The sequence below is a fragment of the Capra hircus genome, chromosome 3 (assembly GCF_001704415.2).
Source record: "Capra hircus breed San Clemente chromosome 3, ASM170441v1, whole genome shotgun sequence".
Taxonomy (NCBI): domain Eukaryota; kingdom Metazoa; phylum Chordata; class Mammalia; order Artiodactyla; family Bovidae; genus Capra; species Capra hircus.
In genome coordinates this window covers 65,167,791-65,239,879 of record NC_030810.1, presented here as the reverse complement: position 1 = coordinate 65,239,879, position 72,089 = coordinate 65,167,791, and the positions used below count along the sequence as shown (strand labels likewise).

At 39.7% G+C, this 72,089-nt stretch overlaps 1 pseudogene; it reads right to left on the bottom strand.

Moving 5' to 3' along the window:
- Positions 34,814–50,726, bottom strand: LOC102184302 (annotated as a pseudogene).

The window sequence follows — 72,089 nt, the reverse complement described above, 5'->3', positions numbered from 1 at the left end:
CACAAAGAGTCGGACACAACTGAGCGACTAAGCACAGCACAGCACAGTCTGTCATAAACTATGGAAGAACTTTTCTATCAGTCTGAACAAACAACTTTAACAAATTGTGATTATACTCAACCCACTGACCACCTCTATATTTTGATGTAGTCAAGGAGTAAAGGAAACTTGCTCTTCCCTTCCCTTCTTTCTTACTCCCCCAGGGAGAACTTATATGTGGACCTTTTCTTGTTACTGTTTTTCACTCTCCATGATTTTGTTGTGAACATGCTATTCTTATTTTTAAAGTTTATTTTATCACCGTATAGTTGACTTACAATGTTGTGTTAATTTCTACTATAGAGCAAAGTGATTATACAAATATGCATTCATATGAACTCAAAGTTCATATACTTTTCCATTATGATTTATTACAGAATATTGAATATAGTTCCCTGTACTACATAATGAGATGGTTGTTTTATTCATTCTATCCATATATGTAACAGTTTGCATCTGCGAATCTCAAACTCCCTATCCATCCCTTCTCCATCTCTCCTCTCCCTCTCCTCTTCTCCATGTTTGTGAGTCTCATAGATAAGTTCATTTGTTTCGTATTTAGATTCCACATATAAGTGATGTCATATATTTGTCTTTCTTTTTCTGACTTACTTCACTTACTATAATAATCTCTAGGTCCACTGATGTAGCTGCAAATGGCATCATATCATTCTTTTTTACGGCTGATTAGCATCCCATTGTATATATGTACCAGATCTTTACCCATTCATCTGTTGATGGACATTTAGATTGTTTCCATGTCTTGGCTGTTGTAAATAGTGCTGGAGTGAACACTAGGTATATGCATTTTTTCAAATTGCAGTTTTTCTTGGATATAAGCCCAACAGTGAAATTGCAAGATAGCATCTTCATTTTTAGTTTTATCAATACCCTCTATATTGATTGCGCCAGTTTACATCCCCACTAACAATGTAGGAGGATTCCCTTTTCTAACGTGAAACTGTTTTACCCTTGTCTGTGCTAAAAAAAAAAAAAAAAAAAAAAAGGATTTTCACGGCAAATGAAAATGATTGAACATTGGTATATTTCAGAGTTTAAAAAAGTGTTCTAAAAACTAGTATAGATCTAGGGATTTGTTTGTAAAATAATGTGCTAGGCTGAAACATTGATGAAAAAAAATAGAATGCAGATAAATCCAAGTCTGAAATTTCACAGAGTAACTTCCACTGCAGCCTTAGCAAGAGACTTTCTTAGGGAGTGAGAAAGACAATGTGCACTCCACTTCCTACTTGACCTTGCTTACATGCCATGCAAATTCTCTGATGGAAATTGGGCTGAAAGGACAAAACAGTTTTTTGGAGATTCTTTCATTCTTAAGGCCTAAATTTTTATTTTTTATCTGTAAATCTATCTGAGTATCTACTATTACAGGTGGAGTTAATTTTTTAAACATAACTGGGCTTCCCAGGTGGCCGAGTGGTGAAGAATCTGCCTGACAATTCGGGAGATGGGGTAGTTGCAAGTTTGATCCCTGGGTCGGGAAGATCCCCTGGAGGAGGAAATGACAACCCACTCCAGTATTCTTGCCTGGAGAATTTCATGGACAGAGGAACCTGGTGGGCTACAGTCCATGGGGTCACAGAGTCGGACACGACTGAGCAGTTGAGCAACTACACACTTACACATGCACACGAAAGTCTGAATTTACAAAACGTAGATTGAGAAAACGATTTCTTTTTGTAGCACAATCTTGTAAACATAACCCAGCTAGAAAGAGAGCTTTTCTTGCCAAAGAGGGAACAGATGTTGAGGGGAAGGTAGAAGAAGGAAGTAGAAGCTTTCTTGTCCTGCATTTGCCCCTTGTGAAGACCTCCTGTAAATACAGCTTGCACATTTCTGTAGTAGGGGCAAACTGTAAATTTATCTATATAGGAAAAACAGTCCTTAAAGTAGATTTTAATAGCTGGATATCGAGTTCATTTAAAATGTGTCTCAGTGTATGCTTATTCTAATCACTACTCATTCTAATAAAACATCACCCCTGTGAAGCCCTTCCCAGTGTTCCACTTAGAGGAGGGGACCATTGCTACCTATAATGTCCCACCAGTATATGTACATCTATTAGTGTCAGCCACTTTGTATTTTATTACATTGTGAGTTTCTTAAGTCTGCATCCTTTTCAACATTGTATCCAACAACTTAATGCAGAGCCAGGGTCAGAGTTATATGTGACCAGTGAACACACCTATCTTGTAGTTTGTAGAATTTTTCATGTTTTAAATAAAAATGTCAGGTTCATCCTTACAACTTGGTATAGGCAACCTTGATTTTAGGTTTCCAACAGTATATTGTTTCTCCCCTTCAAATTCAGTTTGAATCGATAAATGTGTTATCAACTAAATATAATGTTCTTCATGTACAGAATAAATTAAAATTAATTTTTTCTTAATGTTTAAAATTATATGTGCTTCATTGAAATAAGTAAGATGTTTGAAAGATTAGGATCTTAGACCTGTCAAATAATTAGTGTTAGAATCATTGAAATATTTTTTTACTATTTTAATATATTTCAAATTAGAAATTAAAGAGAAAAAAGTGGATATGAAGAAGTAATGAGATTAAAACATTCTTGTAATCAGAATTGCAGCTTTATTCTGCTATCTATGTAAAGTAATGGAAAAAATGGAACATAATTATAAGAACAAGAGGTTTAATAGATTCTAAAATCATGGGTTGGAAATTACTTCCCAAGATCCCTCTGCCATGAGCACTTCGAATGAAATATGACTTTGATTTGCTTTTGGATCATGAAGGTACAAAACAATTATATTTCTGAGTGATTGGGGGAAATGGGCATAGAAAATAGGATTGACCCATACTCCTCTCTCTTGGGGCTACCATCAGATAACTGATTTTGAAAATTCTCATTGGATTAATTAATTTTTTTTCTAACAGTATGGAAATTTTGGCAAGACAATACCCATGTATAAGGGTAGGGATCACATGTAAGGGTAGGGATCCTGGTTAGGGTGTTGCTAAAGGAAAATGGTGTTCTGAGATGTATTGTTTTACTTTGCTAGGGAGTTCCGTTTGGTGGATAGAAATGTGCTTCACTGACTACACCATGCCATGCTATTCCCATTTCCTGTTATTCTAAAAGAAAAACTATGGAAGAAATATTCCTCATTACTGCTTAATAATTAAACAGAAAAGAACTTCTTTCAGATTCTTTTGAAGTAATCACAAGGAGTTTTTGAAATCTCAGCAAAGGGAATACCCCATGTGTTTCTTTTCCTATTTTTGTGATTCTATGTCATGGAAAGGATGAAAGAAATGCCTTAAGAAGAAGACTACTGAAACTTTTGACATTTTTTAAGCAAATATGAAAGCTGAGTAGTCACAGGATTAGTTCCTTAAGAATGCATAGTTACAATTTACAAAGCTAGAGAAGCTTTTGAGGGAAACTGACCTGAAGCGCTAGAAGCATATAAAATTCTAGAAAAGGCCCAAGCTAAAAATCTGAATGATTAAGAAAGAAGTATCAGATCAGATTCTGTAGGTAATATTAAGACTGGTATGGATAAAAAATAGTTAGGATTTACTGAGAAAGATACCGAATCATTTGTGCATGTCATATTATTTAAAAATATTTCTTTAAAAGTTATGTGCTTTACTACTTATCATTTTCTTTATTTAGATATCTTCGTGGATTTATAACATTTATTAAAACTATAATGTATTTTTATACCAGCTATAATGAACCACGGCATGCACATTACACACACATAAACAGAGTCTTGGCTTGTATTTTTTGGCCATGAATGAGCACCATTGCTAGCACGAATAGCCAAATATCATCACGAGAAAATATGTTTAAGAGGGTAAAAATGTTTCTTAAATGCCAATGCTTAAATCCCAGAGCAGGCATTTGGGCAGAAGGAAAATGTATGGCGCACTGAATGCTTCTGGCTGGTGTCTGCCTGCCTCTTTTGTGTATCCTTTCTAATTGGTTGATGCCTATGACATTTTGATTTTTAAAATTTTTAATGTCATTTATGGTGGCATATATAATTATAAAGTGACAGACAGAACTTTAGAAGTTTTCACAAGCTCACTTCTATACGTTGTTGTTGTTCAGTCGCTAAGTCATGTTGGACTCTTTGCAACACCATGGACTATGGCATGCTAGGCTTCCCTGTCCTTAACTATCTTCCAAAGTTTGCTCAATTTCACATCCACTGAGTCAGTAATGCTATCTCACCATCTAATTCTCTTTTGCCCCCTTCTCCTTTTGCCTTCAATCTTTCCCATCATCAGGATCTTTTCTAATGAGTCAGCTCTTTGCATCAGGTGGCCAAAGTATTGGTGCTTCAGCTTTAACATCAGTACTTCCAGTGATATTCAGAATGATTTCCTTTAGGATTGACTGGTTTTATCTCTTTGCAGTCCAAGAGAGTCTAAAGAGTCTTCTTCTCCAGCGCCACAATTCAAAAGCATAAATTCTTCCACGCTCAGCTTTCTTTGGACAGGGACAGAATCCCATGGACAGAAGAGTATGGCAAGTCCCAGTTCATGGGGTTGCAAAGAATCAGACACCACTGAGTGACTAACAGTTCACTTTCCCAGGTTTCTTTGGGGTCCAACTCTTACATCCATACATGACTACTGGGTAAACCATCACTTTGACTATACGGTCCTTGTTTGGTAAAGCGACGTCTACTTTTTAATACACTGTCTAGGTGTGTCATAGCTTTCCTTCTGAGGCGCAAGTGTCTTTTAATTTCGTACTATAGTCACAGTCTGCAGTGATTTTAGAGCCCAAGAATATAAAATCTGTAATAATAACCTAGAAAAGTTATTAGCATATTCACAAGAATATTCACTGCAGCATTGTTTGTAATGGGGAAAAATGGGAAGCTAAAGGTGGGACTTGTGGTAAAGATCCACCTGCCAATGCAGGGGACATGAGAGACGCAGGTTCGATCCCTGGATGGGGAAGATCCCCTGGCACGGCAACCCCCTCCAGTATTTTTGCCTGGGGAATCCCATGGACAGAGGAACCTGGCAGGATACAGTCCACAGAACTGTGAAGAGTCAAACACGACCAACGCGTCTTAGCACGCAAAGGCCCATGAGTAGGAGATTTAATAAATTCTGATATGCCCTCACTTTCATATACTGCGCAACAATAAATATGAATGAGGTAGATCTATTTGTATCTTCATGTAAAAGTTACAAGATAGTCTTTATTGAAAAAATTTCAAAAAATATATACATATTACTTGTATATAAAAGAAACCCAAACCAGAAAAATTATTACCGCATATGTATGTGTACATTCAGAGAAAACTGTCCTGGAAGAAACACATCAAATCGATGACAATGATTACTTCTATTAATGGTATACGATACAGGACTTGTCATCAAAAGTGACTTTAATCTTATTTCCAATGTCTTCCTTTTTATGAGGGGAATGCATTCTAATGTTAACTAACTAAACTTTTTTTTAACTTGCTATGGCTATTGGAAAAAAGACAGAGGGAGATGCATAGCAATGCCTATTTTCTTCCTTATGCCCAGATAACACCCTTCAAACATGGGAACATTTCTAGGGACTTGACAAGGCAATTGACTTTATGCAAAACCATCCATTCATTACTGTAGCAGAGTGTGTGGGGCAAAGACTGCTGGGTCTCCTGCCCAAACATAAACCTATTTGAAAACACTCTAGATATATAATAGCCCATCTAGGTGTGTCTATTCTCTTTTCCTGCTGTGGTGTTACATGTAATTCTTACTAATGAATGCAAAACATGTTTTTCAGAAGACATATAGGGTTTAATAAAAAAGGTATAAACTAATATATTATAGAGCTAATTTGAGAGATTGGAACAAAGGATCCATGGAATATAAATGTACTTATTCTGGTGAATCAGCATTCTGGATGTTAGAAAGATGAACTGAACTATGGACATGACAAAGACATGCTAATAATAACCCTTGGCTATAATAGTTCTGTGAAAACCCTGGCCCACCTGCCCCTGTCAACAAGGGAAGACTTCTTGGCCATATGCTTATGTGCTCTCATGGAGCTGTATTTTGTTCTGTGGGTGAGACATGAAATTAATTGCTGCCTCCTCATAGATAATAAGCTTTATGAGGACAAGCTCCACACAGGCTCTTACTCACCTTTATATAGGCACACTGCCTGGTAAGGTATTAACAAATGAATTAATGAGTGAAATAAAGGAAAATAAGAGCTCATTTTACATGTTGAGGTAGAGCAAAGACTTTTAATGAAATTTTGCCTAATTTTTCTATTAGAAAATAGAGACAAAGCCATGTTGTAAACTGCAGAACAGTTTAAATAGCATTATTGCTGTTTTAATGAAGATAATGTAAGTAAATATCCGTTATGTGCCACTCATTAGTCTACAAATAAGGGATATGGTGATGATGAATGAGCTGTACCACAAAGAGCTGAAATCACAAGGAATTTCACCCTGGGGACTTTGCACAAATGTGAGCAATTGCACCCTAAAGAAGAGGGGGCTGCATGATTGTGGTGATTGTATTGCAATGTTCTGGCTTTGATGTATAACTTAAATGGCATAGCCACAGTAATGACTGGTACCATGAACCAATACTGTAGAGCTTACTTTGTGCCAAGCACTCTTTTGAGGTGTTAACATGTATTCATCTGCTCCATTTTCTCCCTAATTAAGGAGGTAATACCTACTTGTAGAAAACTTGAAATTATAAAAGACTGAATTTCTGATTGTCCTTAATAAATCTTGCATTTCAATACTTATAAAGTTGTTTTATTCTTAGAGGATTATATTGAATTTTTAAAATATCAATCTGAGAGGCCTTACTTTTTTAATAGGTTGCACAATATATTTATATATTTTTATAATGTAAATTTAGCCTTGCATTTGCCATGTTTTAGGAATATTATTTTTTATTGTTTGTATGGTTTTACTTTTTCTGATCTGCCCCTTCCTTAGTTTTCTATGTTTCACTGTTATAGACTTTATTTTAATATTTTAACTTTTATGCTAATTTGGAAGTTAGACATTTTATTTTTAATTCTAATAATGGTTGCCTTTTAGTTTACGATATACATAATTCAATCTGCATTTCTTTAATTCTCAAAGATTAGCATAAAGAGATAACATTCATTGTCCTTGGTGCCTAACAGAGAATTTAGTAGCTTGGCCAATGTCATACCACATTTTAACCTTCATTAATTGTCTGGGATTGTAAATTCAACACATTACTATACAAGTATTGTCTTTACCACATAACGTTTTCCATTAGTTGTTTTTGGATTTACCACTGAAACTCAAAACCAGTGCTATGAATGCAATCCACAGCCAGATCTGTAAACATATTTTATCATTTAGTAACAGTATTGTTTAGTAAAATAATAAGACTTGTGTAAATATATTTAATACTTTTATGTATCAGATACAGTGCCATATGAACTATGCAACTGTATATACACTCTCTGAGGAGGTATCTATTTTTATCTCCATTTTCTTACTGGAGGATCTGAAATTCAAATAATATTAGTCAATTAATCCAACGTCAGTGAATTAAGCAATTAATCCAAGGTCAGCTTGGTGGTACCCAAGCTGAGATTTGAATGCAACACTCAGTGGAAGGAAGACTGAACTCTTTTATTTTTGGCTGTTCCAGGTGGCAGGTGGGATGTTAGTTCTTTGGCCAGGGATTGAACCCATGCCCCTTGAGTGGAAGCACAGAGTCTTAACCACTGGACTACCAGGGAAGATCCAAGGCTGAACTCCTATAAACCACACTGCTGCTGCTGCTGCTGCTGCTGCTGCTGCTGCTGAAGTCACTTCAGTCATGTCCGACTCTGTGCAACCCCATAGACGGCAACCCACCAGGCTCCCCCATCCCTGGGATTCTCTAGGCAAGAATACTGGAGTGGGTTGCCATTTCCTTCTCCAATGCATGAAAGTGAAAAGTGAAAGTGAAGTCGCTCAGTCGTGTCCGACTCTTAGCGACCCCATGGACTGCAGCCCACCAGGCTCCTCCACCCATGGGATTTTCCAGGCAAGGGTACTGCAGTGGGGTGCTATTGCCTTCTCACTACACCATCACTATAAAGTTTTCTTTATCTACCTCCTCCAGTGTTGCCCTTCATTTTTTCCATACATACTGATAAAGTACATAAAACTTAGTAGACAATCTGTTGAATGAAATGATGAGGACTTGCCCTCCTTTGATGTGAAAAACTGACTCATTGGGAAAGACTCTGATGCTGGGAAAGATTGAAGGAAGGAGGAGAAGGGGACAACAGAGGATGAGATGGTTGGATGGCATCACTGACTCGATGGACATGAGTTTGAGCAAGCTCTGGGAGTTGGTGATGGACAGGGAAGCCTGGCATGCTGTAGCCCTTGGGGCCACAAAGAGTTGGACATGACCGAGCAACTAAACTGAACTGACTGCCCTCATTTTCCCCAAATCTGATGTTAAAGATATTTAATCAAAGAAAAGTGTACTCAGAAATATAGCTGATTTTTTGTAATAATTTTAGTATAATCTATAAGGGCTTCCCTGGTGGCTCAGCAGTAAAGAATCCACCTGCAATTTAGAAGACTTGCAGGAGATGCAGGTTCAACACTTAGATCCAGGAAGATCTCGTGGGTTGTTGCTGTTGTTCAGTAACTAAGTCATATCCAACTCTTTGCGACCCCAGTGAACTGCAGCATGCCAGGCTTCACTGTCTCCCTGCTGCTGCTGCTGCTGCTAAGTCACCTCAGTCGTGTCCGACTCTGTGCAACCCCATAGACGGCAGCCTACCAGGCTCCCCCATCCCTGGGATTCTCCAGGCAAGAACACTGGAGTGGGTTGCCATTTCCTTCTCCAACGCATGAAAGTGAAAAGTGAAAGTGAAGTCACTGAGTCATGTCCGACTCTTAGCGACCCCATGGACTGTAGCCTACCAGGCTCCTCTATCCATGGGATTTTCCAAGCAAGAGTACTGGAGTGGGGTGCCATTGCCTTCTCCGACTGTTTCCCTGAGTTTGCTCAAATTCATGTCCACTGAGTGGATATCTACCCACTGATGCTATCTAACCAACTCATCATCTGCTGCCCCCTTCTCCATTCACCTTCAATATTTCCCAGCATCAGGGTCTTTTCCAATGAGTCATCTCTTTGCATCAGGTGGTCAAAGTATTGGAGCTTTAGCATCAGTCCTTCCAATGAATAATCAGAGTTGATTTCCTTTAGGATTCACTGGTTTGATCTCCTTGCTGTCCAAAGGATTCTTAAGAGTCTACTCCAGCCATAATTCAAAAGCATCAGTTCTTCAGTGCTCAGCCTTCTTTATGGTCCAGCTCTCACATACATACATAGCTATTGGAGAAACCATAGCTTTGACTATATAGACCTTTGTCAGCATGGTGATGTTTCTGCTTTCTAATATGCTGTCTAGATTTGTCATAGCTTTCCTTCCAAAGAGCAAATGTCTTTTAATTTCATGGCTGTAGTCACTGTCTGCAGTGATTTTGGAGCCCAAGAAAAGAAAATCTGTCACTGCTTCTAGTTTTTTTCCCTTTCTATTTGCCATGAAGTAATGGGACCAGGTGCCATGATCTTCATTTTTTGAATGTTGGGTTTTAAGCCAGCTTTTTCACTCTCCTCCTTCACCCTCATCAAGAAGCTCTTAGTTCCTCTTCACTTTCTGCCCTTAGAGTGGTGTCATCTGCATATCTGAGATAGCTGATATTTCTTCTGGCAATTTTAATTTCAACTTGTGATTCATCCAGCTTGGCATTTTGTATGATTGCAAAATGCATGTTGCATACAAGTTAAATAAGCAGGATGACAATATATAACCTTGTCATACTCCTTTCCCAATTTTGAACCAATCTGTTGTTCCATGTCCAGTTCTAATTGTTGCTTCTTTACATGCATACAGGTTTCTCAGAAGATAGATAAGGTGGTCTGATAGTCTCATCTCTTCAAGAATTTCCCACAGTTTGTTGTTATCCACACAGCCAAAGGAAATGGCAACCCACTCCATTATTCTTGCCTGAGAAATCCCATGGACAGAGGAGACTGGTGGATTGCAGTCCATGGGCTTGCAAAGAGGCAGACACGACTGAGCAACTAAAAAACAGATAAAAATATTGAATCACCATGTTGTACACCTGAAACTAATATAACATTATAAGTCAATAAAGAGCTTAACAAATGTTCTGATGGGGGAATTACAAAGTGCTAGAAAATCTCTTGACAAGGATTGAGCTTACTATGTGCATCAGGGCAGGCACTGCAGACAGAGGGACTTTATGGTGCCAACATGAAAGGTAAAGAGGAGCTAAGTGGTGAGAAAGAAACTGAAAGAAGGTGAATATGACTGGAAAGTTAGATTATCAATCATTCTGATACAAAAAATTAAAATGATGTATTTAAAGAAGATAGAAGAATGAGAAATGAAGCTAAAGAGGTGCCCACAGATTAGATAATAGACCGTGTCACCACTCTGGACTCTTGCTTTTAGCTTGTGTCTAGTGCTGGAAATCTACTGTTATATTATTGTGAAATTTAAAATGAAAATTTAGCTTCCAGAAATATTTGCCATAATGAAAAGGAAATTCTAAGAGGACAGCTCTGAATATGTGTTTGTTGAGCTGTTGGAAATGATGAGAAGTTTGGTGGAGCTTATTATTAACATGCTCCTGTTGGTTTTTGAAGGAGAGGCTCTGAAAAAGTCATTGGAATATTAATGAAAGTTTTATTATGAGATAAAAATCCTGCAACTAGAACAAAAAACACACATTAACCAAAAATAATACGGGGATATAATTTCCATGGCTACTAAAATATTATTCTGGTTTTTGTTAAGCTGAGAAATGAAATGGATATCTCATAAAGAGGTAAATGGAGTTTAGCCCAGTTACATTGGCTGAGAAGAAGCACAAATCTCAATTTTTCAATTCCTGCCATCAAAAAATGGTGAACTATCTAAATTTTCAATCTTTGAGATGAAAACTCTAGTAGGAATATTTGCGCTATTAATGTGATGTAGGAGAAAAATGATCAGTGAAGTCCAGATAAAATACAATATCATATTCTATAAATAATAATGATTTAACAAGAGTAGAAATCATAGACCCTAAAATCTTTAGACACTCAAAGCTATCAATTGTAGCAGAAATCAACTTTTCTCACATATTTGCAAAATGAATACATTTTCACTTAAAACCAAATTCATAGAAAAAAGTAATTGAAAGCCTGACTTTAGAGAAGTGATATAAACGAGGTAATGTATGTTAACTTGTGTAGGGAAAACCATAGTTGTGCTTACCTCACATCCCTGTCCTCCACCAAAAAACAACAACAAAAACAAAACAGGAAAATAACGCAGCAACCTCCTGCCTTAAGGAGAGAGATTCCTGGGAGTGGGGATGGTGGTGGAAGTGGGAGCGGAGCCACGTAAAGTACGCTAACATCTAAAGAGAGAGTTTTCAAATTTTGGAATCTGACAAAATATTTTTCAGAAAGATGAATGGGATAAGGGTTTGTGAAAGATTTACAAATACTTTCCCTCTGAATTTTGGTAAGTTCTTAGTACTTATTTTTCTTTATGTGAACTCAATTTATTTTACCGAAAGTAAGCCAGGCACATGAAAAAGCTGGCTTAAAACTCAACATTCCAAAAAAGAAGATCATGGCATCTGGTCCCATCACTTCGCAAATAGATGGGGAAACAATGGAAACAGTGACAGACTTTATTTTCTTGGGCTCCAAAATCACTGCAGATCATGACTATAGCCATGAAATTAAAAGACGCTTGCTCCTTGGAAGAAAAGCTATGATCAACCTAGACAGCATATTAAAAAGCAGAGACATTACTTTGCCAACAAAGGTCCATCTAGTCAAATCTATGGTTTTTCCAGTAGTCATGTATGGATATGAGAGTTGGACTATAAAGAAAGCTGAGCACTGAAGAATCGATGCTTCTGAACTGCGGTTTTGGAGAAGACTCTTGAGAATCCTTTGGACTGCAAGGAGATCCAACCAGTTCATCCTAAAGGAAATCAGTACTGAATATTCATTGAAAGGAGTGATGCTAAAGCTGAAACTCCAATACTTTGGCCACCTGATGCAAAAAACCTGATGCTGGGAAAGATTGAAGGTGGGAGGAGAAGAGGACAAGAGATGATGAGATGGTTGGATGTCATCATTGACTCAATGGACATGAGTTTGAGTAAACTCTGGGAGTTGGTAATGGATAGGGAGGCCTGGCGTGCTGCAGTTCATGGGGTTGCAAAGAGTCAGACATGACTGAGAGACTGAACTGAACTGAAGCCAGGCACATGAGAGTCATTAAATCAGAAGCAGAGGAGTGATTAAAAGCATGGATCCTGGATTTAGACACCCTGAGGTCTTAGCTCTATTATTTTCAAGCATGCACTCTACCCACCTGTCTCCGTTTTCCAATACGTTAAAATAGAAACAAAGCCTTCTAACTCTCTGATTGTTGTCAGGGTTAACACGAAATAAAGGCAAAGGTCTTAATTCAGTAGCAAGTACAGATCCGACAAAAATGATTAGACAATGAAAACGTCAACAATGACTATATAATAATGATGATGTAGGAAGAAGCCTCAATTGAGTGAAAATGTATAATCATCTCTTTTTAAATTCCAACTTCCCAAGTTGGAAATAATTAGAAAGTAGAAGATGTCAACCTTGAGACAGCAGCAAGAACTGAAACATTCAGAGAGAGAAAGCTGGGGGTGCACCCCCAACATCAAGTAACTTTCAGCCTAAGCTCTGTTATGCAGTCAGACCCCAGAGCAAGTCACTGGATCATGGCTTTTGAATCTGGGAAGTTGCCTCTTCATGGTGATTCTTGGAGCCATCACTGCTATTTGTCTGCTCTGAATCCTCCTTCCTCCCAGAAATAATATATACACTTGGCCTACAAGACACATTCTGTCTTGGTTTTCCTCCTGTTATTACTGACTGCAATTTCTCAACCTCCTTTGCAAAATGATCTTTCATATGCCCAACCTCTAAGTAATAGAATTCCTTAGAGCTCATTTCTTGGAATTCTTTCTTTCCTTATTCTGCACTCACTGTCTAGTTGCCAGGCATTTATAATGTATACTACACCCTTGCAACTCTTATATTTACATTTAGGCCCTGACTTGTCACCTGAACTCCAAGTTCCTGTATCCAACCATTCATTTCTCATCTCCACTTATGTATCTAATCACCATCTGAAATTTAACACAAGAAAACAGAGTTCTTGTGTTAATATTACCCACCCATCCCTCTGCCTTCCTCAGCTCATTAAATCATAAGTTTATTTTCCAGTTACTCAGGTTCCCAAATTCTTATTCATCCTTGACTTGTATTTTTTCTCTCATACCCTAAATCCAGCCCATCAAAAAAATTCTATTAGTTCTAAGTTCAAATAGATGCATTAAATGACCTCTTTTGCCACTTCGATCCCACTCATATTTCCTCTCCCCTGGGTCCAAGCCATCATCTTTCCTCTCCTGGATTATATCGTAGTCTCCTAAGTGGTTTCCCTGCTACAACTCTTGCCCTTCCACCATCTAGTCTCAAATAGGAACTAGAACTATCTTTAAAAAATAAGTTAGATATTATCACATCTCTGCTCCAAACATTCTTAAGATTTTCAACATCACTCAGAGTAAAAATAACCTGCATTGACCCAGTGGCCCATTTTCTGCAATTCACTTCCTGCTTTTTCCCTTGTCTGCTGTTTGCCAGCCACATTGCTTTCCTTGTTCTTCTAACACTCCAAGTGTGCTTCTCCCTCAGGCCATTTGAACTTACTGTAGCTCTGCCTAAGGTGTCATCTCCTCAAATGTCCAGAGGACTTGCCCATGTATTTCATTCAGGCCACTTTTTCTCAAATTTCACATTGTCATGGAGCATTCCGCTGCCCCAACCATTCTAAAGAGCACCTTTCCCGTGACTTTACCCCCTTCTTTTGAGTTATTGTGCCTCACAGAATGTAACATATTCTAGATTGTTTATTATGTCTTTTGGATCAGTGCAATATTACTTATACCTAGAAAAGTGTCTGGCTCATGGTTGAAGAAGTATATCTATTAAATATGAGTAAGTGCCTGGGAAAGAATAGAAGTTTTATCTCACCAGTGAAAAAGGATCTCTTCCAATTCTTAGCTGGGATCTTTGGAACCAAAGCTGAGATGGGCAGTGAGTACTTACAATAGTACCTTGCTTAGTAAAGATTTTATTTTAAACACTTGATTTACAATAGTCTACCTTATGGTTTAAAACTGTCAGTACTTACCTCGTGATACATTACTTCCTACAGTTATGCTCTTCTCAGTCAAGAGGGGTGTTTAGGATCATTTTTTAAAATATAAATGAAATGTACCCCCCATGCACTTCCACCAAAAAATTGGTAAAGATTTTTCTGAAAAAATGTGTTTATGTCATTTCTGGGACAGAAGGCAAATTGACCACACATTAAAATAAGATTTTTGGAGCTATGGAACTCTCTTCTTCCTTTCTCCCTGAGGTCTTTACTCTCCCTTCCAATAATATCTCTTGGTATAAGCCTGGCTAAACAAAGTAAACTGCACATATATTAATAGGAAAACAGCTGTTGAGCTGTTGCAAGAGCAATATCACCAACTAATATTAGGGCAATATATTTTGGTCTCTGAAGACAAAGAGCTTTTCAGTTCACCTTTGCATTATAACATTTGCACATTCATTAAAAGGGGAGAGGGGGAGGTATTTCAAACCAAGGACTGGAGCCCTTTAGAGGAGACTTTGAATTAGGATTCAGATCATACACCCTGGAAGGAAAACTAATGGAGCCAAGACCTCGTTATCCTGTATTTGAAAAGATTTTGGTGTATTTGCTTGTTTCTTTTAACCAACATGATTGATCAGATAGTGATCCACGGGACTTGTATGCATGGGACCAGCTCTGACTATTATTAGCTTCCCTTGCTAAGCTCCTCTGTCTCCCACCTTAGAAGGTCTCTGTCTTGTTTCCTCTCCCCTACCTCCATGTCTCTCTCAGTCCACCCATTCTGGTCTTCTTGAGTCCAAGAAGGTTTCCTTTCCATCTCTAATAAATGTTCATTTTGTCCTCCAGTCAGATACAAGCTACAGGTAATTTTTGCATCATGTGTAGTGAGTGTCATATATGTGAGTATATATGTGAGTATGAGTTTTATCTCCAACTAATCTGTAAAGTTATTGAGAGCAGATTTTTATTGAGCCATGTCTCAAAGAATCTCACAGTGCTGTGTGCAAATTTGGCCTCCATGAAGTCTCATTGGGCAAGTATGTGTATGCATGTGTGAATCTGAATGGTGTTAATGTGAGGAGTCTAAGTTTTGCAGTCTGGATTGGCTGCCCACTCACTGTGTGACTATTGCCAAGTTTATTCACAGTGGAAAATAATGTCTTCCTCAAGGTGGGTGGTTGAAGGAATTGAGAGGTCATACATGTTAACTGGGCTAGTTCAGAGTCACACAAATAGTAATGTCTTACTAAATGTTGAAGTGAGTGAGTATACAATTGATGATGGACTGTATATAAATTATTGTAGAGCTAGATGGAGCAGCTAAAACCTTTGAGGGCTTACTCTACCCATAGTGGTATCAACTAAAAAATAAACAAAAATAAAGCAAAGCAATCTTCTGTGGAATTAGATCTGAGTTTGACTCTCCCATTTGCTATTAATAGCTATCTGACTTAAATATACTTTTCAAGACTTTCAGACCTGTATTGTCCTTTTGGAAACTTTAATACTTATCTTGCAGAGATGTTATGAGGATAGAATGGGAATACTCCCTCGAGGAGTTAATAGATGTGAGTTTGTTGATTTATTTCTGGAGCTGATCACTCCTTGAGCTACAGTTGTTGGATTCCACTTGGCTCAGTCAGATTCCTTGATTCCTCAGAGACTGCTGTTTGACCGCCCAACCCTGTTTCTTGGAACACACAGCTAAACGACATTTCCTAAGCACCCTCATACTCACTGTGGCCCACGTGATGGCAATTTACCCAGTGAATGTGAGCAGAAACGCCACCTGCCTCTTTCTGGAGGGTGTGAAGAGCTCTCATTCATTCTTCAGTTTCCTCTCCACTGGATTCAGATGACGACCGTGCGCATGCAAACGGTAAAGCAAAGAGATGACAAAGCCTGGCGCCTTGGATGGACTGCTTCGCCAGCCTGAATATCTGCCCAGAAATCTTACGTGAAAGGAGGAGACTTCCTTTTAATCAGCCACTAAAAGCTTAAGATCTCTTTGTTATTGCAGGCTATCCTACTCTACTATTCTAATACGCTCCTCTACCCTCCAAAGTCTCAGACATAAAGGTTACTCTGTGCTGTTAAGAACACTGTGAGTGCTAGCCTTAAATACTATTTCTACTAGCAGTAAGTGAAAGTGTTTTATTTCTAGACCTGTTGACTCTCAAGGTCAAAAATGTCATATCTTTTTTCTCATTTTTTTAGTAATATGGCTTAAAATGTTTATATATTATTGATGATTTATTTTTTGTCTTATGAGTATTCTTTGTCATAAAATGTGTTCATTTTCTATTGGATTATTTACCTTATTCCTTGAGGATTTGGAAAGCTTTTTTACATATAATTATTATTATCTCTGTTACATTTTGTAGTTTGGCCTTCCCTTGTGGCTTAGTTAGTAAAGAATGTGCCTACAATGTGGGAGACCTGGGTTCAATCCTTGGATTGGGAAGATCCCCTGGAGAAGGGAAAGGCTATCCACTCCAGTATTCTGGCCTAGAGAATTCCATGGACTGTATAATCCACGGGGTTGCAAAGAGTCAGACATGACTGAGCAACTTTCACTCACTCTGTAGTTTTTGACAATAAGTACTTTTGACCAATATCTTCTTTATGGATTCATCTTTTGATTTCATGTTTTTTTAAATTTTACTTTACAATACTATATTGGTTTTGCCATACATCAATATGATTTCATGTTTTAAAAGTCATCCCTAACCCTAAGATTAGATCTGAATTTTCCTATTAAAAAATTGTGAGGCTGGGTGCACACACTTGCTTTCTGGGCTCTCATGTCACCTTATATTCCAGCATATTAAGCACTGATCTGCAGCACCTTTTTAAAATCAGACAATTTATGTTTCTTAGTCACTTTCCTTTTATTTCTAATTAAAGCATTTGGGATCTAAGTGATCTGAGGAATATTTTCCTCTCTGATATTTAACTTTTATTCTGTCAGTATATCTCTCATATCTCTTTAAGTTCTTTGTTTAATTTATTAATGCTCTTACGAATGCTTTGAAGATTTCATTAACATGCTGTTTACCCCTTCAGATGCTATTAGTGATGATGGTCCAATAAAGCAGAGTTAAACTGATCCCCCATTATCTGATTAGCCAGTCTGCACATTCTAACCTGACACCTTCCTATATTATATTCATTCCATGTTTGCTGTATTCGGATATTTAAGATCTACATATTCAGCCAATTTAAATTAATTTAGCTATCAAGATTTCATGAGATGCTGTATCCAGCACTTTACTATGTGTACTATCAAGACACAAAATCAAATAATCATCTACCACATTCCCTTTAGCTAATATAATCTTTGTGATTTCAGCCAAAAAGTTTCTAGTTAGTCTAATCTGTTTTATTCTTTGTGCATCTAGGCTATTTATTGCCAGTGGCCTTGTTCTCTCAGAGTTGGATTATCTGTTAGGAGCAGTCTGGATAAATTTACTACATTATGGGGCTCAGAAGGAAATATTGAGAAGGCCAGGAGTTTAGCAGGAACCAATTGAGCAGAGTAATCTAATTCCAATATCAATTGATTAATCGCTCATTCAACAGGTTTTTATCAAATCAACCATATGCACAGTGCTGAGTCCTACAGGGGCTATAGACATTTAAAACATAGATGTTTTGGTCAGGATTCTTTTGGTTGCAAGTCACAGAAGCACAACTCAAGCTAGTTAAAGCATCAGAGGGAATTTATTGGAAGAGTTTAATTTAGCCTTAGAATTGAAGGAAACAGTGCTACAACCATGAACTAGGAACATCAGAAGTGAAATAAAAATCCAGTACTTGAGGCCTTGAAGCCACATCTTTCTTTCCCTGCCTCTTGTCTCTGGATGTCAGTTTCATTCTCGTTCTCCACATAGCAGGATATATGTATTAGTCAGTGTTCTCCAGAGAGAGAGAAATAGAAACAATAGAATGTCAATACATATATGTATGTGTGTGTGTAAAGAGGTTTATTATAAGAACTGGGCTTACCTGATTATGGAGGCTGGAAAGTGCCAAGATCTGCTGGGTGAGTCAGCACAACTGAAGCCCAGGAGAGCCAGTGATTTAGTTCCATTCTAAGTCAAAATCTCTGAGAATCAGGAAAACTGATGGTGCACTTCCAGTCCAAAGGCCAATGGTTTCAAAATCAGGAAGAACTAAAGTTTCAGTTAGAGTCTGAAGGCAGGAAAAAAAAATTTTTTTTTTCTGCTTTCAGTCAGGCAGGAAAAGGTCCCTTACTCAGAGAGGGGTCAGCCTTTTTGTTATGTCTAGGCCTTCAAATAATTGGATATGGTCCACCCACATTAGGAAGAGCAGTCTGCTTTATTTATTCTATCAATTTAACCATTTATCTCATCCAAAAACACACTCACAGAAACACTCAGAATAATGTTTGACTAAATATCTGGGTGTCTTATGGCCTGATCAAATGACAGGTAAAATTAACTGTCACAGAAAATACCTGCCGTCAGTTAAGAAGTCCCACCCCAATGATTTGAATACCAAAGAGACAGGAAATACTTCTTTCCTTCTAGCTACCATTGGGAAATACTAGAGAAAACTTCTTATTAGTTGCCCTATAGATGAACCATTATAATCACTAGAATGTAGTATTATAAATCATCAAACCTTGCTCACCTGGCTGTTTCTGTGATGGAGAGATGAGGTGAGTATTTTAGCTAGCAGTGTTGATCCCCAGTAGGAGCATACAGTTAAAACTGGCAAAAAGCAGTGTCTCAGAAGAAATAAGGGTAGGGTGCTGAAGTGAAGGCAGCACAATGCAAAGCCACTGTGTAGATCATGCACTCGAAGAGCTTGCAAATTACTGGAGGAACCCAGCCAGCACAGAGATTCAAAGAGCATACACTGTCCTCCCTCAGCATCCATGAGTTTGGTATCTGCAGACTCAACCAACGAGGCTGCTATTGTTTGAATCCACTGATGCAGAAACTGGATACAGAGGCATCTGTACCGAGTCATTTTACATAAATGACTTGAACATCCTCAGATTTTGGTATCTGTGGGGGTCTTTGAGCCAATTCCTCATGGATATAGGACACCTGTAATGATGTAATCCGCATTAACACATCCAAAAAATGCCTATAAGTTCATAGCATAGTCAAGAAAAACTGCTATAATCTGAGAAGATTTCAGGAGAGAAGTAGGATTCAAATTGGGTCTTTAAAGATTGAAATATAGGTTAAGAGATTAGGCAAGGCTTTTGAGGTGAGGACAGTGAAAAGATAATGACCATAGACAGCTATTTATTTCCAGAGCAGAAAAAAGGGAGGGTAGCATCATATGGTCATTTATGGAGGGACTCAAACTACTTGTACAAACGTATCCCCATTAATCTTTTCTATAACATGTACCTAGACACAAAATATTTCCTCTACTTCCTTTGTTAGGAAATGTGGGTTTTCCTTAAAGATCCATTTCCCCAGGCTAGATGCACTGTAGGCTTTATAATCAGACTGAAGTACTTGTGACTTGAACTGGAGATGGGCTTGTCATTCTTCTCATTTCTCCTGTGACTTCCTTTATTTACCTGTAAAATTCCCTATCTGAGATTCATGATGTTAGACAATTTTTATCAACTCACTGCTTTTTGCCTACTCATTTCTCCCTAGCTTTGAGTCATTGGAGACTCTGAAACAGTCCCTGAGTCCTCCTTTCCACACCAAATTCAGTAACATCATGAGCTCATGTGTAGTATCCATGCAAAAATTCTAAACTTCTGAATTCCTGTCTTGTTCAGCTCTAAAGATCTTTGTCCACCTTTTGTTTCATTCTCTCTTTACTATGGCCATAGTCTAAACTTGTGACTACTCAGAATGGACTATGCCATTTCTAAGGTCTGAAATTCAAAAAGGTTGTATCATGAATCTTACCAACAGATTTTCTCTATCCACAGTCTGATTCCTCTCCCTTTTTTCCTGTTGTATAGTTGCCTTCCGTTCTAAACATTTCTCCTTTGACCTTCATCTTTCTTCCTGACACTCTGACTCCTCATTTGCCCTTTGAGGTTTTAGTCCATCTTTCCTTACCATTACCTAAAGTATCTTCTATTTTTTCTTTTTCAGGATTCCATCTTTGTCCCTTGTAAAAATGTTTAAAATTTTCTCCCATTAAATACCTCTCTTATTATCATACTTTTAAGAAATGAATACATGATTTTCTATTCTTGATTTGCAATTCCCTTCTAAATCCTACTGCAATCTTCCTTAATGTCAAATCCAGTGGAAACGTTCTAGATCATAAATTAATAAACCTCTGCATTTGAAATTTTGTTATTATCAGCTTGCTTCACAATTCTCTGGTTTTCCTTGATCCTCTCAGTTCTTTTTATATCTAATCTGTGGACTCCTTTCTGAATTTTGGTTTTCTTCTAAGCTATGACTCTCCTCAAATTTCCCAAATGACCTCACCCACTTCCAGTTTCAACTGACACTTATAGGTTGATGGTTCTGTAATCTATGGAACTATATTTTCAGTTTAGACTCTGTTCTGAATGTTAAACCTAATCTATTCATATTTTTTCACAGATATATTTGGATATGGCCTTAATGCTTCACCATCAATAAATACAAAACTGAATTAATTACCTAAGCCTTCTCCTCCAAAAATACTCTCCTCAGCTTCAGGGATCTCACCCACCCGGTCATCCAAGTTAGAAATCTGAGAATTTTTCTTAAATTCTCCCCCTTTTCCACTACCATACTCAAGTGTTCAACAAGCACTGTTGATTGAGTATCCAGAATATTTCCAGAATCCAGATATTTTCCCCTAATCTGATGTCCTCTTCTACTCCTCCAGTTTAAGCTTGCTTACAAAATAGCCTTCTAATTGGCTTTCTAGTCTTTATTTTATCCATTAGATGATCTGCCAAATTTAACCTTCATGTTGCAGTGTTTATCTAAAATTCGTATGTAACCACCTGTACTCTTTCTGCTTTAATATCTTTGCATGGCTTTTCCCATTGCTGTCATGTAATGCAACTTAATATTAGACACAATATCCTCCTTCTCTAACCACCTCATCAGAATGTATTATTTATCTCCAAACTTCATTTTCTATAATATCAGCATATAAATTTAAATATAGATCTCCATCACGCTGTCACTTGTTCCTTTGTTCACACTATAAATCCTGTCTGGAATGTCCTTTTCCTTAGCATCACTTATTGTATTCATTCTTTTAGATATAGTTTGTGCAAGACTTTTTGCAAGAAGTTTCTCCCATTATCTCCTGGTTGGATTAGGTACCTGTATCAGTCATATTAGTGCAGGAAAATAAAGCTACCCTGGGTATTTCAAACAGAAAGGTATTAGATGATTATAATAACACTACAAATTTCTATGCTAGTCAGAAGACCAAGGTTACATTAAAAAAAGAAATTAACCTCTAACTCATGGCTTAGTGTAACAAAGGATTGTCATTTGCCCCTCATTGCAATGTCTAGCTTGGGTCAATAGAAGGGAATTTATTATGTTTAACATAGTCACTTGAGGCTCAAGCAGACAGAGAATCAAATATATTACACTTGTACCATTAGAATTTCTGGTCTTCTAAATTGCTACAACAGAGAAGAGGCAGACGAGAATTTCACATGGCTTATCCTTATCTCCAGTCATGTCTCTTCATGACCCCATGGACTGTAGCCCACCAAGCTCCTCTGTCCATGGGATTTCCCAGGCAAGAATACTGGAATGGGTTGCCTTCTCCAACAGATTTTTCCCAACCCAGGGATCAAACCCCCATCTCCTGTGTCTCCTGCCATGCAGGTGAATTCTTTACTGCTGAGCCACCTGGGAAGCCCTGATGGCTTACCTTATCCCTATCTTATTCTGAAAATGAAACTTGTCATTTCTGCTTATTTCATTGGCCAGGAATGGTCATATTGTCCCATTCAACTAAAAGGGTGCTGGGATGTGTAGTTTTCAATGTGCCCAGAAAAAGGAGACTAGATATTAGTGAGTGCTGCTTAAAAATGTAGACACTAAAGCCCAGAGAGTTATTTCCCCACATTTTCACACTTAATATTTGGCAGAACTGGAGTTCAAATTGTACTATTTCTCAAAAGTATCTGTTGCTCTTATTAAGCTCCTCCCTGGAGGAGGATTGTATTTCCAGCCCTTCTGACATTAGACTTGCTTGGACCAAGTAAGAATGAGTGGAAATAACACATGCCCACTCCCAAGCAGAAGGTTTAGCAGGCATCCTGTGATTTCCTCACAGTGCTTTTTCATCTGCTCCCAGAGTACCAATTTCCCTATTAGAAGCTGTACCTTCAACCTGGAATGAAGGGTGTATGGAGCAGAGCTTCGGGCAACCTGCAAGTAACATTTAATATGAGTAAGACATAAACTTTTATTGTTGTAAGCCCTTGAGATTTGGGGGTTGCTCACTATCTCAGCATAAACTAGTGAAATACAGCTAATACAAATATTGAAGAACTGACAAAATCCAACCCCAAACTGGGCAAGCATGCTTCAGAACAGACTGGAATCTAAGTGACTATAAAGAATTTATCCTAGGACTCATGAACAAACTCTATATGGCCTTGAACTGAAAATTATGGGTTTTTTTTTTCCAAACTCCTTATTATGTGTCTCCAAATTCCTAAGGGAGAGAAAGTGAGACTCTCACTTTTCTAGAATGGTCACATACCCATCTGCCCCTTTGCCAAGGAAAGTGGTAAGCTGGTGGCAGGCAGACCAAATAGCTGGCAGTCCTACTGGGACTTCAGAGAATGGGGAAATGGTAATTCCCCAAAGTGAACAGGATGCTGACAACCAAAAAGAAGGGAAGAAATGGCATTCTTAATAGAAGAAAACTGAAATAACAGTAATTATTCATCACTGGCTCTCTCTCTCCTTCGCAACCATGTGAAATCATCTTGCCACTCTCCGCTTTCCAAACCAAGCATCCTTAATAACCTTGTAGAAGTCTTTCATTTGGCAGTGCCCAGCTTCCCGTCCCCTCTGCTCAAATCAATAGGAAGAAATAAAGATAATCTACATTAATTTGGTTGCAGTTGTTTTAACATCCCCTGAAACCTTCAAGTTCAGCAGTACTGGGCCAGTTTGAAGAAAACCTTTCTGACAGGAAAGCGAGTTTCAAAAAAAAAATGTTCCCCAGTTTGCTAGGCTTATAAGCCTAGGGCAAGTTTAATTAAACTCAATGGAGCATTTTAAAGTGAAGAAAAAATTAGGACAGCAAGAAAAACGTGTTGATTGTTTCCTAATTATGCTGTGGACTTTTTCTCTAATGCATCCCCCCCGCCTCTCTCTCTCCCTAAATAAAACAACTGGCACGTTAAGTTTGCACACAGAAGATTATATTTCAACCATGCATCCTGCATCAGCCAGGCACCGTGCCTCCCATTTCACTACTGGGCCTGCTTTTTGGAGACATTCATGTTTTTGTTATTTCATGGATACACTTGCGTGCTAAATCTCTTCAGTCCTGTCCAGTTCTTTGTGACCCTATCGACTATAGCCCACTAGGTTCCTCTGTCCATGGGATTCTCCAGGCAAGAATACTGGAGTGGGTTGCCGTGCCCTCCTCCAGGAGATCTCCCCAACCCAGGAACAGAACCCAGGTCTCACGTCTCCTGTGTTGGCAGCCGGGTTGTTTACCACTAGCGCCATCTGGGAAGCCCTTCATAGAAACACTTAATCAAATATAAAAAAGAGAGAGAAAACAAGGGATACTACATTAGACTTCAGCAACTTCTAACCTTTTTGTCAGTGAAGATTCCTTTGATTAGTTCTTCCTCCAAACATGGATGGACTCCTTATTTTAAATGATTCAGTGTTCTGAACAATAGGCATTTTTAAAGACATGATTAATTTTCTTCCTTATTTTTATTCACAGGAGACACGCATTTACACAAACTGATCTTCATTTACACAAAATGATTTGCTTTTTCCCTTGGACTGCAAGGAGATCAAACCAGTCAATCCTAAAGGAAATCAGCCATCAATGTTCTTTGGAAGGACTGATGCTGAATCTGAAGCTCCAATACTTTGGCCACCTAATGCGAAGAACCAACTCCTTGGAAAAGACCCTGATGCTGGGAAAGATTGAAGGCAGGAGGACAAGGGAACAACAGAGGTTAAGATGATTGGATGGCATCACTGACTCGATGGACATGAATTTGAGCAAGCTCCAGGAGTTGGTGATGGACAGGGAAGCTTGGCGTGCTGCAGTCCATGGGGTCACAAAAAGTCAGACATGACTGAGCAACTGAACTGAACTGATCTATTTTTCAGAATAGGATAACCATACCTCTGATTAGTTAACATCTGAAAATAAACAAATAAGACCAGAAGTTATAGTCCATCCATTTCACTAACAATGGCTACTATGTGCCAGGCACTATATATATAGCTTTATTATGAGTAAGAAAATGAGCTACATTAGGATTTGAAAAATAATAAAGTAGCTCATGGATCTCAAGGACTCCAGAGACTCTGGCTAAAGACCTGTGTGCTAGTATTATAGTGACAATTACAGCTGTTCAAGACTCCTAGAAGGCCACCAAGGAGAAGACTGTTGGTGTGGACATAAATGTAAAGCCTGGGGGCTTCAGGGAAAGCCCTTGAGCCAGAGACGAGTAGTACATAAAGAAAAGTCAATGTGTCTCAAATGGTGCCACTAAATTCTGTTAAATGAAATAAAAATAGGTAAAACTTACAGGGCTCTTAACTGTGAGCCAGTTACTCCTAGAAGCAGTTTACTTATATTGATTATTGTTATCATCTCATCCTTCCTATAAGGCACAGGGAAGTTGCATGGTGGACCCAAGATCACACAACCAATTAGTGCTAGAACCAGGATTGGAAGTGATATAGTTTGCTCTTAACCTAGTGGTTAAGCTTGCACATAAAAGATTGTTAACTAGACATGACTTAATAAAAAAAAAAAAAAAAGACACAGGACACACACACTCAGCCATTCCCAATTCTTTCAGCACCGAGGGGCCCCTTTGTGTCTTCTTTTCCATCATGGACTCCTGTGCTTGGAAAGATGTCCACTTCTGCCATACTAAAGGAGGGAGGGCTCAAAATAAAATAAATTTCATTCTACTTTTAAAAATAAATGTATCAAGTAGAATTTTGAAAGACTGGAAGAATATATGCCAGGAAACTATATTAGCAATAAAACAGAATTAAAACTGTCCCCAAATTCAAGAATCCAGGTAAGCTGAATTTTATTAGATTAGGCTCCCTATTAAAACCTATAACACAGTCTCTCAATCTTTCCTCCACTTAACAATGAGTTTCAAAGGGATGATTCTCCAAAGTTTCATGAATACAACTTAGAATCTCCCCAGGTGGCAAGTTAGCCTCTCTAAGGGAATAAATTGAAGAAAACCTGTGAAATAGCTACAATGGAGGCATTCATGTAGGGAGAATGAATGCCCCCTACATTCTCCTCCGTGGCAATCAGAGCCCAGTGGAGAATTGGACCCCGTTCACCAGACAGTAGTCAACTGTTCTTCGTCTCCATCTAGATCACATACAATACTGTATGTGGGCACTTTGGTCTTTTGTGTTGACTGTAGGTTGTAACATCTTCCAGTAGAGTTCAGGCTTTTAAACCTCTGCACTATGGTGTTTAAGGCTGGATAATCCTTCATTATGGGGACGATCCTCTACATTGTAGGATGTTCAGCAACATCTCTGGTCTCTACTCCCCTGATGTTAGTACCATGAGCACACCAATTCAAATTGGTAGCAATCCAAATTGTCTCCAGACTTTGCCAAATCTCCCCTCAGAACAAAATTGCACCAGGGTAAGAACCACTGGTCTAGGTTTTGTGTATCTATCTTAGCTTCTCTTCCCCATAGAACTTAGTTCAGTACCTGCTAACATAAATATTTGTAGGGGAATAAATTACTAAGTTTTGAATGACTTTTATAATGAATGAATTATTATTCATTATACAAATAGTTATTACTGGATTTCTGTCAAATTATTATATTTAAGCTATCTGTTAAGTCTTGCAGTAAAAGTAGAGGCAAACCATTTTTGGTGGTCAGCTGAAAAAAGACTGCTTGGCAGGACTGAAATTTACCTAATGTTCCTCCAAACTTTCATTCTGCTTGACTCCATGCTAAAGCATAAACAGCTTGAACTCATCCTGTGTTTTCCCATCACGATCCCCATCCAACACTTGCCTCTTTTCCAGATACCTCTGTCTTAGAGAGACTTGGCCCCTGCTTCAAGAGACAGTGCCTTTGTGTTTATGGTGTTTGCCAGGGCTGAGAACAATATCAGGGAATAATAGCAGAGGGGTAGGGGGAGGAGGAAGGTGGGGGAAGTCTAGAGCTTGGACATCAGAGATTCCAAAGAAACTCCAGGCCTGGAATAACTATATTTTCCAGAGCAAGTTCATATGTTTTCATGTAGGCTATGCCTTTAGGATATGATGAAATATTTCACAGTAAGGCTAATTATTTTAATAGATAGGTAGAACTTCTGGCCTTGAGAAAATAAGTTAAGGGAGCTGGAATGGGGAGGAGATTAGGGTAGGGAGTGGTTGACATTGCATGTGAGATGTAGTCTTAGTGAGGCTCTTCTACAGTGAGGGCTGCTGGTGTGCTATGAGGGTGGCAGGTCCCAGGTCACCAGCAAGGTAAAGCCTGCTCTCAGAGATGCAGATGAGTATCAGGCACCTGCCAGCTACTAGGACCAAGAGCCAGTACAAAGAGCATCAGCTGACAGTTTGTTTTTCTGTATCTCTGAAGGGATTTCAATTTTTAAAAAATGCCAGCTTGTTGAGTCAGCTGTTGTTTTGGAATTATTTTCTCCTCTCTATTAGCAAAGATAATTTGAGAGCTGACTTAGAGCCTGTGCAGTAAGATTGATGTCTATTCTAAATAAATTGCCTCTTTTCCTTTCAGCTTAAAGCGCAATCATTATGTTTCTTCCACTACTTCTCTCAACTAAAGAGTTTTATGGATTGGGCCTGGGAATCATTTAATATTCTCCTATATTAATAATATAACAACAGCACAATAACAGTGAGAGTAATAACCCCACCACTACAACAGGTAAAAATTTCAGAGTATTTGTCATGTGACAGGTATCACGCAAAACCTTTACATAAATTATTAATAATCCTCCTCAGAATAATTCTAGGGCTTCCCTGGTGGCTCAGATGGTAAAGACTCTGCCCGCAATGCAGGCAGATTGAACCCAGGTTTGATCCCTGGGTTGGGAAGATCCCCTGGAGAAGGGCACAGCAACCCAGTCCAGTATTCTTGCCTGCAGAATTCCATGGACAGAGGATCCTGGTGGGCTACAGCCCGTGGGGTCGCAAAGAGTCAAATACAACTGAGCGACTAACACTTTCACTTTTTCCACTTTCCAGGATAATGCTATGAACCGTTTTTCTCATATTGAGGTTAAGGGAACTAAGGCTTATATATGTGGTTTAATAAACGGCCAAGGTAACACAGGCGTTAATTGGGTAGATCTTGGATTTGAATCCTGGAAACTGTGTTCTAAACTTAGTTCTAGAAACCATGCCCATAATCAGAAAAATGATACTTTTCCCCATGATTCCTGGCATAATACTTTTGATAGGGAATCATTCCAGTGAAGAACAAAACTATAAAAGTACCCACTAATGTCTCAGTATCACTCTATTGAGGGCCCCCTGATGCTGTCCCATTCCATCCATCAGTGCAAAGTACTCTTCATTCAGTGGCCTGTATCCATACATGCTTCTGGACTTCACTGTGCATGGGTCCAGGAATTCACGCATTAATTTTTTGAGATTATGAAATACAGCTGAGCTTACAGACATATCTTATTCGTTTGTTGTGCTTGTTCTTTATTTCAGTTTCAGATATTGTTATTAATTTTGCCAAAGAGAGAAAATAAATGGCACTGATGTTTTGAGGTTGACTGACTGCTGAGAAAGAGACCTGAAAGAATGAAAATCTTACCTGAGTAGATGGTTAGGGATAGCAAGCCTCATAAACTATGCTTGTCTCAACCCTGACCTTTGTCCCAATCTCAGAATCAAAGTCCATGGAGCCTTTCTTTGGTTGCTACTTTGAATCTGGCCCGGGTCAATAGCCAGTAAAAGGAAATTGTGCTGAATTATCACAATTTTTATTTGTGCTGACTTATTGGAAATAAGGCAAGACAGATGAGTTGCAGTATCTGCACACTTGATTACCCCCTTCCCCAATTTTTCTGTGGCTTCATTTAGATCTCTTTGCTACAGCATTTTAGCTCTAACTTTGGGCACTGAATCATGCTACAATGTCCCATCGAGCATCTCGGTAATGCGATAAATTCATCCAAAGTCTCGCAGTGCCATCCTGCACGTGACAAGTGCAATAACACGTCAGGCTCAGAACGATACCCATCTTAGGCAGATACTCCCTCTGCTGACAGCAGGTGTTTCTGCTTTATCTGAAAATAATTCACTGAATAGATAATTGGTGAATCCCCAGTGGGAACAAAACTTGATTCTGTCTGAGCATAGGTTACCAAGTGTACCACCATAAAATAATTGATTTTGTGATATATTAAGTGGGGACATACTCAAGACTACTGAACTTTTCACTTAGGGCCTGGGGCTGAAGTTGAACTAGGCTCCCAAAGGTGAAGAACCCATGCATGACAAGGGCAGGGCTTTACACTCCAACAGCCAATTTAACTTTCATTTTCTTTATTAATCTAATATGTTCTACCTTTCACCAGGACGTGATGTGCAGGGAGTTTCATTAAAACGGTTGAGTTGTTATCGGAGATAATCACCGAAGGAATGTATCACAAAAGTCAAGAAATTCTGAATCTTTTTTTTTTTTTTGCTGTTGTCTTAAAGAGGTTTCCAATGCTGATAGGGAAGTTGCTTTAGCTATAGGGCAAATTTAATTGCATTTTTAGAAACTTCTTTTAATCCTATAATAACAAAAAATTAAATCAGTGCTGACATTTTTTTGTTGCCAGAAGAAGGTAGTAAAAGGGTAAAGAAATAATTGTTAGCTCTGAGAATATAATTAGCAACTTTAATGCTTTAATCTAAAAAATGCATATTTTGAGCCTGGGTGAATGATTAAAGAAAAGATATCAAAAGTCTTTGAAATTTCTAACTGTGTTTGTTTTTAATTGTGAGTTATGATCACTATAATTAGCTCATTTTAGTGCATTTATAATGCAAACAAATATGAATTTCTACAAGTTCAGGGATATTTCAGGGCAAATATGATCGACATCTTGACCTCTGGCTCTTTGAATCAAGCCTTTCTTATATGTCCGGTAGAAGTTTATTCTTTGATTTGGATGGGGGAGGAAAGGGAGCTAAGAAGCCAGGATTAAATACTGGGAGACTAGAGTCAAGATTGGCGTGTGTTTGGAGGTTTATTCCAGAGGAGTGTTAAGGATGGTCCCATTAGTAGCCTGGGCTTCCTCTGGCCCAGAGGGATGACTACGTTCAGCTCCCTCTGCCCCCCTGGATGAAGTTTGAGGCTGGGTCTGAGTTACAAGCTTGGGAGGAAGTGCTGGGTTACAGATAAATGCGATCTCTCTGGTGCTAAACCTCTGTGAATGAGCACAGAACCTGCCTAGCCTGCTCCAGCTCTATCCTGCCCCACCTTGACAGAACCAAGAAAGCTCATTACTATGCACTAGAAAAGGGAAAAGAAAAAAAAAAAAAAAAAAAAGACCCAGAGGGATCTGGGGAATGAACTTTTTGGGGGTCTTATTTCTCTCAGAGGTGCACATTAAAATTCTCTCTTTCATTCATTAATGTGAATACAAGCTGCCTGAGAAAATAGCTGGTGGGACCTCCCTTAATGAATAGTGAGGCTTTTCTATGCTCTAGAGGCTTAAAATTGGGTTTCATCCCACTGAGGATTTTTCTTTTTTCCTTCTCCTTCTGTCTTCTTAACACTGCATGTTTGGTTATATTTCTAGAACTCACCTAGGCTATGACCTGCCTCATCCAGTTCTAATCGCTCATATGATTAGATTGGGGCCACCCACAGACAGGGAGGAGGGGGCCACTGTCAGGTATTTTTTCCAATATTATTTTAAAATTTCTACTCTGTCAATCATATGTGATCAAACTCATTCTTGTGAAGTTCCTCATACTTCTTGGTTTAGAATAGGCCAGATATGAATATAAAGATCTTTTTTCTTGCTTTCAGGGTTTTTCACTTTGGTTTGAAATAGAATTAACTCTCCTTAGCCTTTCACAGTTTACTTTTTTTTTTTAGAATTTTGGTCTTGGTTTCCTTATTTTTCCTCAATACATTGCAGATATGTTCAACCACTGCATCCCAGAGCACTCATGCCCTCGTTCAACAATTATTGCCCACATCGTGCATTTGGGATATTTTCCTGAATTGTCTTATGTTGCTAGTTATTTTCCCAAGGACATCTCTAAGTTTCTGAAGGACTTCATATTGTTTTACTTGTCTATGTCTTCAGGATTCAATGAATAGTAGTCCTTGACGAGTGAGGATGATGCTCATGGACATGAAGCCATGTCTTCATCAATTTGCTCCTCACTCCCACCACAGGGAAACTAGAATGACGGGAATCCCTCAGTCATTATTCCAGATCCTTAGGCCAATTTGTCTGGGGCCAGTAGGGAAAGTGGTTGTGGAAAGGGCTCTGCCAATCCAGACACGATTGTGGCAGGAAAAGAAACACTGAGGTATACATTCTCATGCAATTTGAGAATGAGGTGACAAGTGACTGCAAGCTCTAGAAGAGCTTGTGGATCAGCCCCTAAAAGATGTCAAAAAGCCTCACACTAGGAGCCACAGAAACACTCAGCAATGGACAGTGACTGTGTTCCACAGCAGCTGAAAAACACAGATTCATTTTTCTAAGGGGAAAGGCATTTGGAAGTCTAGTTTAAAAGATGCTGTTTTCTTTGGTTTCTCCTTGACAGTTCTTTTACCTTGCGGTATTTAATTAACTTTTATTGCATCTCATATATTATAAAGCATAAACAAAAATTTTACAGTGTATCATATTATTTAGAACAGTATTAATCAAGCAAGTATATATAGAGAAAGGTAGAAAAAGATGAGGGCAAGTAATAAATACCTAAAAGCCTTGATACAGTTACCAACAGCTCTAGACACGGTTCTGGATCACTATTTGTTTGTTTATATTTATTGAGTGTCTACTATACCAGGTATTTTACCAACATAATTTTATCTGTTCATTGTTTAATATTGTAAAACTATTCCATATATTTTATGAATCAATGAAATTTATAGTCTCATAGATATAGACTATCCAGTATGTTGAGCCATTTAAAAATTCTATGACATATTTATAATCGTGACATTCTGAACTTCACATTTGATAGAGAGCTACTTTATCAGCAATTGTACACCAATTTGCCAGTAGGCTTTAAAAGCCGGATCATTTTTCTCCGTGGAACCCAAGGAGAATTTGGTGACAAAAATGCCAAGATAAAACTCTTTTTAGAAAATTAGGTTTTAAAGGCCTACCTTTAGCATCATGGGCTTTATTTCGTGTCTCCAGGACATATCTGACTGCTTGAGATTTGGCACACACGGTGTAAGGAGTTAGTATTGTACAGTCCAAGTGAGGGAACTAATAAACGCAAGGTAGTGCCTCCTCTGTAGGATCAGATCTGTTCCCCATTATTTGGTTCTGCTGCTGGAGGAGAAAAATAAGTCTTGGATATTACAGCTGTCACTGTGACATCTGTTGTTTCAGGATCCGTGACTGCTTCAGTCACCACCTGACCCAGATCATCACCATAACATTCTGTCCACTATTAAACTGTGAAAGGTCCTCGCCCTCCAGGTGGTACTTCAAGGTTGACATACCAAGGTGTTTGTCTCTGTCCCCGCAACTGTCTCTCAACTGAAAAATACAGCCTCACTTTGTGCAGAATTGATGGCAAACCAAGTCTCCCAGGGTTCAAGGGGAGCAGCGGAGAGCAAGAGTTCTTGAGGCGTAGCCCCGATCTGCTCTTAATCACTTGTCACAACTCCTGGAGGGCCTCGGGCGTGTTGCTTTTTGTTCTTTGTTGTTGGTGCTTCTCCTTTTCCTTTAAACAGATGACTCCAGCTATTAAAACAACAGTAACCGAGCTGCGTGCACATATCCAAGCTTACAAAACAGATATGTAAGGGGATATCTGTCCTCCTGAACACATAAGGAATAGTTGACTTTTGGAAAGTTCCTCTAAATAGAACTCCACTTCTGGTTGTATGTGTTTGGTTCAAATCATTAATGACTTAACAGAATGGGTACTGCTAATTTAGATGCAAAGTGGGTGCATTTGGCGGGGAGTGGATACCTGTATTTGCTTGGCTGAGTCCCTTCGTGTGTGTTCATCTGCAACTATTACAATGTTGTTATCAGCTATACCCCAATACAAACAAAAAACAGTTTATCACATGAGTAACCAAAATCAGGCCCACAGATACATTTACAGGAATGTAATAAATATGTAAAACCAGACACATCTCTACTGTAAAGAGCTTTCATTCCAAAAGCCCATTTGATTATTCACTAATTTATTTATCCACTCTTTCATTCAAAACCTGCTTATTGAGACTCTATAATGGATGAGGCACTGCACTGGGAACTAGGGTTCAGCACTAGAGGAGAATTTTCTGTTCTCATGTTGTTTATTTAACCTGACAAGAAAAGGCGGGGTTCACACTTACACGTGTGATCCAGCTTTCTTCCAGAAAAATCTAACCACTCCCAGCCACACAGCTATTTAATAGTCATCAATAAGCAGTTTGCTTTCATTACATAATGAAGGCCCCACGTGATCTAAATCATAAAAGAAAACAGAAGAACCACAAGCTGGTTCTCATGTGGTATACTTTGATTTCTTTTCCTATTTCAGTTTCCCTACAATTTCTAGCCCTAATTCTAGCAACTAGTTACATGATCTTAAACAAGTCACTTAACATTTGTAAACCTTGAATTTTTCTCACATATACAATTCCTTTAGTTAATGTTTAGAAGATTTTTTTTAAAAAACCTCAAAAATATACTTTCAGACAAGCGTAAATCTTTTCAGATTCACTGTCTTCAAAGAGCCTCAGGATATTTGCATTATGGTTGATCAGGTAGGACAGGATCACACAGGGTCGGAGGCTGCCCAGTCTCAGCATCAGGAGTTTTCTACTCACCTGGAGAGCCCCTGGAGTCTGGCCCTGAACAAAAACACATTATCTGGACCTGGCATCATTTACCCAGCTCAGAACACAGCGGCAGTCTTGGCAAGAGAAGAGGTGGGAGACTGCGTCTGTGGCACTTGCTGCTGCTTTATGGGTTTGCATTTGTCGTGCTAGGATTCTCTTTTCATCTCTTTTCTTTCTTTTTCCTTTTCTAATTGACACAGTGCCTGTACATTTAAATACTTGCAACCCGGTGTGGACATCTTGTATAATAGCTGTATTGGTTATAATGGCCTGTAACAGAAGTGACTGATTGAGACCCAGGAAGAATGTACTAAAAATGAAACCCCATATTTGATGTTTTCTCTATAACAAAAAAAATAGCCTAATTATTTAATTAAGAACAATGGTCAATTATTATATAACTGAAAAAATGTTGGATAAAATTTAATATATATGTGTGTGTGTATATATATATGGCACTTAAAGCTTTTGAGTTCTTTTTCCACTAAACCTGAATTTTCAATCTCTGCTTTAGTTGTTTTGGCTCTTTGTTCACATGAACTTTCTTTCACAAACAACCAGTATTCTGAGGTATTTTGCTGACCAGATCAAATACTTTGAGATGAGTGACATCAAAAGTCTTTAGATAAATAGGCTTCTGAAGTAGCAAGACTACAGGCATATGCTGATATCATGACAGAATATTTTGAATATAAGTTTTGTCTTTTTTTTTTTAGGTTTTGCATTTTTTTTTAATGAAGGTAGAAATTTAGAAATGAAGTACCCCCAAATCCTCATGCTCCCTGGCTGACAGGTCCTCCACCTCAGCATTCCTCCTCTGGATCTTTCAGGTTCCTTACTTCTGGTAAGGATGTGGTAGGATGGGACATCCCTGGCGACCCAGTGGTTAAGGATCTGCTTCCTAATACAAGGGACATGGATTCGATTCCTTGTCCAGGAACTAGGATCCCACATGCCCTGGAGAAAGTCCAAGTGCCATAGCTAAGACCCAACACAGCCAAATAAATAAATAAATTTTTTGTGAGTGGTAGGACACATTCATTTACACTGAAGGAAGCTTTGTTTTGTTTTTAGGTCCTAGGCCTTTATATAAGAACAAAATGATGAGTGATGTGGGGATTAAAGTTAGGAGCATCATCCTACCTCACCTTCCCTCCAAGCAGTTTCTCCAAACTCCCTGTCCCCACACCCTTTGTGTTCCCAATTCCTTTCTTAGTGAATGAAGAACTTAATCCCAAAGCCCTGGTACAAACCCCAGGGTTCTCTCCTTAGGTCTCCCTTCCTCTCCCCCCACACCCTATTCCTGGGGAGAGCAGGCACCTTGGTTTGAATGCACAGGAGAGCTTGGAGCGGTGACAGACACTGAGGGAAAGGCCTCACCCTTGGGGACTGGGATGTAGGGGTACAGCGTAGTGACATGAGGGCCCAGATAGCCTGGCGTACCAAAATGGGGCCCTGGTGTCCGAGGAACAGATGTGGCTCCCCCTGAGAAGGCAGACCCAGCAGTATCAAAGTCCTCTGGTTGGAAATAGTCGCTGCTTGATCGTTTGCCCTTCTGGCAATGGTTGCAGAATGGCACCGGAACCACGTCCTCCTCTAGCCCAGACTGCTGGGCGAAGTGGCTGATGTGCTGCCGAGTGGGCTTCGGGCACTGCAGGAACAGGCTCTCCAGGTTGCCTCTCACTCGGTTCTCCATACTCATCTACTTTCTCTTCTGGGCCTGCACTAGGACCTCTGCCTTGCATATCTCCTGCAGATTTTGTTGTTGTCAGTTTCCTCCACCCACGTCTGCAGCAGAGGCCACAGCTTACACCTGTTCTTTGAAACTGAGTTGCAAAGCCTCAAATTGACAGGTGGTCCTTTGGCTGAACACCTTTCCAAAGAGTGAGCCCAGGTGAGCCCCACATTGGTCTGGGTATATCCCAGGGTGATCCTCTTCTGCTTTAGGAGTTTGGCAAATTGTTCCAGGTCTTTCTGAAGAGCTTTGATGTCCTGGGACTCCTCAGGGTCCGCTCCAGTTTCTCCTTGCCCAGCTTCATGGTGCCTGGGTCGGGCGGTGCAGTGGTCCGGGGAGGCCCCCTCGGAGTTGCTCTCCACCCTGGCTCCTGCCTCGCCCTCGGGCTGAGGCACCATCCAGGACACCTCAGGGCACCGGCCCCACTCTAACCTGCGGTGCAGAGCAGGCCATCCCTCTGCACAAGTCATAGGGTAGGGGCACAGGGGAAGCCCCCACACCTCGCGCTGGGCACAAGCTCCAGCCAGATTCCTGACCCACCCGGAAGCCCTTGGAAGCTCATCCAGGTCCCAGGATGAACCCAGCCTGGCTGTGGCCCTCCCTGCTGATGGCCTGCACCGCCCAGCAGGGGAGAGAAGGCCTGAAGGAAGTTTTAAAGATCCATTAGTGCACTAATAAAAAATCTTTCTTCGGGAAACAACTATGAAGGTACTTTTTATGTCTTCTTTGTGATTAGGGGTGAGAGAAAGGAAGAAACATATGTTTTTGTATATATATATATATATATAAGTTTGTACTTAAAAACTACCCCCTGAGTTCTTGATTATCTCAAGGTGAAGACAGTGTTAAATTACTTGTGGTGATGGCCTGTCAGATTGAATATATAGCAGAAGGACAAGGCAAAGGGTAAAATGGATTCAATGCAGACTGAGCTGTGGGGTTTGAGACTGCCCTAAAGGAGCAGAGAAGGGAGGTGAGGGTGGTGTCCTGCCTTAATAAAACCCCACCTGTAGAATGTGGATGGCTTTCTTTTGACTCCAAACTAGAGTCTCTCTTCTCTGTGGTGATTGGCATGTAGGGACTGATACTCCTATGAACACACATGAAGGAAACAGGCATCTTAAAAGATGAGGATTTATGTTCTCAGAATAAACATCGGGAAGTATCAAGTTCACCCCCCTGGAAACTACAAGGGTCTGTTGTTATATGATAGGACCTGGGTTTACTCAGAACTCACAGGACATGTAAGGTTTTAAAACAGATGTAGTTGGTCAGAAAATGGTAGCAATTTACACCAAAGGGACTAGAAGGGAGGATGGAATCAGATAAACTCTTTAAAGCATTAGAGATTTTTGAGTCTACAGTTGCCCTGACTAATTTGGTAGCCACAGTGGCTATTGAGCATTTGAACTGTGGCTGATCTGATTTGAGATGTGCTGTAAATGTAAGATGCAAAATGTCTTCAAGAAAATAGGTTCTGAAGACTTAGTTATGAAAAAGAACGTAAAATGTCTTGTTAATCAAGGTTTCATACTGCTTATATGTGAAAATAATAATATTGTGGAAATGTGGGACTAAATAACATACTGAGTTAATTTCACCTGTTTCTTTTATGTTTTTTCTAATATGACTATCAGAAAATTTTAAATTATTTATGCAAGAAAATTTTATATTACTCACATTTACAATATACATTATCTTTCTATAGGGTAGGACTGCTCGCAGGAGCAAGCCCTCTGTATTTGAATGTGGGTAGATATAAGAAGGATGCTCATGTTAAGAATTTTAAAACCTGTGTTCCTAAAATAAATTCTGTAAAATGGTGTAACAACATAGCTTATTATGACGTGGAATTGGCTATGCCATAGGTTAAGTAGCTTATCCCATGCCTTAATAACACTATTCAATAAGATCCCATGTATGTATTGGCTTGGAATAGAAGTGTCCTATACCTACCAAAATGAAAAGAGAAGGAATGGATATAAAGAAACTGTTAACACTGGGGAATAGAAGCCATTCATTCAATACATAAAAGTACTTTTCTGCAACTCCCACAATTAGAGAAATTTCAGAAACAATTAAAGGATTTGGAAGTCCCTGATGATGATTCACTCTGAGAAAGTCTATTGTCTTAAAGAAACCTCCAAGAGAGTCAAAGAAGCATATGCTTTAATGGGATGTTTGCTATTTGAGGACTGTGTTCTAGGTAATTTCCAACATGCTGAGCATTTCCTTCATTTTTCTCCAGAGGAGTCCTGCATGAATTGGGTCTTCAAAGAGAAAATTTTTTATTTCCATATGAAGTCAGTCAATGTCCCCTCCACGTTAACCCATCCTTCAAGGAAAGACACCTTCTTAGAAGACTGTTCGACCACATTGCTCATCACTCCTGAGGTGTTTTTCAGTCCCAGTGTAATTATCTCCATGATGGAGGAGGCTCCAGATGCATTTATTTGCCCCTCTCTGCGACTGGAAAATGTATTCCATACTCAGTTAAAGTCAGTAATTAAAACGACCTAATCTGCATTCACTTTGTAACCAGCGGCTGAAACTCCCTCTCTGTCAACCCCAGAGGTGGGAGGGCTGCTGCATTTAAACCCACACTGAAGATCTCTGATTGGCTGGTGCACAGTTAGAACAGGTGAAATAATCTAATCTGGAATATTGCTCTCCTCACCTTTTTTTAATAAAGATTTGCCTCACCACAGACCTTAATATAACAGCAGTAAAGGCAAGAGAGGAAATTGGAAACACGGCCAGGAGTGTGCCTTATGGTTCATAACAGCCCCAAATTGTAACTGTTTATTAAAACTAACACCCTTTTGTGAGTGAGGGTGTGGATCAAAATATCCAGTGGTTTCTCTTCTTCAATATTCCCTTTTTTTACAGCACTGAGTTTAAGTTTCAGAGTTTCATTAAGTTTTTAAAATTGTTTCTGACTGAAACATTGACTTTAAAAGGCAACTTGTCCGTAATTTGTCCCTGTTCCTTATTTCCATTATTTCTTTCAATCTGTAGGAGATGTCTATGGATGGATGACCTCTTGGGCCACTGGGACAAGAAAGAGTTAAGGCAGGTGAAGGACCAGAGGAGTCAGAAGTCCAGAGAACTGCCTCACAAAATACAATTAAGGGCCTTTCCCAGGCCCACGGTGCTCTGGTGCTGCCAGAGGTAAGGAGGCCGAGCACAATGTTCTCCTTGTCCACACACCTCCCTTTTGTTTCAGCAGCATTTTGCCTCCCACACATGCAAAAGTTTGAATTTCCTGTTGGCTCTGAGGTGAGATTTATAACATTTATTAAGGTTACTATTCATTGTGAATTTACTGGGCAATAAGCCTAAGAGCTTTTAGGGGTTTAATTGCCTATGTTTACGGGGGTTGCAAAGCTCCCCACAGAGTCACTGTCAGCCAGGTTGGCCAAATGTGGACTTCTTGGAATGCCTGGGGCACATGTCCTAGTCCAAGGGGAAGGTCAGGGAGAGCTGAAGGGCTCAGAGGAGACAAAGCCCTCAGGGCATGAGATTGGTTTTTCTTCTCTGGCTGTTTTGGTCCACTTCCCGCTGGCTCATCTACCTCATTCTGGCCAAGTCTGAAGACACATTTGAATGTTCCGTTCTCTCCAGGAAGAAAGAGAAATAATTTGAAATAATTGCATAAGGGAAGGAGAGAGGGAAAGAAGGGCTGGCGGTGGAACTGAACACACATCGCAGACGTAATATGGGCTACATAAGCCGTCTCATGTGTATTGTCACGCTTAGTCTTCACAGCAGCCCTGTAAGGCCGGACTCCCACTCCCACTTTACGAATGAAGAAATTGAGGCTTAGAGAATGAAATCACTTGCAGAAATGAAGACAGCTAGTGAATGGAAGAACCAGGATTTCAACTCCGTTTTTCTGTGGCTTCCGAGTCCTGGTTGGGAGCTCCACATTTCATTCACTCTTGTTTAGCCCTTGGTTGCCGCTCATTTAACCTAAGCAATTGGTTCAGGTGTGTCATCAGGACATTTGAAAGTACAAGGTTAAACTTACTTTTAAGATGGTGGGTTTGTTTTACTGCAGAAAGGTAGCTTTTTTGCAACAGCCTTAACCCTTGACCTCACCAAACCCTTGTAGAATGGAATGAATGCACAAGAGTGGAGTAAAGTCAACTGAGCAATGCTATGGGCCGGGCAGGACAAAGGGACTGTAAAGGGTCTGTCAGTCTCTGAGAGGGAGAGCTCCTGAGGCAGTTCACTAATTTGATAAAAGAGGGGGGAAAAGTTCTGGTTCATTTCATCCATTCATTTATTCAACAACTATTTGGTATGCACTTACTGTGTGCTAAGCACTGCATTAGGCATGAGGGATGCTAGATACTTCAGCAACTCTGCCTGCTCCCTTCCTGCTGTGCAGAGGCCACAGGATGCTGCTCACGCCCTGTCTCTTAAAGGCTCTTTCAGATCTACCCAAGTTCTGTCACAGTGACAAATTTCTCAGGTTTCCTAAACAGATGGTTTAACAAAGGGAAGAAACAAAGTAAAAGAAGTAAAAGAGTTGATGAGCAGACAGTGTACTCTTTATGTGAAAAAAATAAACAAACATAAATACATATACATACATTTGTATATAGACATAGCGCTGGGCTTCCCAGGCTGCGCGGGTGGTAAAAGAATCTGCCTGCCAGTGCACGAGACCCCAGAGATGTGGGTTTGATCCCTGGGTCAGGAAGATCCCCTGGAGTAGGAAACGGCAACCCACTCCAGAATTCTTGCCTGGAGAATTCCATGAACAGAGGAGCCTGGCAGACTATAATCCATGGGGCTGCAAAGAGTCAGAAACGACTGAGTGATCACACACTTACATAGTGCACTCTTCATATCTTCACATGACATAAATAAGTTAGTTATATATATATATATACACACATACATAAAGAGGCATGTGTTCACACCTGTGTGTGTAAAATTAGCCTGATGTACAGTCCAAGATGCCATTACAAATTTGACTGGTCTTGTAACAGGCAGAAAACCTACTGGCACAGAGGACTAAGCGGTGGAGCCATCATTGTTGGAAATGTATTGTTCAGGACATTTGTTAACTTATTGATGTGGCAGTAGAAGTTAAATCAGATTCAGTTATTCAGTTGAAGAATAAATTGGAATATTTTTTTAAAAAAGCCACTTTAAGCTTATGTATTAAAATGACGAAGTCTTAAATAGGGGTCTCTTTTTCTAAACAAAAGATATGCAAATTGCAATTCAAGATTTATATTATGATAAAAACTGAAATACAAAAGAGTCATTATCCTGCAAAATGTAAAAGTACATTGCTTCATGAGTCTATAATGATATAATGGGATATTGATGTAATAAAAGGTGTCAGAAAGGAGACAATGACCTTAAAATTTTAAGTCAGAAACATTAGAATTGAACAGTAAGTATCTACCCACCTAACTATCCATCTATCTATTGCATATTTTAGAAATTTGAGGTGAGGAACAGTATATTTCTATCTATCTGCTGATGGTGTAGCCATAATAAGGGGTTTGGGGTTAGAGAATGGGAATTATTTTTCACATAACCATTCCAACTCTGAAACTGGATAAAGATTTTACCTTGAATATTAGATTAATAGGACTATCTTTCCTAAAAATCAGTGGTGTGTTATGAAGCTTGGAAATCATTCCTGGCCTAGCCACAGGACAGCAAATGTCAGGGACGCCAGTTCTCCCTGCCTAAGTATGAAAGACTCGCTCACAGTGAGTTTGCAAGGACTCTTAGTTTTTAAGATGATGGGAGCAATTTACAGTTAATCACTGTGTGTCACTGAAAAAGGATGGATCAACTTAAAGACACTGCAATAGAACACAAAAGATTTACTCTATCAAATCACAGGGAAATTGTAGGAAACTATTTATACTTGAAGTTATTCTACTGGCTTATTTTAAAAAGGGGAAGCGTGTGTGTGTGTGTGTGTGTGTGTGTGTGTGTTTCAGGGGAGACACACTTAAAGTAATCAAGTGATACACCACATGTGAAGCAGACGCACAGGCTTGTTCCCACTACTAAACAGAGTAGAAGGCCTGGTTTAGCTTTATTTGGCAGGAATTTATATACTTGCTTCACTATTTGATCTTAACTTAAACAAAGGATGTTGGTCTCAGCCACCACTGATTTCAGGATAACAGCCCTCTTTCTGAAAGGCACCGGAACTGTGACACTTCGAAAATCAGATGGTTGCACAGTATGGAAGTTTCTTAAATGTTTATTTATTGTAGTGAGCCAAACCCTCCTTTTCTTGTTTCAGAGTGTGCGATCAATTGCACTGAAAGCTGTAGGCAGAAGGATCTTACTTTCACACAATTGTCAGAACCTTGGCGAGGCCATGCAGAACAAACCCAAACAAACCAGGGACTCTAAATGAGGCCTAAGACCCTACTCTGAGCCCAAACTCCTGATAATTTTCCAGTTCAGAAAGTTGCTGAGGGTCCTCTGTCAGGGTGAGCTCATGGTTTATGATTTCAGAGCCTGTGCAACGCTCCCTTCTATTTCATCTTGACTTAATGTCATTAGTCTTCCTTCACAGAAACCTGAGCGCTCATTTTCTAATCTATCTAGATGATACGCTGACAGCATTTTCCCTGATCGAGACTTTACCATTTATGTCTCTGCCTCTGTTAATCATTTGCAGAAATGAGATTTATAGTAAAAAGGATTAAATCAATTCTGACTACCTCCCAATTCTTAGGTTTTCGGGGATTTTTGATGAACACAGAAACCATGGCCCCTCAGAGATGCTTTCCTAAGAAGATCTTTCTTCGCTCTGTGAGGTGGCCTTTCAGCGTCTCCGAGTCTCTGTGGATCATAGCGGGTCCACTTCTCCATGTTTCGTTTGGCAACCACGCCTCAGAGGCTACCCTCGGAGCAACTCAAGCTGCTTTTGGTTGGAATCGATGAGCGAGCCATCCGTTCTCTTCTCCTTCACTCCCCATCTTTCCTTCATTCTCTTCTTCCCAGTCCGAAGATGAGCGCCCTTAGGAAAGGTATCAACCGACTTCGATTAAGTGTTTGTCTTTGGAGTTTCTCATCATGGGGTATATTGTGACATTTTTAGCGGGCAGGGATTGAAGAGAAAAATCGCACTAATCGAAACTAAATCATAGTTTATTTTGTTCCTTTCTAGTTTCTCTAATCTCTCACTGACTTGAAATTGCTCCCATGTGTCAGGCCTTGTGCAAGGCTGGGGACTTTCACGAACATGCAGTCTTCCTTCCGTATTCGCAGGGGCCAGGTTCCAGGACTCCCATGATACCAAATCTGCGGTAGTTGAAGTCCCTTATAGGAATATAAAATGACGTAGCATTTCCATATAGCCCACACGCACCCTCTTGTTTACTTTAAATCATCTCTACATACCTAATACAGTGTAAGCGCTACGTTCGTAGTTGCCAGCACAGCAAATTCAGGTTTTGTTATTGAGAACTTTCTGGAATGTTTCTCCCATATATTTTCAGCTGTTTGAATCCACAGATGAAGAACCCATACTCGAGTGGGTAGTTGTTCCCTTCTCCAGGGCATCTTCCCAACCCAGGGATCAAACCCAGGTCTCCCACATTTCAGGTGGATTCTTTACCCCCTGAGCTACCAGGGAAGCCCTATAAAAGGTCAAGTCAACTGTAATCATTGTCTTTCTTTCTCCTCCTCCCTTTGTTCCTTCCTTCCCTTGGTGGGTTTCTTTTTGTTTTTGTTTTTGTTTTCTTTTTTCCAAATTTACTCTTATTATTTTGCTTAGTTGCCTTGGATTTCTTCCTCTGATCCTCATGGTAAATACAGGGATAGCATTTCCTGAGTTTTTCTTCATTCTGTAAATCCTGTTTATCCCACGAGCTGTGCTATCCAGCAAGGACAGTGATCATATTGACATATCCTTGGCCATGTGTCTAGACCAGAGTCAATGCCTTTAAATTCACTGAACCACGTACTCACCAAAAGTCATTCTAAATCATCTGCTCTATGTCATTCCATTTTCTGTCTACTGCAGTCTAGAAAATATCTGGACCATAGTATTCTCTGTTTGAGTTCCTCTGTCTGGCCCTGTGTTCATCCCCTTGGTCTAGGGAGACATGTTGGCTTCTCTGGCTTTTACCTTTATTACTAGATAGATTCTTGGTCCTTTAACACAAAATGCAGATCTTTCAGACTCTCCCCTTTTGGGGCCACTCTTGGAAACGATTTGATACTAGAGATATAGTTAACCTATACACCTAGAATCTTTTTACATTACCATCTTACTTGGTTGGTATAGGGCTTGCTGCAGCCCCTGGGTTTAAGGGGGTAAAGGTGAGTAATGTGTCACACATTTTGGCCTCAGTTTGGAGTGTCTTTTTTCGCCATGGTGAACTGGCTCATGTCTGTATATTTTAAAGTCATTGTGTCATTTCATTTTTCCCCGGGGGTTAAATATTTTTATGTGTAGGATTTGTATCTTATACACACAAAGATTTGATTGTCCAAGATCCTAGCAGTGGTTGCGTACACTGCGTCTTCACAGGGATTAGACTTGGAGTGGTAGAAGCACCCTACAATTTTTGGACTGAGATAGTATGGAGGCCTGAACACTGTAGCCACAGACTAGGAAAGAACCAGAAAGTTCACCCATACTAGAAAGGTAAACTTTTGGCAATTCCTCAAGATGTGACAGGTTGAAAAGGAACATCAGAAGTAGGAACCAGGGTACCTCACTTTTTTGTTAGTTTGACATAAAGGATTTAGCAAGTAGGAATAGAATAAGAAGCACTACTAACTCTGGTTTCAAGGATTCATTGAGTCACATTGTGTGGGGTGCTCACCGCCATCAGTATTCACAACACCTCCCATAAACACCGCATTCTGCTGAAGATGCAAATTCTTATAAAATACAGTTCTTCCTTTCCAAGAGCTTATGATGAGTCTAAAAGAGACCACTACAGGCTTAAATGATAGAAAACACTATATAAGACTTGTTTGGACTATATTACTCTGAGGGTGCTCCAAAGACAATACAGTAACTGAAACTGAGAAGAAGGAGAACCTTGCTTAAAGATGTGGCCTACTTCACTGGTGTGTACCTGAGAAGTCTTATGGGACTAATGATACTGGGCTGTTACTATCTTAAAATTCTTAGCAATTAAATCTTGGAATGTGTTCTGTAGGTGACACTCTAAGGTAGAACGGAGCAGGCACATGAACAGGGAATATACATATACAATATGCATGTCTGTCTGTCCTTGCTGCCCCATTCACACTTGGAATTCACAATGCCCCAGATGTGTGTACAATTCTGTTGGACCTACAATATGAGGGAGTTACTGTGAAAGACTCAAAGCAAGTACAAGGTCAAAATGCTATATCCATGACTATAAGCAAAGGAGGAGGGGACACTGATATGTCCCAGTTGCTAGGTTTTTCATTCCACCAGACGTTGCTTCAAACATAGAACACATAAAGAAGCATGGTGTTCTAAGAAATGCAAACAATCAAAGAATCATATCATATCCTTCTTACTCATGTTACATCCATGTGTTAGCCAATCACTTAAGCTGAAAATGATGACAGAGAAGTAAAGGAAGTGCTAGGGCAATCCAGAGTCCTTGTTTTCCCCTCTTCCTTACCTTTCCATCAGTCAATTGAAGGCACCATGTTGGTGAATGTGTATGTATAGATAAATGTGATAAAAACAGTTGAGTTAGCTTTGTGTACCATTTCCACTCTTTGGTAGCAAAATACATATGCATGTACAAACTATGAAATAAAACTTATGCAATTTCAGTAATTCTGCACATAATATAAATACTTTTGTATTTACATTTAAAACTGGCATTGCCAATATAAAGATGAACAGTAAATAAAATTCATGCTAATAATTAAAAATCTTTATTTTTGTTTACTTAGAATTACATTAATAGAAAATTTAAAATATGACAATTCAAAGGAGATACCACAGAAGAAATAAAATTTTATACTTCTTCCTGTTTTTGAACAAAGGCCTCCATATTTTCACTTTTTGCTTGGTACGACAGACTATACATGCCCTGCCTGAGGGTCTTGATTGAAAGATGAAACTTGGGAAAGCAAAAAGCTTCTATTGGAAGGGCTACTTTTATGCCCTAAATTTGTTTTATCTGATTTGGTCCATAAATACCATAAGGAAAGTGTGAACACTCAAAAATATTTGATCTATTGATTCAAAGCTTAGAAAATTAAACCCACCCAAAATACTTTTTCATTTTAAGTTTTCTCTTCTGGTTACTCTATGCTCTTTAAATTTTTTTATACATTCAATCCTTAAATCTTCATCTGTAACAGACTTAGAGTAAGGTATAGGGCAAGTCAACTTAGGTTCTTCTCAAAATGTTAAATCATTACCCATGACCTTAGTTGTCTCCAAAATTACATTTAAACTCCTGATTTTCTTTGTAAGTTCTTTATAAACATTTATTTTAATTTCCATTCATTTCTATTCACTGACTGTCCATGCCCGTAAGTTGCTGTGGGTTCTCAGTTCCAACCCAGCAACCATCTCAATAGCTCATTTATGGAACGTGCCTCTTCTACCTCTAAGTCACATATACCACCCTTTCTACCTAGAACAATCTCAGTGAGCCATCTGATTACTTCTATTTCTCCCTTCTCTCAATGCAAAAAAAAAAAAAAAAAAAAATGGAGATTTCTCAGTCTCACTCCACCTCAGCTCCACTACAGATCCACCAAAAGAGACGAAGAAGTACTTTATAACTATAAAACACTATACACACACAGAGCATGGCTATTAACATTTTAATTATGTTGAGAACAGTTAATACTTCTTTAAGGCTTACTATAGCCAGGCAGTGTTCTAAACCTTTGTGTGTATTAATGCATTTATATTCTCACAACAACACAGAAAGTTTAAGTAACTTGTTAAACAGCTGATAAGTGGTGGAGGTGGGATTCCACCCCAGAAATCCCCCATTTACCCTCCTAAGGAAAGATGTGGAAATTCTCAGGAGACTATACCTTAGTGTGCCATCACACTGATCAATTAGCATGTACTTAAGAAGACTCTGCTTCTATATGCCCAAGAGAAAAGGAGGGCAGAACACCCAAATTTTTATATTGACGATTGCTTGCCAGAAAAATCCACTCGCTGTTTGCCTCTATGTTTCTGTCTGGTTCAGCTTTGTTTTTTAATTCTGAAGCACAGACCTTCTCTGGGAAGTTAGATTTGGCTTTGATATTTCCACCCGAGACTGGAGTTTGGAGAGTGTGCTCTCTCCCACAGATGCTTACTTGAGCTGTGTGACCACCAGCCTAGGAGACTCCACTGCAGTCTGCTTGGAACTTCCTACAGGACCACCCAGAAGCTGCAGCTGGTGCTGAGTACCACAGTGGCTGCCTGTTTACATGACAATGTGAGTTGAAGGAAGTGGACAGTACCTGCTTTCTGCTGTCAGCCAAGAACTCTATTCCCATGGAATGATTTGATGTGTAATCTAGAAATATTCAAAAGTTTTAAGCCCCAACTATTTTCCAGACATGGGGAAAAAACTGGGGCAAAGGGGAGTTTCTCTCTGGATGCTGGCAGCTTCTCTCTGGTCCGGCAGAACCAGCTGTACGTCTGGGACCATGGGTCGGACAGACTCCAAATATGCTGATCCTCAGATAGACCACGTTGAAAGAGCCATTTTCTCATACAAAGACTTTCCATTGAATCATGTCCTATGCACTATCTCTGGCTTCTCAGAGAGGAACAACACTGAACTTGTAAAGAAAACAAAAAGTGTCCTTAAAATCCTGGCCCATATCTTTTGCGGATAGCCAAGTTCATGCCTAGCTGCCCCAGGAGGGCATTTGGCAACAGTCGCAGAAGAAAGCTTTTCTGTCCTGATGAATAACAGTGTCCGGAAGAGCTGTCTTGCAGGGTGAGGGGTGCCTGTGGAAGGAAGGCAGAGTTTTATAGAGCTGTTCGCGATGCCTTTATAGCACACTTTAGGTAGCGGATTTTTCGCTGAACAGGTTATATTACTTCTGTGTTTTTGTAAATCAAACTCTTTTTTACAATTTTGTTTTGGAGCACTTCAGAGGGCTCACAAATTAAAGAATTTCTAACATCTATTTCCACAGTAAATTCAGATTTTCAGAGATCAAGTTGCCTTAAATTGAGGGGGACCTGTATCAACAACTTGGTCCCTTCAGTTTTGCCCTTTCACCAGGGCCATGTCAAACCGTCTGGACTCCATGAGGCTAACATGCCCTGGGAAGGAGTAAGAAGCAAGCAAGCCACCTGGAGAAAAATGTTGCAAGTCGATGAGATCTCTCCTCTGTTGAAGGCATAAAGCGTATTCTTTGGGGTTGAGCCTTGAGAAGAAAAACACATTCAGATTTATTGAACTGGTACTATGCACCAGGCATTTAATTGCACAATAGCCCCATGAGGGTAGAAGATATTGAGATAAAACTTAATAAGCACCTACTAGCCAATGGGCACGAAGCTAGTAACTGCATTTTTAAATGTATTGTTTCATTTAGTCTTTATAATTAGGGTTGCCATAGTTAGCAAATTAAAATCTAGTTAACATCTAGTTACATTTGAATTTCAGATAAGTAACACATTCTTTGCAGTATAAATATGTCTCATACAGTATTGGGGATATACTTATACTTAAAAATGTTTTCTACTTGAAATTCATATTTAAGGTGGAGGGGGTGGGGGGGTGGTGTTGTATTTTATCTAGAGAAGGAAATGGCAACCTACTCCATTATTCTTGCCTGGGAAATAACAGGGACAGAGGAGCCTGGCAGGCTACAGTCCATGGGATCACAAAGAGTAGGACACAACTTAGTGATTAAACCATTACCACCATCTGTATTTTATCTGGCAATGCTATTTGGAAGAATCCTAAGAAGAAATGATTATCATTCCCATTTTACAATTGAGGAAACTAAGACTCAGAGACATTTTTAAAAAATTGCCCACAATAATAAGTAAAGGTAGAGGAGTTGGGATAACTTTCTGTTTGATTTTAAACCCTATACTGTCAGCAACTATGCCATACAGTCTCCTCATCTAGGCTAATAAATACAGTCAGTTTTATTCAGTCAAATAAGCCGCCTCAAGAGAAAGAACTCTCTTCAATATTAAGTACTAGATATTTATTAATGATCTTCATAATCCAAAGCCTTGTGCTAGGGCTGGAGACAAGAAAAGATGCATACGAGGATACTTTAAGAACCAGGACCTGCTCTCATAGGAAAATATAATGTAGTGGAGAAGATGAATGAGAGATAAGGAGAGGGAGTTGAAGGACAGGGAACTGAGGGAGAGGGGAAAATGCTAAATATATTTCTAGTCAATTTCAGGTGTTTTAAGCAGGAACATCAGTGTTGTAGTCGACTCCGCTTTAAAAATCCTGAGGTCCACTTTAGAGAGCCTTGGTGGTATGGAGGTGGGGTCCTGAGGAAAATGAATGGCCGTCCTTAGTGTCCCTAAGGAGCAAGATTCCTATAAGAGATTAGCAGCTGCCACTTTGTGCTGTCACCAATGCCCAAGTCCGTGGCTCCAGGTTACACAGAGACTTTCAGAGTTGATGGTGGCTGGGCTGTCACATTGCCCACCTCACTGATACCAGGGTCACTCTAGCAAAGCTGCCCAGTGAAGGCTACCCCTTCCTCCCTCAGCACTTTATGTGAAACCTGCCCATTCTGCCAACTTGTGTGAAGATGGCCGAAAGAGATGTGCTTAGGAAAGGCAGAATCCAAGAAAGCAAGAATTAGAAACAAAAAGAAATTAGAATCATCATAGGATAATATCTGAGTTCTTCCTCAAGCACTGCGTTGGATATTTTTAAAGTTTTATTCCTAAACATCACAAGAAAACAATAAGGTAGGAATTGCTCTCTCTTCCTTACAGATGAGAACACTGAGACTCAAAGATGGTGAGGGACATACTGAAGGTCACACCGTAGGATGAAGAGCTATCTACTCTGAACCATGCTTTTTGTATAGCATCGAGTTCCCTCCTTAAAACAAAGAGAATGGGACCTTTTCCCCTGCAGGCAGGCAGGGAAATTTAACTAAACAGCAAGCAGAAAGAGATGATGTTCAGGGCCTTGGTGAAAAGAAATGGGGCTGAATCTAATACCATTCTCTCTTATCTCTAATTGAAGCTGAGGGTAGACATGCCTGTTTTTACAGCTAACATCAAAAATAGAAATCAACACGGTACAAATGAATATCTAATACTATAGCTTACGGTATGATTCTTTTTCCTATGTCATTTTACAAAATAGAAAAGATTTGGGAAGAAAAGCTTAGACACAGAAAAGGCTTATGTCTTGATAGTAAGGACTGTTTTAAAGTTGAAGTTCTGGTTTTGATAAGAAAAAGCTTTTAAGAGTGCTTTTTATACAGCATTGTATATCTGTATTTATAGTCAATTCCTTCCTTCACTTTGCCTCTCTTGAGCTACAATGCTAACTTTCCCTTCATATTTTCCCAATGGTTAACATTCTGCTTCTGAAAATTATCCATTAAAATTTTATCAATTTTGTGTTTTGGTGAGACAGTATGAGGAAATGCCATTGTGAAATTAGATTTTTCTTTGACATCAGGCGCCCAGTCAGCAATCCAATCCCATGTGTTTCTATTGAGACATTAAGGTTTGATATAATTTTGGGCAGAAAACATTTTAAAAATGAAACAATTGAATTTTCTAGATGGTCTTGGGGACCACTTAGCTTAAGAGAATACACTTCCAAATCAAAAGCCTTTCAATCATTTTAAATATTATTTGGATGATATTTGCTCTGTATGTAGTAGCAGTTTGAATTTGTATTGAATGTTTGACCGGCTCATGCACACATAGATGATGTATGAAATTATTATTTCATATTTTTCTAGTGTTTGCATTGCAAGTGACATCTGGCTGACAGGAACTTGGAGAAATGGGATACGAAGTGAATGCTGCAGTTACCACAAGCATCGTATTTATCAAAAGGTTTAAGGTTGGCCTGTCTTTGTTTAACATATGAAACTTGGAACATTGACTGGGAAGCTCTGTGTTTTTGTGTTGCCTGAATGTTTTAACTGAGCTGTTTAGGAAAAGCGCAGTCAAAGAATAAACACTAATTGTATTATTTGTTCTGCTCATGAAAGTAAATATTATACATTCTAATTTTAAGAAAACACACTTAAATTAGATTTGATATAATTTCCATACATTTTGCCTGTATTCAGAGAATTTACAGACTTCATGTTAGACAAACATGCATATTGAGCACTAGTCATCATTATTCAGAAAAGGCAATGTAGACGGGAAAAAAAACTCAACTACATTTTTAGTTTTATTTTCTAATTTGTGAATGTGCAAAATTGAAGGAAAACGTGAAAACATGTAGTACAATGTTTGCAAGCTCTGACTGTTGAAATACACACATATAAACATACGCATTTTCCTATTCTGCCTTTTCATGGAGGTCATGGTGCCAATTATGAATTTAGTCACGAGAAATAGCATCCATTCAACAAAAATTTATGAGCGTACTACTTTGGACTGTGTTCTAGTTGGGTACTGGAAAAATGCAGAGGAATCAGACAATTCCTGTCCTTAATGCACTCACAATCAGGTAACAGAAGAGGTAAATATGGAAACCATTAAGTTCAATAGAGAGGTTTAGATGCCATAAGAAAAGAGTGGAAGCATTGACAAAGTTGGACAAAATGGTTACAGTGGTCCATCTACCAAAGGCAGATGGGGAAGCAGAAAATGCATTATGGGGGCTACTGTGAAAGCCTTTCAGGTACAAAAATAAAACATGCTCATTTTTTGAAACTTGAAAATTTCAGCAAAGTAGAAAGATGACAAAAATCATCCTTGTTATTATTGTCTAAAGATAAATATTGCCAACTTGCTTCTAACCTTTCCCTCCATTCTTTTCTCAATATATTTAAATATATTTAATTTTGGAAGCATTGTGATAGTACTGCAAAAATATTGCACATATTAAAAAAGAAATTAGATGCTGCATTCCCAAAACCCCAACATCACTGTTGAATGCATTTCCATGTTATTTTAAGCTCTTCCTATATACGTGATTGTTTATGACTGAACAATACTCCAGTTGATATTTAATGTCATAAACGAGCCATTACTCTGCTAGGATTTTTGGTTTGCTTTCTAACTTCCTCTTTGAGCAGTGAGTTGATAACTTCTAAGGAAAATGAACTCACCTGAAGAGAAAGAAGTCTCCAATAGTGGGATCCCTGGTCCTAGAGTGAGGCATGCAAAAGGTCAGCAACATGTTTTCAGTATCTGTTAGAGTGCTAGGTACTTTACCTGCACGATGTTGTTTATTGCCACCAGAACCCTGACTCAAGCATGGCATAGGAGAAGTAGACTGGATTCACCTGGAGCTACATTCAAATCTATTTCCCAACTTTGTCTAGCTGTATGATTTCTAGAAAATCAGCTAATCTTTCTGATTTTCAGATTCCTCATTTATAAATTGGGGCAGTACTAGCATTCATTTATCTAACAAGAGCTTATTAAGCTCACAGGGGATTTAAGGTATCTTGCTAAGTATAGGGGATGTAAGAGGAGTACAATGTGTCTCATGTCTTGGAGGGCTGAGAGCCTAGTGGCAGTGCCACACATGGAAATAGACCTGACAGGTCCCAGGGGAACACAGAGGAGACAAAAAATGCATCCTTTCTGGTGGAGCAACATTTGGTCTGGATCCTAAGTAGTGAGAAGTAAGTTTCAACTAGCCTTTCTTTGATGGTAGTATTCATCTTCAGCTCCCCAAGCAGTCATATGGCGGGTGTTGTGTATTTTTGTTCTGGTCCCTGCCCTGAAGAAGCTTACCAGCTAGTATTAATCCTAATGCCCAGAAGAACATGGCTTCTGTTTTATAGATAGACTTGAACACTGATTTATTTTAGAAGTGACTGTGTTGGTTTGGTAGTGATTGGTTTCTTTCAAAGTCCTTCTTTCTAAGATATGTGTCTGACCTTGTAAACAGAGGTTACTGTTGACCCATCAAGGGCCATCTTTTGACACAGTATTTTGAAAGCCTCGTTAATCTGACTAAAACTCCTACTAAAATATGTAGGTTTTACAAAAAGAAAATGATATTAAGCAATATGCAGACATACTCTATAATCAGATTTGGACCTACATATATTAAGTCCCTCCCTGCTTAAAATTCCCAAATCTAAAATTAAAGCTAGAATACTCAGACCTAATGGCAAGTTTTCAAACATTCATAATCCAGCAATTTAAAATGCTTCGGATACCATTAAAGTTGTCATTTGAACTAAAAAGATAATTTTAGCAAAACTTCTTCCTTCTCCTCTCAAAATTTTACTCAAAAGTGTATCTGAAGTTTCACCAAATATGGGGAAGTAAATATATTTGCAAATTTCACTAATGAACTCCATGTTTAAAATAAAGCAATCTCCAACTCCTGTCTTCTAAACCCATGATGTATCAGTTAGCTACTGTCATACAACTATCACATAACAATCCACTCCACATCTCAGTGGATTAAAGCCAAAATTTGTTTAGCTTTTGAGGGTCAAATTAACTGGGATTTGTCTTATCTAGGCTGGTTATGGCTAGTGATGGCTCTGTTCCACATGCCTCTTAGAGTAGAGAAACAGAAGACTGTTTGAGTACCTACTATGTGATACAATTGGTGTCCATGTTCTCCTAAACTTACCAAAATATGAAATTCTGAACTCCTGCATCAGTCTGCTTCAACCCAAGTATAGGACAGATTTTCTCTTTGGCACTGACCTATTCTACAACGTCATGGAGGCCAAGTTGTTCTGGGAGGCTGCAGGAGCCAGGCAGGCAGTCCAAACTCACCACGGCCATTGAAGGTGGGCACCTCAGTTGCCTTTGGCAGCTGTGTAACAACGTGGAAACCATATAGCTGCCAGGTCTCAAGTTAATTAGGGTTGACCTTAAGATGGATTTTGCAAACCACTCAAATAGATCTCTCTTTTTGGCAAGTTTTCAAAGCAAGAAAGGAGAAAACAATAAAATGTCTCCAATCGGCAGTCCCTCCCTCTGAGATTCGCTGCATGCAGACTCCATGCTCTCCCTAGCACTGAGCCATTATCCCAGAGGGTCCTTCAAGCCTAGGACTGAGGGAAAATAAGTGTAATATGTCTGTGAGCCGCTTGCATGAAATCAGAACTGCCTCCCCCATGTTGCTGGGCCCATTTTATTAGCTGTGGGAGGTAGTCGGGGTCGGGGGGACAACATGAAGGATATGGAGGAAAGTTGGAGGCAAATCCTCCTGGGTATAGGAGGTATCAGAACAAGTCACATGACTTTTCTCTTCTAAAAGAGAAGGTGCCACTTGGCTACACCCTGGCTACACCCTGGCAAATAGTAGGTGTTTGAAAAATACTTGTTGAAAGAATGATGATTAAATGAATGACTATTTTTCTAGTGCTATTTCCTGTCTAGTTTTGGTTCACTTGGTGTTGGGGGATACCTATTTGCCCAGTGTCTTGGTGGCTCAGACAGTAAAGAACCTGCCCACAATCTAGGAGTCCTGGGTTCGATCCTTGGGTCAGGAAGATCCCCTGGAGAAGGAAATGGAAACCTACTCCAGTATTCTTTCCTGGGAAATCCCATAGACAGAAGAGCCTAGTGGGCTACAGTTCATGGTGTCGCAAAGAGTCAGACACGACTGAAGCGCGTAACACTTGATATGGCATGGAGGTTAATGTTATAGGTTCTATATTCAATCACTCAGTCTTTCTGTATGAGTGTTTACTGTGTTCAAGGCATCAGGATTTGACAGCAAACCACATGTAATTACTACTTTCATGGAGCTTCCCGTCTAATGAGATAAGTCAGATTTGAGTGGTGAATCTAGACTCACACTAGTGCTTTGTTGAAGGTTATTTTACATCTTTGTGCCTTAGTGCCTTCATATGTCAAGAAACGTATCATCGTATACCTAAATAAATTTATATACATATATATATGTATAAAGTTTGGAGATGCATGTGTGCTCAGTTCTGTCTGACTCTTTGCAACCCTATGGACTGCGGCCCACCAGGCTCCTATGTCCATGGGATTTTCCAGGCAAGAATACTGGAGTGAGCTGCTATTTCCTCATCCAGGGGATCTTTCCTACTTAGGGATCAAACCTGCATCTTCTGAGTCTCTTGCATTGCAGGCAGATTCTTTCCTGCTCGAGCCATTGGGGAAGCCACATAAAATTTATATTACATATAGGTACATATATACACATGTATAAGATATTTAGAATATCATCTGACATTTAAAAAGCGCTATCAAATGTTTGTAATTATCTCATATATTGCTGTGAAGATTAAATGTGAAAATATGCCACAATGCTGACATATATTAAGAACTCCATAAATGGCAGATATTACTATTTCCCATTATAAGTAGCTTTAAACATTATTGCCATTCTAAGCTTGATGTGGGGGGTGGGAGTAGTAAGAACTGGGGTGGCAGGAGACTACGGCTGTGTCCATTGTAACTGAAACTCTAATCTGTGTTCTAATTCTCAGGCAGATACTTTGAGCAACACACACACACACACACATGCCCCTTGCAGTATATTTAAGAACACAATTAGAAGGAGAAATGCCTGGGCCCCTGAACTAAATGTTCCTAAAAACCAAAATCCATTATTTTGTTATTCACCCTCATCTATTGCCACAGTTATTTTGCTTGGCCCTGCTGGAATACAGCTGGAGAGAATTTCCCAGAAATACCAGGAGAAGACGCCATGCCAGCTAGGGTGCCTCTGTGTGTGTGTGGTTGGGCGGAGGTGACAGCTCCTTTCTGCTCTGGAGGGATCTGTGCCCATCCTCAGAGCCTGTCAACATCTGTAGAATGATGCATTTTCCTTCACATTTATATTCCTTTCCTTTATCAAGTGTTTTTTACTCTCTATTGCCCTGGTCCTTTGGATCCCAAGAAACCATTAAAGATCTGCCATTAATCATCCTTAATTTTATTCCCTTTTTCCTTTCTCATTGGATTTCTACGAGGGCCTCTCCTCCTGTACATAATCACTCCAACCTGTTATTTTTCCTTCTCTGTGGGTTTCTCTCTCCATTTGAATAGCTCACTCATAAACAGCATCATTGAGACTCAAGATAAGTAGATGTATAAGTGCCTGTGTACTTGAGGCTTCCCATCTGGGCAAATCCTCATCCTTCGCTGAAGCATGTCTGTGACTTCAGTTTCCACAGCCCTCTTCAACAGCCGAGGAAAGGCTCTCTCTCCTTTCCCCTCCCATTGCACACCAGCGGATGTAGCACCCACCGAATCAGGCCTAGCTGTTTGCTAGGCCTCCAAACAGCCCAAGTCAGTGGCTCACTCATCACCCATCTCTTTTGATAAAGCAAGAGCATGGTGATCAGGACAGGAGGAGGTGCAGAAGAGACAGTATGTACATTAGAATACACATCTTAAGGGTCAAAGCATGAAAGAGTGACAGTAACAATTAGCATGTGTAAGAAAAGTTATTATAAGTGAGATTCCAAAGAATTGTTCTCTGTTTTCACAGGAAACAGAAGGAGAAAAAAAGCAACCTTATACTGTAGCGGGAAAGAGAGTTTTGCTAAACAAACAGAAGAAGCCCTTGACTTCAGAGGTGAATAATCCCAGAAACAAGCTACCAAGTAAGTTCCTGAAAGCTGTGTTATACAATGAAAAAGAATCATTTATTTTGAGTGGTTTAGAAAGAGACTTTTCTAGAGATGAGGTTGGAGAGGGGAGGGGTTGAATTTGACAAATACATACAGTCTTAGAACTGGAAGGAGCATAAAGGCCCCACACCATCTGTTTCATAGAAGAGGCACAGAATACATTTGCCCAAAGTTACAAGGCTAGTTCATGTTTGATACTTCAGGCTTTCCAATGCCAAGTCCAGTGCTCTTTTTGGAGCCCCAATTTAACTTGGAGATTGTGTCCTACTTTGAGATTTTTTTTTAGGAGAAGAAGGAGAAAGAGGAAAATAAATACCAAAAAAAAAAAAAGAAAAGAAAAATGATGTGTGATTGATTTACCCTTATGGATCCTGATAAATCCAGGATGTGTAAAGGAAAATTTCCCCTTCACTGGGAGAAGGAACAGTGAACAATCACAGGTCACCATTAATCCTGAAGCTGTTTGCTAAGCCAGGGCCTGCAAAGACCTGCAGTTATGTCTTCATTGCGTTGTTTAAAGGAATGGGTTCCACAAGCAGAGACAGAGCTGTGCTGAATAGCAACACTTACCATCAGCTCCTCCAAACGCATTCTGTGGGAGGGCGTGGGATTTCACAGCAGTGAGAGCAAAACTATTCACAGCAGTACCATATGCTCCCCACCATCAGGAGCGGTGGTCCTGGTCACTGGGCTTGGCAGGCAAACCAACTGAATGGAAATTCTGAAGACCACAGTAGGAGTTTTCTCTTTGTGGGTTTTGGATGGTAAAATCTTCAATCTGTTCCACAGGCAGAAATCAGAGTGAAAAATAATTCTACACAAACCACGTGTGTGGGATGCATGTATGTGTGTGTGTAAGAGCATGAGTGTGTTACTTCTAGAAAAGTGAAGGAGAAAACAAAGGCCCAGCATTTATCTCGTACTATCCTACAGAGGTAGGAGGGATAACATTGAATGCAAGAGAAGAAAAGACAGAAAATAAAAGATGGAGAAGAATTATTTTTAGTATAAATTCCATGTTTTCAGTTTTTTTCTCTAAGTAAAAAAATAAAATGGAGAAGAATTTCCCAAATGCCAAGATCATTTAATAGCAGAATTACACCAGACGATAAATGCAGCACTTTTTAAAGCTTGTCCTTTCTCTGTTATTAACTTTGTTCTTTCAGTTGTGCCAGAGAAAGCACAAGAGATAGAAATTGGCAGAAATATGGGTCTGAAGAACAGAAATTCAACCTAAATGAAAATACCGTGAAAACTTCTAGTAAAAAAAAATAAAGTCTTGTTTAACGGCACAACTTTCATCAAGAAAAGGTTTATTTGAATGAAAAGTAAAATTTAGGACACTCTATTGTCTAATCATTAGTAATTCTATGCACGTATGGGCTATTTTCTATTTCCAAAGTGGTTTGTAATTATTAGTTAATCCACTCAGCATGCTTGGTCTAAATTGTGTTATATGCATATAATAGATAAGGATAGTTGTTGGTGAGAGGGAACATGACACAGCCGCTGAGGAATGGACTGGAAACTCGGAGGCTGAGATGACAGTCTCATCTTAACCATCCAGTTAGTTTGCAGTAGGAGCTGGGCCCATCCCACAGGCCTTCAAAACAAGGATTCAATTTGTTTAAGAACTAAATATGTATATATATATATATATATATATATATATATATATCTCAAATAAAATATTTTTTCCAACAATTTTTGGTAGGCTTGGAGTTTTAATTTTCCGTTAAGTTCCTTTGGCATCATGTGGGCCCAGTCTCAGGTTTCACCTCCAGGAAATATATTTTAAAGGGCTAGTCTGTGTAAATACTCCATTGAGGAGCAGCACTGTGGTTACTAAGGGCACATGTCCATGCTAACCAGTGCCCTTTCAACATGAGAAAATAATCTGGAGAGTTTAAATGCACCAGAACAAATCCGTGGTGTAATTTTTTGTTCTTTTTGGATATCAGCACTCATCTATACAGTTGGTCCTCCATATCCTTTGGTTCCACATCCGTGGATTCAACCAACCACAGATAGGAAATATTTCAAAAAAATTCCAGAAAGTTCTATGAAGCGAAACTTGAATTTGTTGTACACCGGCAACTATTTACATAGCATTTACATTGTATTTACAACTATTTACATAGCATTTACATTGTATTAGGTATTGTAAGTAATCTACAGATGATTTAAAGTATATGGGAGGATGTGTGTAGGTTATATGTAAATACTATGCTATTTTATGTAAGAGACTTGAGCATCTGAGGATTTTTGTATCTGAGGGAGTCCTGGAATTATTCTCTGCAGATACCAAAGTAATGTTATCTGAGGTTTGCCAAGTTCAGTTTTTCTCTTGATAAGAAGAATCCTCTAAGCAAGATTATTGCTTTTAAGTGTTCTAACGTACATTTTTCAAAGATGAACCAATGCTTTTGCCCAGCAGAGCTTGTCCACATCATGTCTGGATTACAACTGTATAGCTTTCCTTTATTTTCATTTGTTTGCTCCCACCCTATCCAAACACATTAATACGTGGTCCAGATAATGTATTCCATATGTTTAATTAGCCATTACATGAAACATAGGAAGGTGTGGCTCTTATAGTATTTTTTCCATTTTCTCCCAGTTTCCTGAATTTTAACTCACATTCTCTGGTGGCTTTTTGTTGTTATTTTTTGTTGTTTAAAAACAAAAAAAGTCTTTTTGTAATAAAGAATCTGTTCAGACTAAATTTATCAAACTGCTTCAAGTTTTAGATTTTCTTCTGATAATAAAATTTCAGTTCCATCTATAGACAGATTAAATTAATTCTGTCCTACTTTACTCAATGTGTATAATGAGTCATTACTCAATTAACAAATACACATAATAAAATATTACTTAAATAAACTATGTTAAGGAGTTCCCTTTTATAGTGTCTGGATTTTTAAATTGCATTTAAAATGTTTATAATTTACAAATTTCTGCTTAAATGGTTTTCTTGGTAAGATTTTAATTTCTTGCAGAATGTCTAATATGTCTTGACTATGTTCTGATGTCAAAAAAAAAAAAACAAAGAAAGAAAATGACCAACACTTCATTTGGAGACTATCCAGAAATTTTTTTCCTTGGACTAATTGATTACCTGTAACAACGGGCCTGAAATGCCCCCACGGAGCACATGGCCAGCCGTGGGGTGATTCACTATGGCGTAACTGGGAGAGATTATGAAGCCCAGGATTGCGATGGTGCCAGTTCATGCCTTTTCAGTGAGAAAGCACTCAAGTTCCACAGAGTGTTAATCTGGCCGCAGAATGGGAGACAGCTAAGTCTGCCTGGAATGTCTGGCTGCTGGTTGGCAGACATAGCCCTTTCTTCACCTTGGGTCTGCTGGGTTAAGGATGCTTTCATAGTAATTTTCCAATGTCTTCCTTGATCAGTCGACTGCAGCATTTTATCATTTTGCAGATTTTGTTTTCTTCATGGGTTATTACTTCCACTGAACTGCACTTAACATCTATTAGCTGAGGTCTCCAGAAGATCAAAGTCCCTCTGTGTCTGATTATTCTGCTCTTTGCAATTTGTGTCTCCCCCTCACCCCGCCCCACTCCTCTCCAAACCAGGAGCCTTGCACGTTTACAGATTTGGTTTCAGTGTCTTTCCCTAAATTGTTTATAGACAGAAAAGCATCATAAACAGGACCTTGTGTCTCTAGAAGGAGAATAAGAGGAAAAAAGTGAAGACAGCCATAGTAATGCTTGTGTTATTTCTATCTCAATATGAATCTTTTAATACTCACACTTAATTTTTTTTTTTTTTTTCTGTTTGAAATGGAGTGGGTGAGGATGGGAGAAAGGGAGAGAAGGAGGGAGGGGGGAGTGCTCATGTCATATTAGTTAACTTTCTGTTGAAGTTTAGTCTCTTTTCTAATCATTCACTCTACTCCCATCCCCTCCTTCCACGGCCTTGTCTGGTCTCCCCAGTTTTAGTTAAAAACATTAGTACTGTCTTTTTTGGGAACCTGTTCACAGGGCCAATATTCCATTCATTTTATGGTTTACTGTTAACCTTAATGACTAGGTTCTAATGGAGGATTTTATTCCCCTTTTAAGCCTTTAGTAAATAATAATCATCCTCTAAATTTGGTCTCCCAGCTGTGATGTACAGAAGATCTTCTATCAAATTCCAACCTTGTCTCAACAATAGACTAAAGCTGGCCAGATCAGGGTATTTGCAAGAGCCCTAGAAGGAATATTTTTAGAAGCTACATAAGAGGCCCAGTACCCATCTATCAGCAGACATGAAGTGGGTGCTTGTGAGTTGAGATAGGTATTAAAAACTCAAACTACGTGTGGCAACTGAAAAAAAAAAATAATAAGGATATTTGAATCTGAGGAGACTTGAAATAAAGACCAGGGGCTTTCTTTGAAAGGATATTGTCCATGGTGAAAAAAAGAAATCCAAGCAAGAAGGAGAAGAAAGAGAGAAAGTATGTGTTAGAGCACGGCTTCTCCAACTTGAATTTGTGTACAGATCACATGGTGACCTTGTTAAAATGGAGGCTCTGATCCCAAAGACTGAGATGGGATATGAGAATTTAACCTGCTCCCAAGTGACTCAGATGCTGCATATCCAGAGATCACAGTTGAGCAAAGAGCATGTTTCCCCAAGACCCGTAGCTAGCCCAACACTGCAGAAGGCCCTTCACTCTACCTAGCACAAGGGACCATCTCCCTGTGAAATATTAGTCTTTGAAGAGGGATGCTGAGGGGCTCTGGAGAGATAGATGGTTCTCAGACTTCCCGCATATTATAATCACCTGAGAACTTTAAAAAATCCCAATGCCGCCGCCACTCCCCACATCAGTTAAATCAGAATCTCTAGGATGGATACCCAGGCATTAGCATTTTAAAAACAACTCCATCATTAATAAAAGCCAATCAGTGTATATTTTAAGGCAAGTATGCAACTATAAAAATTAAGTTTTTGAAAACCTCTATAGTTTGAAGTTATGGATAGTGAAACTCAATTATAGCTTATATAAAAAATAAAAATAGTACCATTAAAAAAAGAGAGAAACAACTCCAGGTAACTCCAATATGCAGTTGAGTTTGAGAACCAATTAAAAATAATAATAATAACTAAAATAATAGCAATAGTCAATATATGTTGGCTGCTTCTATACAAATGTGGGTCATGGTGATCAATACATTTTTTTTTCATTGAGTCACCAAATAAATCCTTTTTACAGGCCAGAAAACTGAGGCAGAGGGTATGTAACTTGCCCTCAGCTAAAGAGCTGACAGAGCTGCTATTAGAAGTCGAGAATTATGTCATCATGCATGAGCAAGTGATGGAGCCGCGCAGAACTCGCCAGGGAATTACACAGGCATGGGAGTCCAGGGTATTCTCTCACCTGCAGTTTGATCTTTAACCAACAGTTGGTGGTGCCATGTTTAAAATCCAGTCCCCCTCTCTCTGCTCTCCCACGCTCCAAGACCCACACCTGCCTTCCTGAGTCATTCACCACCTTTCCTCACCCTGAGCATGCTTGAGGCCCTAGACTTTTAAGCTGAGGTTAACAGCCTTCAATATCTAGCTCCCAGGGCCATCCTGATTCCAGGTAGGCCCCGCTTTGTCCTTTTTCAGAGGTTCCTTCGACCTCTCTTGCCGCTAACTGGGCAGCAGGGGGAGCTATGGCTACCAGGAAAAGCATCCTGTAAAACTGCCCCTAAACAGATAGGATTTTTATATTCTTTCCTAAAAGGAAATCTCTCTAGCAGCTCTTTGCCCTAAAGCTAGTTTCTACTGTCCCAAACCCCATAGGCCAGGTCAAAAATCCATTTGGGTATGAGGATGGCAAGAAAATTCAGAAAGACTCTCATGGGCCCAGAGACAACTGAGAAAGGGCCATGTAGGTGCAACAGTCAGTAATAATCAAGGTGGCTGATCAGTCCAGAAAGGAGACATAGACAGTTGCACCTTCTTGAATGATGTTTCTCAATAAGAATGGACTGAACAACTATAATAAAATGTATAAAGTGTAAATATGAGCATTCTTTTTAAACTCTGATCTATGAATAGAATAGAAATGTTTGTATAAGTCCTCATTTTTCCAGACTTTAAGTGGGTATATTTCAGGTTAATATACATTCATTTAACTCAGGTGGTATCTGTGTCAGAAGACACAGGGTTGAGTGAGGAATAGGAATCCCAGAAGCAACACTATTATGTCAAACGGTTTAAGGAAAATTTGAAAAATCCCAGAGAGAAAGAATTCTCCCTCAGTTCATTACAGAACAGGGTACCAAGTTATCCTGATTCATAAATTAGAGGAGTTGTTTCCCAGTCCTGAGGTGCTTTTCAAAATGTCTGTAGCCCAGACCCATGAATGGTGATGCTCTCAGGGGAGATCAAGGCACATTACTCTGACCACATTAGGATGGCTCAGCAGGACCAGAAGCTAAATACACCAGCTCCATTGCATATGAAACCCCTGTTCTTCCAACTGCTCTGCACTGTGTCCCTGCTCCACCTGCCTTCCTCACCTCTGACCCGGGAAACCGCAGGAGGAGGAGTGCTGAATATCCAGGGCCATTCTCCATTCACGAGGAGAGTCTCTTCAGAGCTCCCGTTCCACCTTTGATTCTGGAGTATTTAAGTGTCTTCTCTGGGTAGAATTGAAGGATAATGGAAACAGACCCTTTTCCATTAAACAGGCTTTGACATTCATGATGCTAGGGGGTCTTTAATGTGTCACCATGAGTTGGTGAAACTCTTGGAAAGTGGATATGTAAACTTCATGAAGGGCATCATAGTGTCTCTGAAATGGATTTTCAGAATGTGATCTCTATGGCTTTAAGCCACTGGAGCAAGTGCTAGCAGAGGGATGTGAAAATATAGTCAGTGCTCATCAACCTTAATTTCAGTACTGTATTGTTCAGAAGTGTGTCCTAACTGTATGTGAGCTCGCTTCCCTTCTTCTGCCTGCACTTAATTCTAGTAAAGGACCTGGCCAATTGCATCGCAAGCAGACAGATTAGTAGTGGCACAAATACATGCAAAAATACACAGACAAGGCTTTGGTCTGTAGTCAGAGCCTCTGCGGTAATTCTCCTGTGACTTAAATTGAGTTACCAGTTCACTTTTACCAGCTGAGGAGTCTGCTTCTCCTCACTGAGCTCCATCTGAGAGACCCTGCGTTATTCTAGCTGTGAGAATTACATGCTCCACTCCTGTCGGCTGATCTCCCTGGCATCAGACAGACACATCTGGAAGTGCACAGGATCCCTACCTGGGGAAACATTTCACATGAAAAAAAAAAGAAAAGAAAAAAGGGAAGTGACAGTCTTGCTTAAAAAGCTGACCTTTTAAAAAGTTCTTTGTTTTTTTTCTTTTTAAATCTCACAGACTATGGAGCTTCCATCACGGTGAAGGCTCAGAGGAAAAGTGGCCTGTGATTGGAGACACTTTCCAACTGTAGCACAGTTCAACTTCTCCTAATTAATGGGATCAGAGGTCAAGGAGGGAAGGGGGTATAGGTGGGTGGTCAGACATGGGAGTTGTCCCTCGTCTCTAGAAAAAAAGATGGTGGGAAGTTATGCCCTAATGTCCTAATAAGGCTTCCCGAGGCATAAAGGCATGAATGATAAACCTTATTAGAAGATAATCTGAACAGAAAATTTGAGACCTTATTCAAATTTGATACCGAAATCGCACTTGCACACTCCCTGCCCTCTTGGGAGTAAAGGAAGGCTCTCTCCAGGGAAGCAGTAGAGGATCCATGCACATCAGAGGGGCCAACCAATTTTGGGATTGGGAACATATGCAGCTGTTGTTCTGTTGTTTAGTCGCTAAGTTGTGTCCAGTTCTTTTGGGACTCCATGGAGGACAGCCCACCAAGTTCCTCTGTCCATGGGATTCTCCAGGAAAGAATACTGGAGTAGGTTGCCATTTCCTTCTCCAGGGGATCTTCCTGACCCAGGGATCAAACTAGCATCTCCTACACTGAAGGTGGATACTTTACTGCTGAGCCACTGGGGAAGCCACATGCAATCGTAGGGACCTTCTCCTTCTGTGTCTCCAAATGCTGGGTCAGATTTTTTTCAAGGGCATCACACAAATAAGCAATTTGATTTTTCTTTCCTTGGCTTAGTCTCTCCCTGCCATACCTTACAATGACTAAGTCTGAAAGGGCTAAGCTAAACTAGATTTCTTCAGTAATGGGCTCCCATCCTACTGTGATGGATGCATCGTTCTCTTTTTCTCCCTCTTTTCGTGTGCTTTTTATTCATTGCTAAGCCTACCTGCTAGCTAAAGAAATCAGATTTTCTTATAATTCACCTTCTGGTGGGGCGGGGGGGGGGTAGCGGGGGGCAGGCAGATTTTCACGAATTTGGACCAAAGAAATTACTCAAAGACTCCCACCATACTTGAAGCAAACTCCCAGTGGGGGCTGCCTTTGCAAAGTCTCAGCTCCAGCCTAACCTTCAATGCTTTTCTTCTAGAGAAATGATTCACTTGCCTGTGTTTGATGGTGCTCTGTTTAGCAGGTGTGACAGATGCTGTTGATTTGCTCACTCAACACCTATTCCCAGCCCCTCCTTTCTTGCCCCGTTCACTGCGGAAGCAGGAAAAGTTGTGTAGGGCTTTCCTCACATTCCCAGCTTCCCTAGGATTTGAGCAGTAGTGGGAGCAGAAACAGTGCTATTGATAGGCATCCAGGCCACTCATGGCACTGCTTCTGGGAAAGTGATTTTCTTCCTGACAAATGGGAGAAACAAAGCTAGCACCAACCCTTCTTTTTTCCTTCTGGATGTAGACATGATTCTTAAAGATACAGCCACTCTCCAACAACAAGAAATGCTAAGGACATTGGAGTGGAAAGACAGAAGCAACTTGGGCCACGGATGATGTGGCTGAATTACCATAGCTGCATGCATTTTGTAGGGATGTCCTGGATTGCCTATCTGCCAGTTTCTTGTTATCAAAAAAAAATTGTTTTCAAGTCAGAAACATCAGCTATCTTGTTACTTACAAGTGAATATGTCCCTAAGTAGCATAAATAACATAGCAACAAAACCCAAAGTAACATTCTTCTCATACCCCACCCCCAAGAAAAGCTCTGTCCCACCAAGTTCCAAACCTTTTGTTAGAAGTTATTTACATGATCAGTCATGTATCCATATTCTTATTTTTGCCATTTTACAGATAAGGTAACTAGAGGCTGGGGATCTAAAGCTGCCTTACCAAGGTCACATGGTAAGCCACTATAAGCTAGGGAGTGAAGCCAAGAGCTCTATAATCCCAGGCGAGAACTCCTCTGTTCTGTCTCTTCCCCTCAGCTGGGAAAATGTCAAAGGATTTATCAAAAACAGCCTGCAGCTAGATTAGGTATGTTAATACCCAAAGCACTTAATTACTAATACAGTTTAAGGTACATTAACCTAATTGGAAACTTTCTGCATATGGCATAGTTTTTTTTTTTTTCTTGAAAATATTAATAGTATTTTTTTTTCAAACTTTTCTTCTAGCCCACTTCATCTTTATGTGAAATTACTGGTTTTCAAAGTTAGAATATTGCAGCCAAGAGTCAAATGAATGTTATTTTATCCTATAAAAACAGGACAAATAAAATAAAAAATGGTAACATATGAGGAAAAGGAAAGATTAAATTGCATCATAATTGCATGTCTCACCCCCACTCATGCACTGAAGCTTGCAGGACTCCATCATCAGAATCCAGGGTCATCCATGGCTCCTCCCTCCATCACGTCCTTGTCCAATCAGCACCACATCCTGTTGGGTCCAGTCATTTCTAGCCATTCCCCTATTACTCCCTAGGTCAGGCGCTTAGCTTTCTCCTTCAGATTACTGTGATGGCCGTCTAGCTAGTCTTTTTTCTGGTGGTAATCTGTTCCCCATGCTGCAACTGGAGAGATCCTTATAAAATGCAAATCAGATCTGTCAATCGCCTATTTAAACCCTTCAGTTATTCCCCATAGCCCTCAGGGAAGTCCAAACTCCTTACTGTGACTTCAGATGCCCTTCATTATCTGGTTTCTGTCTGGTTCTCTTACACTGGATGCTTCAGCCATACTTAACTATTTGCAATTTCCCAGACTGGGGCTTTGCTTTTCCTCCCTCCAGAGCCTTTGCAGATGCTGACCACTCCTGGGAGCTTTCTCCTTCCTGGTCTTCCTTTCCTTTCCTCCCATGAATTCCCAAGCTAATTCCTTATCTTCCCCCACTGTCAAAGTACCACTTGTTCTGGAATCCTTCCCTGACCACCTCTTCCCCAAACTGGGGTAAGGGCCTCTCCAATGTGTTCCCATGGCAACCTGGCCTTAAATACATTTCAGATAATACTGAAATGTTTTTGCTTATATGTCTGTACTCCTGGGGGTATCTTGAGAGCTGTGAATGTATTTGTTCATTTTTGCCTCATCAGTGCCTAACACAATGATCCTTACAAAACATAAATTCAGAAGAAATAACGGTGAAGTGAATTAAAAAAAACAAGCAAACTATTGGTGGGGGTGTAAATGGTACAACCACTATAGAAAACTGTATGACATTCCTTAAACAATTAAAAATATGACCCAACAATTCTACTCCTGGGTACATATATATATATATATATACACAAAGGTGATGAGATCACTAACTCAAAGAGATATCAAAAAAGAAAGAAAAAGCAACTAACCTTGTATCAAGGACTATTGTTGTTCAGTCACTAAGTCATGTCCAACTCTTTGCAACTCCAAGGACTCACAATTCCAGGCTTCCCTGTCCTTCACCATCTCTCAGAGTTTGCTCAAACTTATATCCATTGAGTCAAAGATGCCATCTAACCATTTCGTCCTGTTTCCCCTCCTGCCCACAATCTTTCCCAGCATCAGGGTTTTTACCAATGAATCGGCTCTTCATATAAGGTGGCCAAAGTATTGGAGCTTCAGCTTCAGCATCAGTCCTTCTAATGCATATTCAGAGTTTATTTCCTTTAGGATTGACTGGTTGGATCTCCTTGCTGTCCAAGGGACTCTCAAGCCTTCTCCAGCAACATAATTAGAAAGCATCAGTTCTTCAGTGCTCAGCCTTCTTTATCGTCCAACTCTCACATCCATTCATGACTACTGGAAAAAACATAACTTTGACTATATGGACCTTTGTCAGCAAAGTGACAAATGTCTCTGCTTTTTAATACTCCACCTAGGTTTTTCATAGCTTTCCTGCCAAGAAACAAGCGTCTTTTAATTTCATGGCTTCAGTCAGTGGGAATTCCATCACCATCAAAGACTATGCGGACAACCAACAGGCAGATTGCCACACAATAAGGAAGCTAGGGTGAGGTGGGCAGATGAGTGGCTCTCACGTTCATAAAGTCATAGAGAACATGTTCACTTGCACTTAGTAAGGAAAGCATGGGGACTGACATCCACCCCCACCCCGGGTTCCAGATTGTTCTCCTTCACAAAATCCAAATGGGGAAAAGTGGAAGATCTAGAAGCCGTCCCATGCTCTCCAAGAAGAAGTAGAAGGAGAAGATTCCTGCAGGTCCTTACAAGCCTCATGGAGGTGACGATGTGGGCTCTTCTTTCTCCTTTCCTCTTTCTCATCTCTCCTTTCTGTTAATGCCATTGTCCTAATGTTTTTAGTAACCAGACAAGAAGAGCCTCCAGAATCCACTTCTCCTTTATAAGGTGGATAACTTCATAAATTACCCACACACATAACCTATAGAAGCTAGAGCTGACATTTCTCATGAACACATAGTGTATGAAGAAGCATTAAGTGAGGGAACTGATAACATTTCTGTACTGTCTCCTAATGAACCTTGTTACCTCTAGTAACAAAGTTGTTGGCACTATACTGATGTTAGCCTTCAGCTGGCCCTAGCTTAACCACACAATGGTGGCCTGCATGAAAACATAACACTTCTTGAGACCTCCAGGGTCTAAGGCCTTTATTCATGACATAATTATGACAGCCGACTAGGCTACCCTTGCTTCTTCCTACACACATGAAGAGGGCAACCTGTGGACATGGGAGCCTGTGGGAACACACTTCCAAGAGGTTGACCACAATGTCAGGAAAGCTGTGAATGGCACTTCCAAAGAAACAGGCAAACTGCCTTTGAGAGGTCAATGGTCTGGAGCAGGCTATTGAGCACAAGGGAGAAATCCCTATTAAAGTGACTCAGTGGACACAACAAGCAGCTCTGTGTCAGTTTGGGATAGCCATTATCTGTATCTAAATTGTCCCTTGTGGCTCTTGATTTGAGTGGCCACAGTCAACTTGGGAGAGGATTTGGGGTTATAGAGAGGTGGTTTCCTACCAATATCCCCAAAGACTGAGATGTGATCAAAAGAAATGTTCAGAAGGCCATTCAAAGTAATATAAACATGAAGCAGCAACAGAAACGACAGCTCCAGGTGTATGCAAAGTCCTCTAGCCTAGAACTTTCTGAGGTCTTGCATCTCTTTCAATCAATAAACATTTTTTCAGGGTTTAGTATATACTTTCCAGGTGGCTCACTGGTAAAGAATCTGCCTGCCAATGCAGGAGACACAAGAGATGCGGGTTCAATTCCCTGGTCAGGAAGATCCCCTGGGGGAGAACCTGCCAACAGCCACTCCAGTATTCCTGCCATGGAAAATTCCATGGCCAGAGGAGCCTGGTGGGCTACAGTTCATGCGGTTGCAGGGAATTTGACATGACTGAGCACGCCCACACACACAGAGAGCAGTATATGCTGGTCGTGATACTCTACCTTCAAGGAGCTGTCCCTCTAACGTGGGTGTAAGAAATTTACCTGATAAACTAACTCACATATTGAGTGAAAAATTACTACAAAGAAACACAGAGGGAATTGGAAAAGGGGGGGATTCGCTGCTGACCAGAATGACCTGGAAGGCTTTCTGGAAGCCCAGCTAGTTGCCTGATCTCGCTGGAGTGACAGGAGACCACAGGTCCTCGTCCCCTCCTGCCCTCATTACACTCAGGTGCCACACCCAGGACTGAGGTCTCAGCTGCTGTCATACTGAAAATTCCCCAGACAGACACCAAGGAACATGTAGAAACAATAACCAATTTTTACTAACTTACTTAATGGCACGTGGGGCCTCGGGGAACTCTGCTATCTTTTCTTTGCCTGTAGGACTCAAATATTTCTATTCTCCACTCTTACCTGAGGAAACATCTCAGTCTTCTCTCACATGAGGTCTCTCCGTTTCCCTTAACACGTAATTGCAAATGATACCGAGGCACACTGAGGCTTCTTCTAATGGACACTGTGTAATATTTTCATATGCAAAGGGTACATTGATTATATGCACATTATAAGCATCCTCTCCGTCAATCTAACTGTAGCTCTGTTCCCCTTAGTTTCTTCCCCTTCTTAGCCCCCTGGTCCTTTCTTCTTCTGTCTGCTTTCTGTTTCTGACTGGAGAACACACTTAAACAGTTTGACCAATGTAGGGAACACTTTGTCCTCAATCAAAAGGCTTTGTTCTTCTTCCTTCGCTTTGTTCTTCCCTCGCTCTTCACAAAGCCTCGTAAAAACCTTTCCAGAGTGTGAGCCTTCCATCCCCTCAAATCCCTTCTCACTTTCCCCTTTAACTCCTCAGTCTAATTACTCTAAAGGTTTTGTCCTTCTTGAATGTTACCTTGTTACTCATGTGTTCATGTGTGTGAAATGGAGCTCAGGGCCCACCTTTTAATTGTTATTATTTTAATCAGCATTTAGAACAGGCAAACAGAATGCCAGAATAAAAATAGGAAGACCCTGTATTTTGTCAATTTAGTACAAGTTAATGTCAATAGGATTCTTTCACATTATCTTTCCCACCACTCCCAGTAATAAGTGCTTCCATGTTGCATGCACACATCCACACTTATTCACAAGTGAAAGATTGATGTAGTGGAAAGTAACATGAATTTGAGTGTCAGACATACACACACACTCAGGCACAAATGCACATACACATGTATACAGCCTCAATTTAGTGATGTGAGTTGAGCTAGAATCGATGATAAAACACACTTATTACTGAGCATGGTGTGGGAACCAAGGAGAGGCATGAACACCAGCAGAGCACATCATTGAAAAGTATTTCCTGTGTTGCTCCTTATCTTCTCCACGTCTTAATGTCTTCTCCTTTAAATGGGACAACAATAGTGCCTGAGCTTCCCACATGGCTCAGTGGTAAAGAATTCACCTGCCAATGCAAGAGATGCAGTTTTTATCTCTGGGTAGAGATCTCCTGGAGAAGATGGCAGCCCACTCTAGTATTCTTGCCAGGAAGATCCCAGGGATGGAGGAGCCTGGTGGGCTGCAGTCCATGGGGTCACAAAGAGTTGGATACGTCTTGGTGACTAGCCAACAGCAACAATAACAGTGCTGCCTTATAGGTTACATGAATTAGTGTCTTCAGAGCACTGAGAAGAGGGCTGGGCACACTGTGAGTACTGTAAATGATGGTAGACAGATAAAGCAAACATATCAATCCAGAGGCTGGCACATAGCCCATGTCTATCTATATTATTCAAGAAGTTCCATTCTTAGCTATTGTTTGGAAGATGCGTCAGCACCCCTCCTTTAAAGAAGCCCCCAGCTCTGGGTTCTTTTCAGGAATAGCTGTTGGGTAGTGTTTATTTCCCATTCATCACCCTCTCCACATGATATGGCTTGTGGAGAATACTGAAACTGAAGGAAGGAAGCAAGTCATCATAGAATCTGTACACCTCTCCATTCCAAAGTTGGGCTAAGGTTTGATTAAGTTCAGCCTATAAAAGTGTAAGGACACCAGCTTTCTTCCTGAAACCAACAGGCCAGTGTGCTGCAAGTAATTTTTGATAGTGACCTACAGTACGAGTAACATTTTCTTTTTTTGTTGTTTTAATATAAATTTATTTATTTTAATTGGAGGTTAATTACTTTACAATATTGTATTGGTTTTGCCATACATCAACATGCGTAACATTTTCTACTGTGACCTAGCACACAGGCACCGAGGTTTATGGCCAGGGAAAAAAAGCATCCTGAAACAACATCTTTGTTGCATACACTGGGATATTTTCTCTTGCTTCTATTTCATTTCTTAAAATACTATATATGACTATTAAATTGATTCCACAACCCACCAATGGGTCATGATCTGCCCTTTGACAAACTCCAAGTCAGACCAAAAGCAACTTTAGGAATGGGCTAATGATCAGAAATGGAATCCTATAAAAGACTCTAAAAGTTCTTTAATGGAAGAAAGATGACTATTGATTTGGGTTTGTGTATCCATGTTTCATTCTCCTTGGGAATTTAAATTGCAAAGATAAATTCTCACCTTCAAGTATGCTTTAAGAAATGCCTTTGCCTCATAAAATAGAAGTAATGACACACCGGGCGGCATTCTGGGACACACAGATTTCTCTAGATCAAGTAATTATACTGAGGATTATCCAATTGAACTCTGACTGGGCATAACCATGTGATAGAGTGTGGCAGAAATGTGGATGTCAAATGTTTTTCTTTGGCCCTATTCCTGAATTCCAAAAATCTGAAATTCACTGACACTTGAAAATCTGTGAGCTCTTTTGGCAACTGATATCAAAATAATTTGAGGCTGAGATCTCATTCCTACTGGACAAGTTGCCATGGCATTCTGGTTTCCTGTGTAACAAACACGAGCAGTGCCTTACTTTTGCATAGTACTTGGCAATTTATGAAGTGTTTTAATGCATATTATCTCAACCTCATAACAATTCTGTGAGGTATACTGGGCAGGTATTTTCATACATTGCATTTATGACTGTACTGTCATTTAAGACTTAATGGTTTCTATTTTCATCATAAAGAGGGATCATTTTGAAACATGTTGGCTAATAGCAAGAGACAACGCAATGTGGAAAGAACACTAGATTTGGCCTCAAAGACGTGAGTTAAAATTCACAGTGTGCTAATTACCAGGTGTGTGCTCTGGGGAAGTTTTTCTGTAAGCCCTAGCCTCAAGTTACATTCAGCGAGTAAAGAGGCACATGTTGTACTCACAAGTGGAAGATTGATGTAGTGGAAAGTAACATTAACTCGAGTGTCAGATAGAACTGGATTCAGATCCTGACTTCAGCACAAACTCAGTCAACTTAGGCAAAGGGTATAGCCTCTCTA